General features: G+C 41.7%; 1 protein-coding gene across 1 annotated transcript; it reads right to left on the bottom strand.

Annotated features, from left to right (window-relative positions):
- Nucleotides 1–37,121: 37,121 nt before the first annotated feature.
- polr1f (RNA polymerase I subunit F) lies at nt 37,122–68,083 on the bottom strand. The gene is made up of 4 exons (XM_060942620.1): nt 67,789–68,083; nt 55,241–55,382; nt 53,367–53,575; nt 37,122–37,668 (listed from the first exon to the last, which is right to left on the bottom strand). Exons 1-4 carry the CDS (start codon nt 68,049–68,051, stop codon nt 37,224–37,226), a joined length of 1,059 nt encoding a protein of 352 aa, XP_060798603.1. The 5' UTR covers nt 68,052–68,083; the 3' UTR covers nt 37,122–37,223.
- Between the last annotated feature and the right edge of the window lie 4,006 nt (nt 68,084–72,089).

Raw genomic sequence — 72,089 nt, 5'->3', positions numbered from 1 at the left:
CCAATTCAAGATACTATGTCATGCATCACGTCGTGGGCTTTCCCCGTTTGCGCAAGCCATTGTGGGATACAAATTTGAAACAGGAGAGAAAAATGGAGGACGTGAGTGTGTGAATGAAACATGAAAGACCGACTACGGTAACAGAAAGCTAGAAGAAAAGACATTATGTTATATATGAAGGAAAGGAAATGCAGGACTAAACTAATAAATATCGGCGGTCAGCAAGCACCTCGGTGTGGTCAGCTGTTCGTTTAGCGACAATGATGTAACTGTCAGTGCACGGTCAAAGTAAACCTGCGCATGCGCACACACACGGACTTCCTCTGTCTGCTTGACTGCACGAAGTGAGTGATTTCATGCACATTATTTGCTCGGGAATCCCCTCAAATTAAAGAACTTCCTAGCCACAGAATGGCCAGATATTTTGTGAGATATTACAGATACATCACAATGACCAAATTTCAAAGGGAACTAAATTTAACCGATTTTATGAAATTAAAAGGCTGTATAGCTTTAATTCAATGAGGAAAAAACTGTCCTCCCTAGTTTGTCTGCTCTCTTCTGTAGATAATTAATTGATGTGAGAGTGATGTGCACTTCTGCTTAATAGTTATGTCATTTCATTCAGCTAACATTTGAACTAGTATTTCATATTATGTCCTTCTCAGTTATCCTAAGTGGAGAAAGTGGGGGATTTTTCCTGCACTGGTTTTATTTTAGAAACTGTCTCTCAGAGTCTCCACCATAAATTCTAGTGACTGCATCCCAGATTTATGAAGCAGCTTGTAGTTCAGTGTTTGGTGTAAAGGACATTCACGCATACCTGCTTACAGCACATTAACGCCCTCTTGTGAATGGGCACCACGCAGTGTGAAGGGTGGCTAGATAAAGACTGTGATAGCCATCATGATTTGCTCTGTGTCTTTTAAGGACACAATATAACGGTCTGTGGTGTAAAGTGCATTAAACTCGTAGATATGGCTTTGTGAGCTTTAAAATCCTTACAGCTAAATCTCACTAAGAAAACAAAGCAAGCCGAATATCATGGTTTGCATTAATTGTATCAAAATAGAAACTATTAAAATTTGATATCACTGCTAAGTAATTTCAAAGAATAATAAAAACAAATAGGTTTGGCCTGACATGTATTAAAAAAAAAACCAGAGGTGCCAAAAGCACAATAAATTTCCCTCTGAAAACACCCTAAAGCGATTTCATGGACGTCAATAACCCGGTGGAAGGGCCTTTGATATGATTCAATTCCAGCTCTTAAGCCAAGATACAGGCACATGCTTTGAAGATGAAGAAATACAGGTCAGGCTGTTAGAACACTTAAGGGTTTTTCATCCCCCCTTTTTTATGGCTTTCCAGCACTGGGAGCTCTGGGAAGGCTGGTCAGAAATGCTTACAAATCACTAATTAGGGGGGATGGAGGGGTTTAAGGTCTACGAGGTAGGAGAGGACGTGTTAGCAAGCCCGGACCTCCACGTCAGAGCTGACGGCCGTTTCCTATAAATCCTTTTTGCTTTTATGTGTTTGGTTCAAAGGCTGTCCAGCCTGGAAAGTCTGACACAGGATATGCGAAGAGAGCCAGAACCAATTAACGAGTTCATCTCTGCACTTAGGCCAGGACAGCACGGGTGGCTTGTATGAACTAATCAAGAGGAACAAAGAAAGGAAGAAAATGAAAGAGAGAGAGGGCCACAATGCCTGATTTGCTCTCTAAATGAGCACCACAAAGCTCTTATGTCTTCTCCAAGTATCCACTGAGACCTAAACTTAAATCACTGTTTTTATTGCTCCTGTATGAGTAAGTTCTCTGGACTATTTGTCATTTCTATGTCGGATGCTCCAGTCATAAACTCAGCAGAACAGCTTCATTTGGTTTAAGAGCAAAGTCCCACATGAGCAATGCTCCTCAAGCAGGTTTTGTGTAAATTAATACAGATAATACAGATTAAACATATTCCCTTATAGTTCTATCCATATTCACTGGATATGAGCAATCACACACTCTGATTGGCTACTCTACTACTCGGCTATCAGCTCATATACCATGAGTAGAGAAAAACAAAATGGTGGAGTGTGTTGCTGAACCAACCAAGGATGAAATAAAAATTCTACTCAAAAACAAAACCCCAAAAAATACAAAAAAAGCAACAAAATACGGAATTAAAGTATTTGATGGTAAGAATGGATCTTTTTTATTTTTCAAGACTTATTCTTAGGCGGCACGGTGGTGTAGTGGTTAGCGCTGTCACCTCACAGCAAGAAGGTCCGGGTTCAAGCCCCGTGGCCGGCGAGGGCCTTTCTGTGCGGAGTTTGCATGTTCTCCCCGTGTCCGTGTGGGTTTCTTCTGGGTGCTCCAGTTTCCCCCACAGGTTAGGTTAACTGGTGACTCTAAATTGACCGTGAGTGTGAATGGTTGTCTGTGTCTATGTGTCAGCCCTGTGATGACCTGGCGACTTGTCCAGGGTGTACTTCGCCTGTAGTCAGCTGGGATAAGCTCCTGCGACCCTGTAGAACAGGATAAAGCGGCTAAAGATGATGAGATGAGATGAGATTTCGCTGGTTTGTTTACATTCTAAGTGGCAATGATTTTGTCGGACGTTTGTATAAAGTTTTTATTTATCGCATTTGCAAAAAATAAAAATAAAAATGCTCTGTTTCTCAAAATCCAGTGAATGTGGATAGAATAAAACAGCTATTCCACTCAATCTCGTCGTACATTTTTTTAAAACCTTTATTTGTCACATGCACACTTCAAGCACAGTGAAATTCATCCTCTGCATTTAACCCATCTGAAGCAGTGAACACATGCACGCACACACACAGAGCAGTGGGCAGCCACACCAGAGCACCCGGGGAGCAATCAGGGGTCAGGTACCTTGCTCAAGGGCACCTCAGCCCAAGGCCGGCCCACGTTAACCTAACTGCGTGTCTTTGGATTGTGGGGGAAACCAGAGCACCCAGAGGAAACCCACGCAGACACAGGGAGAACATGCAAACTCCACACAGAAAGGCCTTCGCCAGCCGCTGGGTTCGAATCCAGAACCTTCTTGCTGTGAGGCGACCGTGCTAACCACTACACCACTGTGCCGCCTTTAAAAAGTTGCTGGTTTGATTCCATGGAGCAGCAGGAATGGCTAACCTGCCCTTGAGTAAGGTGCCTAACCCCTAACTGCTCCCCAGGCTGCTCTGGGTATGTTGTACGTTGCTCTGGAAAAGAGCGTCTGCTAAATGCCTGTAATGTAATGTAATGTTTAAGGAGTTGTATTTTCTTGTTCTATAAATGCCATGCTTTTACAGAGTAAGACATGGATGATCTTTGGCTTGGATCCAGGACTTGGACTCGAGTCCGACTCATGCCCTGATTTTAAGAACTCATGACTTGACTTGGACTTGAGCACTGATGACTTGGACTTGGATTCGGACTCGTGCATTAACTGCACTCAGACTTGTAAATTGGAGATGAGGACTCTGATTATTTTGACTTTATTTTTTGTAACATGCCATAATAATTTGGCATAAGATATTTATATCTAAATTAATTTTTGTATGAATTTCATGTAAGAGTGTCACACCTGCGCGTCTTGGTGTGTGCATCAGATAGACTCTTGGGCGCGCTCCGGACAGCACATGCGCCAAGCGGACTCTCGCATGTGCACTGTAAACAGTTTCACACAAAGGCAGCAACAGCCACGGTCAAATGGTACGGTTGGAGTCTTGTTCTCGGACTTGACTCGGACTCGACTTGAAATTTTCTTTAATGACTTGGACTTGACTCGGACTTGAACACTGGTGACTCGAGACTGGACTCGGACTCGAGGTTTAGTGACTCGACTACAACACTGGTGCTAACATTCTGTTTCTTTGCAAGTTCTCCGAACATGCTGCTACTTTTCATTTAGTATACTTAACGTACGAACACTGACCTTGCCATTGTCAAGGACGGTGAAGAAGACCGCAATAATACACAGTTTAGTGTATTACTGGAGTCAAATTTCAAAATCAGCTCTTATACACCACGTGACACACATCTTTTTGGGGTGTTTGCTTCCTGAGAAACCCACAAAGTCTGCTGCTTGAACTTGTCATTAAGTTCTGTAGTGAGATGACCATAATGTGTATTATGTAAAAATAAAATAATACACCATCTGCACATGATTAAAGCTCTAAACATGACCTATTACCTATGTATGTGTTTATTTTATAAAACCGGGGGTTGCGTATTTTTCATAAAGTGTGCTAATAATTCTGGAATTAACTTTATGAAACATCATTTACTTCCCCTTTCAGTGAGTAAAGCATGCTCTTTAGGTGGGAAAACACTGCCAATTACAGGCGCACCTCCCAAAACCTATTTTCCTGCACAATAAAAACTGGTCGTAAAAGTGACTTAAATTGTAAAGTAACAATAAAGGAACTCATAATGCAGGTTAGATTGAACATAAATCATCGTCTGCACTAAGTATCTAAGTAACACTGGGCAACATACAGGTTCACGTTCATTAACTGGCCATTTTGGAAACAAGTCAAAATAAACAAACAAGGGATGATGTCATTACGTCTCATCTCTACAAATTCAGAATCTTTATGTAAACCAACATCAAAGAGGAAAAGCAAATCTTTAAAGGCACTTGGCACTGGGTATCTATTAATTGCTTGTTTTTGTTAGGACGTTACCAAATAAAAAAAGCCTCCCCAGAGGAATTAAATACGGGCCGTATCCAAAACAGTGCCATCTCCATGGAGGGATGCGTGCTCTGGCTGGGATTATAGGCTATAATGTGTTTGGATGTGGGATCTCAGGCCTCGGGGATGAAGCTGTGGGTTCTGCTGGACGCTGGCCCAATCGCTGAGTCAGCAGTTCACACCAGGTGAAGAACCACAGCGTGTGAGAGCTGCGCTGCAGGCGCACTGGCTTTTTGGGATTTATGGAAAAGGTATTGCATTGCATTGAGCTGCAAGTTTCATCGCTGATATCTTGACATGGGCATGAAGTAAAACAAAGGACCGTGAATTAAAAAGTCAGTTTCGGGGATTAAAACCTCAAACTACGACAAATATAACAAGAAAATAATTTATTTTCCTCCAGAATTTGGGATAATTCATGTTTGTGGCCTTGTATGGACAAACAGGGAGCAGGATCAAATTTGGAAATCTCACCAACAGTCTGCCAAGGAGAGAATAAAACACAAATCGTTAAAGGGATCCACCAGTGGATATACTCGTTAAGTAAAAGTATTTGTAGATTTCAATGATTCATTTTCAGAGACCAGATAGTGTTCGAGGAAAATTAATTTTTATTAAAATACCAGACAGTCCTCCCGCGGAAGTGACGTATGCGATATAGCTTAGTGAAACCTTGGAGCAACTCGGCTGTTCATATTGTGGTTTTGCTAGTTTTACAATTATTTTTACTGAATTTATAGGTTTTTAAATAAGTAAAGTATGCCTCATTGCATAGCATATAAATGCCAAAATGATACAAAAAAGAAGGACAAGAAGATATCTGGGCGGCACGGTGGTGTAGTGGTTAGCGCTGTCGCCTCACAGCAAGAAGGTCCGGGTTCGAGGCCCGTGGCCGGTGAGGGCCTTTCTGTGCGGAGTTTGCATGTTCTCCCCGTGTCCGCGTGGGTTTCCTCCGGGTGCTCCGGTTTCCCCCACAGTCCAAAGACATGCAAGTTAGGTTAACTGGTGACTCTAAATTGACCGTAGGTGTGAATGTGAGTGTGAATGGTTGTCTGTATCTATGTGTCAGCCCTGTGATGACCTGGCGACTTGTCCAGGGTGTACCCTGCCTTTCGCCCGTAGTCAGCTAGGATAGGCTCCAGCTTGCCTGTGACCCTGTAGAACAGGATAAAGCAGCTAGAGATAATGAGAATGGGATGAGAAGAAGATATCTTTTCACCATTTACCTGGCCAGAATCATCTGACTATTCGCAAGAAATGGATTCGTGCCATCAGAAGACCTCAAAACAATCTGCCTGCAGTGCTCTACTTACGCTCCAAACATTCTGAATCATCCTGTTTTGATGAATCGACGGAATTAAAAGCAAGATTAATGGGGGCTTCCAGAATAAAAAGAAAGAAAAGATGATGCTGCGTCAACAATATTTGCCCATCATTCAGCTCCAAAATTCCGCCGATGCAGTGTTGAGCGGCAACAGAGACAACACCAACGGGAGGTTAGTTTCGACTTTGTTCTACCATGGTTCTTTGTAGTATACAGGGATGGCTCCAACCCAAGAATCTGACAGATGCACGATTTAGATTTTTGGTTTACTCTGTTCGCATGTAACACAACAGTCCGAGGCTGCTGGTCCCCTGGTCACATATGTCACATCAGCCCAGGGCTGCTGATGCGTCCTCCTGATCGCATGGCGAGGATCCAGAGGTGGCCCCCTCTGGTTTGGTAATCTATGGTTAGGCATCTTTCATATTACAACTCCAATTCCAAAAAAGTTGGGACATTGTGTAAAACATAAATAAAAACAGAATGTGAAGATTTGCAAATCATAGAAGCCCTATATTTCATTGAAAATAGTACAAAGAAAATGTATCAAATGTTGAAACTGAGAAATTTTGTTTTTTGAAAAATATATGCTCATTTTGAATTTCATGTCAGCAACACATTTCAAAAAAGTTGGGACAGGGGCAACAAAAGACTGATAAAGTTGTGTAATGCTAAAAAAAAAATCTAATTTGGTTAATTGGCAACAGGTCAGTAACATGATTGGGTTTAAAAAGAGCATCCCAGAGAGGCGGAGTCTCTCAGAAGTAAAGATGGGGAGGGGTTCACCACTCTGTGAAAGACTGCATGTGCAAACAGTGCAACAATTTAAGAATAATGTTCCTCAATGTAAAATTGCAAAGAATTTGGGGATCATGTCATCTATGGTAGGTAATATCTTTAAAAGATTCAGAGAATCTGGAGAAATCTCTGTATGCAAGAGACAAGGCTGAAAACTGACATTGGATGCCTGGGATCTTCAGGCCCTCAGGAGACACTGCATTAAAAGCAGACATGTGTCTGTAGTGGAAATCACTGTATGGGCTCATGAACACTTCAGAAAACCATCGTCTGTGAAAACAGTTCATTACTGCATCCAGAAATGCAAGTTAAAACCAGATAAAAATAATATCCAGAAACACCACCGCCTTCTCTGGGCCTGAGCTCTTGTACGATGGACTGAGGCGAAGTGGAAAACTGTCCTGAGATCTGACAAATCAAAAGTAGAATTTTTTTCTTTTTAGAAATTATGGACACCACGTCCTCCAGGCTAAAGAGGAGAGGGACCATCCGGCTTGTTATCAGTGCACAGTTCAGCATCTGTGATGGTATGAGGGTGCATTAGTGCACATGACATGGGTAGCTTGTACATCTGGGAAGGCATCATTAATGCTGAATGATACACGTTTCAGAGCAATATGCTGCCATCCAGACAAAATCTTTTTCAGGGAAGGCCTTCCTTCTTTCAGCAACACAATGCCAAACCACTTTCTGCACATATTAAAACTGCATAGCTCTGTAGTAAAAGAGTCTGGGTGCTAAACTGGCCTGCCTGCAGTCCAGATCTGTCTTGCATTTAAAACATTTGGCACATTATGAAGTGCAAAATACAATAAAGCAGACCCCAAAGTGTTGAGCAACTGAAATTGTATATCAGGCAAGAATGTGACAACATTTCTCTTTCAAAACTACAGCAATCGGTCTCCTCAGTTCCCAAACATTTATAGAGTATTGTTAAAAGTAGAGGTGATGCAACACAGTGGTAAACATGCCCCGGACCCATTTTTTTTGAAATGTGATGCTGACATCAAATTCAAAATGAGAATATATTTTTCAAAAAACAATAAAATTTCTCAGTTTCAACATCTGATATGTTGTCTTTGTACTATTTTCAATGAAATATAGGCTTTCCATGATTTGCAAATTATTGCATTCTGTTTATATTTATAGTTTACACAGCATCCCAACTTTTTTGGAATTGGGGTTGTAGTTTCATCAGCCTACTCTTCCATGCTGGCTTAGGGAAAATTGGAAGAGGGTGTTTTTATTTGTGACACCATCACTCGGAGAGAGTCTTGCAGGGTTAATGGGCTCTCCAACCCAAGTAGTGTTTTGTTCATGTCTCTAGCACTAGGAGGTTGTCTTACTGGGCTAATGGGCCCTCACTACCTAAGGTAGTGACATTTGCAGAAATATTTTCACTAATTTTACCAGATTGCTATGGATTTTCATAGGGGTGTAGAGCACGCCGAGCCCTTTTTGAAGGGGGCAGCCACGGCCTGTTACAGCCCCGGCTCGGCCTGGTCTTCTGGTTGAGTGTGGCTATAGCCCGTGTAGCCAGCTAGCGGTAAAGTAAACAAACGCCCCATGACCAATGCCAAGTGGTGCACATATACTGTATTTCTGCACATGCATTGGTCTGGATCCATCCCTGGTATATTATTGCTGTCTTACCTGGTGAATTGTAATTGGCATTCCGATGCGTTGTAGGCGCTTCAGCGTAATACTGGAAGAAAATACGGGTAACAAAGAAAACACAGACGTTAAAGAACAATCACGGACAGATAAAGAGACGGAGCATTCGATTGAGCTTCAGGTATGATCGACTATACTCCAGATAAGAGAATTACTCAGAATGTTTTGCATGAAACTCACTCATTTGAAATTTCCGAGGTTTTATTTCATGGTAGTTTCATTTCATTGAGATGCTGACCTCTTCTGCTCCTCAGACCTGCCTGATCCATCCTGATGCCCTATGTCTGGCTGGAGTCTCATCACATCACTCCTGTGGAGGACAGCTCCATGTAGACAGTTGAAAGTCACACTTGGAAGACGCTCTGGACACTTACAGTAATGCTTTTATGGCTGAGGACTACAGTTGATTTGCTAACTTTAGGACTGCAGTTGTCATGAACAGTTTTGCACTCAAGTTTCCACCAATGAAGAGTTATAACACCAACAAAACAGACTTCATGTTACAACTATTAAAAATGTTATAATCATGTTATCTGTTATCACCCAAATGAGGATGGGTTCCTTTTTGAGTCTGGTTCCTCCCGAGGTTTCTTCCTCGTGTCATCTGAGGGAGTTTTTCCTTGCCACTGGCTGGCTCATTGGGGATAGATTAGGGATAAAATTAGCTCATGTTTAAAGTCATTAAAATTCTGTAAAGCTGCTTTGCGATGATGTCTATTGTTAAAAGCGCTATAAAAATAAACTTGACTTGACTTGAATTTTCATGTATGTGCTAGGAACGTGAATTAAACCGGATAGAGTGGTATTGCTGTGCAAACAGATGAACCAGTCAGTGCTGAAATCCAGACAGAGGCAGTTGTCTTCAAAGACAAGATTATCTAGTGTTCTTTGTTGGGAGATGAAAGAGTCTCATTAGATGATTTGTTCAAACTCTACTAGCAAAATCACGATGTAAGCAGAGGATATAAACAGCTGAGTTGCTCCAAGCTTCCACTATGCCACATCATCGCATACAGGAGGTCCGTTTGGTATTTTAATAAAAATTAATTTTTCTAGAACACCATTTGGTCTCCGAAAATGAATGTTTGACTGTTGAAATCTACAAATACTTTTACGTGATATAAGTTTAAGAGTAAATCTGCTGGAGGATCCCTTTAAACACAGTATCATAAAGCATATCTGTCTCCTTTGGCTGCAGGGAAACAGTTTGCTTGCGATGCTGTGACTGGTTTTGTGGGCAAAAAAATTCAAGGAAAACACTATAAAATGTTTCAAATATGTTTATGCTGAAATATTTGTGATGTGTTTAGTGTTTCTTGTGCTAATTTGGAGGGGAAAAAATCAACAATCTCAAACGTATGTGAACAGCTATCAGGTTTTGCTATTAGCTCCTAAAAAACAAAGAGCTTCTTTTCTAACTCACTATTTTCCAGTGAGCTTAACTGTTATAGTTCATGATCTATGAGATCGCGGGCAAGCCTGATGGTGTTGGTAGCAGTATTAACATGAAAGTTGAAGCTTTGGAAGCTGAACTGTTTGAGCAGAATGTACAGATGAAGAGCTGAGAGAGAGAGAGAGAGAGAGAGAGAGAGAGAGATGGACAGAATAAAAGACTAAAGCGCTGCTGCATCGCTCTTTAGGTAGAGATGATTTCCGACTGAGGGCGGCAAGGTGGTGTAGTGGTTAGCACTGTTGCCTCACAGCAAGAAGGTCCTGGATTCGAGCCTAGCGGCTGACGGAGGCCTTTCTGTGTGGAGTTTGCATGTTCTGCCCGTGTCCGCATGGGTTTCCTCCGGGTGCTCCGGTTTCCCCCACAGTCCAAAGACATGCAGGTTAGGCTAATTGGTGGCTTTAAATTGACTGTAGGTGTGAAGGTCAGTGTGAATGGTTGTTTGTCTCTGTGTCAGCCCTGTGATGCATCCAGGGTGTACCTGTACTCTCTCCCATAGTCAGCTGGGATAGGCTCCAACTTGCCCTTGACCCTGTACAAGATAAGCAGCTACAGATAATGGATGGATGGATTTCCGACTGGTGCCACTTTCTGCAGGTAGTTGAATGCTATTGCAGTGTCAGCAAAGTGAAAACAGTTCAACATGTCAATTCTTCATGTACAACCACGTGACAAAATAGTGTGACATATACATCCGCCACCATGTTGGATGATATACAAATCCAAAATAGCGTCTTGTGCAAAAAATAACTCTGATGCATCTCCGACTTTCTTGAAATATTATGATTCTCTGGAGTCCTCTGCCAAGTCAAGATTCAGAGAAAAAGTTGAAATTTGTGGCTTTGAGCTGTATATGTTAAAGTTGTCTGATTATACAGAGGATTTAGCCTCATTACTACTGATTGAATACCCTGATTGTCGGAGCAGCCTCCAAACATAGCCACTCCGGACTACAATTCCCAAAAGCGCCTGACTTCACCAGAATTCTAATGACCTCACCTGCCACCTATCAACCAATCAGCACCCAGCCTATATATACTTGGCTCTCTCTAATAGCCAGTGTGAAGTATTGTTCTGCATTCCATACCTGACTTTACTGAGCTGTTTGACTTCTACCTGACCTTCTGTTCTGACCACTGTTTACATTTAGTCTCAACTTCGTCTTCTTGTCTGCCCTACGTTGTTCTGTTTGCCAATCGACTGACCTTTGCCTGTCCCCAACTATGTTTCCTGTTTCTTGACTCGGCTCTGGCTGCAGTTTGTGACGCACCGCTCTCCCCTGCGATTGCATCCATAAGTGCCTGCACTCTGACACTGATATTGTGAACTATCTCGTTCTACAAAAAAAAAAAAAAAGTGCATAACTAAACCGAAGTTGCTGGAATGGCGTCACTAATATCTCACCTGGCAAAGCTGACCCACCTTGTTCTCCTTGTGTATCCAAACTCACTAAGGTTTACACTGCTTCTAATCTGGCTTTCTTGGCAGATCTTTCATTTAATCTGTTGCTTCTCGATACTGCGAGATGAGTTTTCATCTTGATCTTATCGTGTCCTAATGTGAGTGCTGGTGCCCAATCTGGATTTGTTTTATGGCGTAGGTTTGCCGGTGCTCCTGTAAGGTGAGAAGCAGAGTGCTCACACTAAAGCTCAAAAGTTCAATTTAATCAGCAGAAAACACAGCTTTAATTAGCAATGAACTCTTACCAGATATAGTCATCACCACACACACACACAGGTGTAATTAGTTTTTTCCTCAGTTAAGTCCTTACGCTGTATGTTTTTGAACCACAGCATACGCACGGCATTCTATGGACAGTTCTTCATCTATTTTGTCACCATTTGTAATTATTTTGGGAATTCTGAAGAACCGTTTCTCTTTGTCATGAGTAACATTATTACCGCAATTATATCCTGCACACAAAGTAGGCATTGTCTTTATTCAAAGGCAATGAAATCAAAAGAAAATCCCAAAGCATTGCAGCAGCTCACACATGAAGCGCCGCTAGCTTGATTGGTGTTTTCATCCAACATGGCGGACTTCCGGTTTGGAAAATAAGCGCGATGTCACATGCACACACAGAATGAAAGATGTTTAAACTAAAAAGTCAACTTGTTGACTTTGTCCTTCCGAGTGTATTTTTTTTTTCCTTTAAGACTTCATTCCACACACAAGCCACATGTGCATATCACTTGTTAAAGGTCAACACCAGTCACAGACAGTGACAAATGTCTTCCTATAGGGAGTTACAAAAGGAAGCAAGGACTACGTCAGAGAAGCACGGGACATAATTTAGTCCTAGCTCTGTCCACCTCGTACTCCCAAATCAAGCCAAAAATCCCTCATAAATCACAGCGAGAGTGTAAGGATCACTTATCAGAGCTGGAGGCCCAATAAAGCTGCCAAGCCGTCAGCCTCCTCCAGCTCCCAGGTAGTGGAAAAACAAAGGCAGGAACAATTTGAGATGGATTCCATCCTACAAAATTCAAGAGGGTGTAAAAACTCCCCCCAAAGAGGATTCTGGGTCTCGTCGGGTAAAAGTGTGAACTTGTTAAAAAGTCCCAGTCTGTCTTCCTTTTTTTTTAAATTTTTTTTTTATTTGAACAAAGGGGCAAAAGAAAAACACAATGTATCAGTCTGCATGTAATCCCTCGTGACTTAGAATGGAAATAAGGCCAGGTGTTATGCTATCCTTCTCTCTCTCTCTTCTTCCTGCAAACACCAACACCCCCCCACACAGACACACACACGCACACACACACACATATACACAGTGGAGTGCACTACTGTAAAAAGCATAAAAATACTGAATCCAAATATGGCTACGTGAGAAGAATGAAACTGGCAGGGAAGCAGGGATGCTATCGGCTTGGGCCTCAGATTTACAACCTGCATGCAGTTTTCTCAGAACAAAAGGCCAACGCAAAGTAATAAAACAAGTTTCCCACATGAGTCACACACTTTAACAGAGCAACAGAGAAGCAAAACTGCAACTTGTGTCTTGTATCTGCGTCCTAGTTCAGTACAGGTCAGTTTTTGAGGATCTGATGGCCATCAGTTGAGTTTCAGCAACTTTTACTGCAGCCTTTACTCCAACATTCAGCCTGTCCAGTATTTCAGAACACATTACAGTTTTTCTCAACTGCTAACACACTGTGAAACTTGCCAATATTATTACGTCACTATATATTCTAAAGGTGACGTAAAGAAAATTCACAAAACAAAATGAACAAGAAAGAGCACAGAGGGGAAGAGAAAGAAGAACTGTATCCAATAAGATAAGATATTCCTTTATTGATCACCATGTAGATCTCATCTCATTATCTCTAGCCACTTTATCCTTCTACAGGGTCGCAGGCAAGCTGGAGCCTATCCCAGCTGACTACAGGCGAAAGGCGGGGTACACCCTGGACAAGTCGCCAGGTCATCACAGGGCTGACACATAGACACAGACAACCATTCACACTCACATCTACGGTCAATTTAGAGTCACCAGTTAACCTAACCTGCATGTCTTTGGACTGTGGGGGAAACCGGAGCACCCGGAGGAAACCCACGCGGACACGGGGAGAACATGCAAACTCCACACAGAAAGGCCCTCGCCGGCCACAGGGCTCGAACCCAGGACCTTCTTGCTGTGAGGCGACAGCGCTAACCACTACACCACTGTGCCGCCCTACCATGTAGATTAAGTTTTAAAAAAATAGAATAAAGACAGATGTAATAGAAAATATAAGAGAATATAATAAATATGACAGTTATTCCACGAACTTGAGTTGAGCTGATAGCCGACGAGGCACAGAGCACCAAGTTGGCTATAAGCCATGTACGACAAGATTGAGTGGAATAACTATTATTCTATCCACATTCACTGGATTTTGAGAAACAGAGCATTTTTTATTTTTGCAAATTTGATAAATAAAAACTTTATACAAAACATATGACAAAATAATTTCCACTTAGAATGTAAAAAGAAAAAATGCGGCGAAATGACAGGAGCAATTTGTGAAAAATGCTATAATAATTATTCTTGAAAAATAAAAAAGGAACGTTCTTACCATCAGATACTTTCATTCCATATTTTGTTGCCTTTTTTGTATTTTTTAGGGTTTTGTTTTTGAGTAGAATTTTTATTTCATCAAACGCGCTGCCATTTTGTTCTTCTTCTTCTTTAGGGTTTGTTGGTGGTTGGCAAACCACCTGAAAGGTGCATTACCGCCACCAACTGGGCTGGACTGTGGAACAGGAGCTCCATCCATCCATCCATCCATCCATCCATTATTCGTAACCACTTATCCTGTTCTACAGGGTCGCAGGCAAGCTGGAGCCTATCCCAGCTGACTATGGGCGAGAGGCGGGGTACACCCTGGACAAGTCGCCAGGTCATCACAGGGCTGACACATAGAGACAAACAACCATTCACACTCACACCTACGGTCAATTTAGAGTCACCAATTAGCCTAACCTGCATGTCTTTGAACTGTGGAGGAAACCGGAGCACCCGGAGGAAACCCACGGAGACATGGGGAGAACATGCAAACTCCAGACAGAAAGGCCCTCGTCGGCCGCTGGGCTCGAACACAGAACCTTCTTGCTGTGAGTTGACAGTGCTAACCTCTACACCACCATGCCACCCTGGAACAGAAGATACAGGGGAGAATTATATTCTTTTAGCTATTTCCGTTTCTTTTAAATACTTGATAACAAAGTGATATATCTGACTTGATACACTCCGCCATTTTGTTTTTCTCAACTCGTGGTATATGACCTGAGAACCAAGTAGTAGAGTAGCCAATCAGATTGTGCGATTGCTCATATCCAGTGAATGTGGATAGAATAAAATGTTTTATTCCCACCTCCACAAAGACAGCAAAGGCTATCAGACCAGATTAACTATTTTGTCATATGAGATAATGCGATTTTTCTGATCTCTCTCTCTCTCCCCCCTGCCATCTCCAAATATCTCAGATTGTTACTGCAATTCATCTGTAGGGTTTGTTAAATAAATCAGGCACTTGTCCCTTTACTATTTTTTTTAACATCTGCTCATTACTCAGCCTGTAAATGAAACATTATGTGCACATTGTACATATTCCCATATCTGTTGCACCTTTTGCACTACATATTCTCATACTGGTCAGGTGTCAGGTTATATATATATATATATATATATATATATATATATATATATATATATATATATATATATATAATCTGTATGTGTGTATGTATGTTTTGTTTGTATTGTCAGCGTGACTTTTGTCTTGATTGTATTGTGATGTGATTTTTGTCTTTTATGTGCTGCAGAACAAGAACCTGCTGTAAGCCAGTTTCAACTGAGGTTTACCTGTAACTCATATGTTACTTTTAATCTTTTCCTGGTAATAAAGGAAATGAAATCAAATGAAATGCACTATTTACTTCCTTTGCACTATTTCTGCTTGTGTGGTTTTGTATGTGTGTGCCTTTCTTTAAGTCCATTTTATCACTTATGTATATCATTTTTGCTTTTTTATATTCATTTTGTTTGTGTACTTATGTTTACACTGAGGGTCTGGGAGAAATGGTCTTTCAATCTCCTTGATCTCCTGTACATATGGCAGAATTGACGATAACGTTGACTTGACTTTTCACCATTCAGCAGTCATTCAAGAACTTGCATGCAAAAGAGAAATGCTCTTTCTTCCAGCGTACTTTCCATTCCACTACCTAACTGACAAATTTATTCAACTTGGAGATGGAAGGTATACGACCTTATGAAAGAGCTTGTCCTCTTGAAGCCATGCAGGCAGCCTGTGATGATCTCACTCTTGAGACTTGTCAAGGATGGCTCCATCACACCAAGCGTTACTAACCCCACTGTTTGGCCTCCAAACCTCCAGTGTGATGTTAACGCCTGGGTTCAGGTTGCAGTGTGGCCTGGTCCACTTTTTTCTGCAGGTTTTTGTTTCAAAAGAATACCTAATTATGATGTTTTTTGGGCAAAACTCATGTTAAAGACTGTGAGCAAATGCATTTTTCTCCCAGTAAAAGATTAATTTCTGGTGACCCTTTGCAGAATAAAACTTATCTGTATGTAAATGGCATGACTTGTGGCGGTGACGATGGCATTTTCTTGTGGTTCTTGTTATTTTCTGTTTGATGCAAAAGTTTTCTTTCTTGGTGCAGTGTGTCTTTAGTGCTCACTGTGGCTTACATTTTTGCTGTGTGAGTGTGTGATTTTGACTGGAATGTTTGCTTTTGGCTGCTGTGTGTAGTTTTTCTGTGTTAGGAGTGTTTTCCTTTGTGTGTTAAAGATTTTGGGTCTATGGGGTTTTTTTGTTTTGTTTTGGGGATTTGTGTATATCGTTTTTGTAAATTGCATAGTACAGTACCAGACAGAATGTGTTCCCAATTGGGAAAAACTGTAAACTTATTGAACGAGTTGCAGCTCCTTTCTTGGACACTAGGTGTCGCCATTCGGTAAAGCCACATCAAAACAGTGTCATTCACTTTCTTCACTACGTTAATACAATATTCTCTAAACAGTACAATAAATTACACTTGCAGGGCATGCATTAAATATAAATGGTGTTTTTATGAGTCCACAAATAATTTTATTTACCTTAAAGTCTCAGAAGATAGCGAGTTTAATGACATGAAATGTAAGGGTGAGGAAGCGTTAGGCTTTTTTATTTGACTGATTAAGATAAATAATCATGGCCAGATTGGTGTAATGTAGTCCAGTGTAAGCAGAATTACTGTTACCATTCCAAAGTTGGTTCTTTTATTTTGTATAATAGCATGTCCCGAAGGCGGCACGGTGGTGTAGTGGTTAGCGCTGTCGGCTCACAACAAGAAGGTCCGGGTTCGAGCCCCGTGGCCGGCGAGGGCCTTTCTGTGCGGAATTTGCATGTTGTCCGTGTGGGTTTCCTCTGGGTGCTCTGGTTTCCCCCGCAGTCCAAAGACATGCAGGTTAGGTTAACTGGTGACTCTAAATTGACCGTAGATGTGAATGGTTGTCTATGGTGGTGTTTACATTAGACCGTATCAGCGGATCATCAGATTAACGTTTTTAAAACGATTCGCGTGCACACAGCAACGCCAATACACGATTCGCGTGCACACAGCAACGCCAATACACAGATACGCTCGGCTCCGCAGGCATCCTGCGCTCCAAATCACTCCGCCCTGAACAGCGAGTGCCCTCTGGAGGGTGCGCACTCCGGCCCTGTGCAGCTCACAGAGCGCGTGAGTGAAGCGCACGAGCAGTGATTCGGGACAAATAGCAGGAAGTGAAAGTCCGCGCCATTTTTCAGCATTCGCGTCACATGACCAACGCCAGCGAATCAGGAAGGTGGATGTCACAGTGACATTGTCCAATGACGACGTCAGCTAGAGCTCAGCACAGCGTATCCTCATTCCTCAATGTTTACACAGCACCGGATCAGATACGTAATGGATTGAATACATGGGGCCTGGCGGATTCAAGTTGTTCCGCCTGTGGAGTTGTTTCCCGGCGTTTTAATGTGAACGGACAGTGCATCCGCGACGAAAACGAGACGGATACGGTCTAATGTAAACACCACCTATGTGTCAGCCCTGTGATGACCTGGCGACTTGCCCAGGGTGTACCCCGCCTTTCACCCGTAGTCAGCTGGGATAGGCTCCAGCTTGCCTGCGACCCTGTAGAACAGGATAAAGCGGCTACAGATAATGAGATGAGCATGTCCCGAAGTGTTTTATTTCTTTTATACCACAGCAAATTGTCAAAAGTTAGAATTTATTCTTAATTAAAGAAAGACACATCATACTTTTTATATTGTAGAGTACCTGTGAGAGAAATTAATTTCTGATGTCACTTGCAGTATATTATCACTTCTGTAAAATAATATCACTTCTTTTATTACCTCTGACAACTTTATTGGAGGAGGTTAGATTTTCACCAGCTTTTGGTTGTCTGTATCCAATGTAACTCAAAAAGTAGTGAATGGATTTTGATCAAATTTGTTGGAAAGGTGGGCCATTGGCCAAGGAACAATTGTTTAGATTTTGATGTAAATCTGGATATGGATGTGATTCCAGGATCCAGATATGTATATGGCTCCATGATTTTTTGCTTATTCTCAACGTAACTCAAAAAGTAGTGAAAGGATTTGGATGAAATTTGGAGGAAAGGTGAGCCATGGGTTAAGGAACAATTGATTAGATTTTGATGCAAATCTGGATGTGTGTGTGGATCCAGATACTGTATGTATGTGGATTCAGGACCTTTTTTCCTGTTCTAAATGTAACTCAAAAAGTAGTGAACAGATTTGGATGAAATTTGGAGGAAAGGTGAGCCATGGACCAAGGAACAATTGATCAGATTTTGATGCAAATATGGATATGTTCACAGCAGGGCTTTACATTAAAGGCGTCGTGCGGTAATTTCAGCAATCAGGCTATATCATGTGTCAAAATGTCAGGTTTGGTGGGTTATTCAAGCCCCTCGGTTTCCCGCGATATCAGTGTCACGATGCGCCCGCTACAAGCATTTAAAGTTGACGCGCACAGCCAAATTTAGGCAGCCAGCCGTTAACTAGGTCAACTTATGTGTGACGTCATACCAGTAACCTGCCTTGGGTGATGCTGGCCTATCCCCATGTTTTCTCTATAGCGTGCGTTTACCAGAGTTGTTTACATTGCGGATTTTACGGATAGTTTTGAACACTCAAAACACTATGAAATGATGTATTAATATTCTGTGATACAAAATGCCTAATCGGTGTATTGTGTTTGGCTGTAACAACGAACACTGAACACTATTTGTGACTGTTGTTATCAATGGATCTGATTTCAAGGTCATGGCTAGGTATTGATAGAAAAAAATATATTTTTTAAAACACATTGTGGCAGCGGGGGCGTGGTCAAGCGCCGGTCTGTGACAGGAGGGCGGAGCTAGGGAAGGTGAGTGGCAGAATCATTACACCTGACGGTAATTAACCTGTGTTTTGTGTGTTTTCCCAGTCACCGCGCCCTATTTAAGGAGGCAGAGCAGAGAAGAGCTCATCCCGGGACAAGAACACAGTGTGTGTTTCGCTATCAGATTAAAACTGGCGGTTATACTGAAAAGTCTGGCAATAAAAAGCCTATTTGCATCTGAAGCGTTGTCCTGCCGTCCTCTGTGCTCCACCCACACTTCAGAGAGCTCTACAGTGGTGCCAAAACCCGGGACAAGGTGGAGCACCAACCTCGCAGCCCCATGGAATCCTCCCCGTTCGCGGACCTGGTCCACGCCCTCACCACGGCTCAGCAAAGCCAGCACCAGGCGCTCGTCACGCTCTGAAAGGAGCAAGAGCGGCGTTTCGAAGCCCTGGTGCTGGCCCAGCAGGAAGATCGCGAGGCGTTCCGGCATCTCCTCGCGTCGGCGGGGTCCACCAGCGCCCCGGCCGCGGGCCCGTCTCCCCTCACCGTGACCAAGATGGGACGCAGGACGACCCCGAGGTGTTTCTCACATTGTTCGAGCAGGTCGCCGAAGCCTCGGGGTGGCCGATGGAGCAGCGCGCGGCGCGCCTCCTCCCCCTCCTGACGGGAGAGGCGCAGCTGGCCGCACTATAACTCCCCGCCGGCTGGCCTACGCGGACCTTCGCCGGGCCGTCCTCCAGCGCGTGGGGCGCACGCCAGAACAGCAGCGCCAGCGCTTCCGTGCGCTGGAGGACGGCCCGGCGAAGGTCCGCGTAGGCCAGCCGGCGGGGAGTTATAGCGCGGCCAGCTGCGCCTCTCCCGTCAGGAGGGGGAGGAGGCGCGCCGCGCGCTGCTCCATCGGCCACCCCGAGGCTTCGGCGACCTGCTCGAACAATGTGAGAAACGCCTCGGGGTCGTCCTGCGGGCCCATCTTGGTCACGGTGAGGGGAGACGGGCCCGCGGCCGGGGCGCTGGTGGACCCCGCCGACGCGAGGAGATGCCGGAACGCCTCGCGATCTTCCTGCTGGGCCAGCACCAGGGCTTCGAAGCGCCGCTCTTGCTCCTTTCGGAGCGTGACGAGCGCCTGGTGCTGGCTTTGCTGAGCCGTGGCGAGGGCGTGGACCAGGTCCGCGAACGGGGAGGATTCCATGGGGCTGCGAGGTTGGTGCTCCACCTTGTCCCGGGTTTTGGCACCACTGTAGAGCTCTCTGAAGTGTGGGTGGAGCACAGAGGACGGCAGGACAACGCTTCAGATGCAAATAGGCTTTTTATTGCCAGACTTTTCAGTATAACCGCCAGTTTTAATCTGATAGCGAAACACACACTGTGTTCTTGTCCCGGGATGAGCGCTTCTCTGCTCTGCCTCCTTAAATAGGGCGCGGTGACTGGGAAAACACAGGTTAATTACCGTCAGGTGTAATGATTCTGCCACTCACCTTCCCTGGCTCCGCCCTCCTGTCACAGACCGGCGCTTGACCACGCCCCCGCTGCCACACACGTTTTAAGTGTTTTCTATGTATCAATCATTAATTGTACAAAATGATTTTCATACATTTATGTATTTGTCATATCTTTCTTTGTCACATGAAGTGTTGTCTTGATAACACATGTGGCACATAATTTTAGCAAATGGATGACAGAAGATTAATTGAAAGATTTATGCCACAGAGCTGCCTTTAACTAATAATTATCACTTATTACGGACGATTGTACGTTTACTAAACAATACAATACAAAGCTCAATACTCCCAGCCTATAACATACTGAATATCAAGTTAAAATCAACCGCAATAAAAGGAAAATGATGAAAACTGGAATATCAAGGGGTCTACTGTATCAGAAGGCCCACTGCATTTCACGAGATCGCAAGCTGTCAAGTTGCTAGAATTCAATCTTTCTAGCTATACTTTCACCCCCTACAGCTATCAGTATTACACATAATCATAGATTAATCACACAGCATTCTAATTCAAGTGAAAATGGTCTTTAAAAATACACATAAGTAGTGATTTAGTCAGAGAAACCAACCAAAACAAGTCTTCAAGTCGCCGGTCTTCATTCTCGTCTTCGTTTCTGTCGTCTTCAGAACTGTCCTCATTTTCTTCTGAAGATGAGCGCTCAGGTTCAAATCTGTAAGGCTGGATACCACCAGGACATTCAGCTGTCAAAACCTCTACTTGTGGGCCATTTTCTTCTTCTGTATCGGTAAAATCAAAGCTAATTTCCTCAGCATCGCTCCTATTTTCTGGTGTGTCCGCCATTGCAACTGCACCGAGTGGTTACTGGTATGACGTCACGCAGCTGTTCCATTGACCGAGAGGGGGCGCTGCGAACGCGGAAAATTTCAAGTGATGGGCATGATCAAATAAGGACCGATTACAACCGCGGGAAGCTTTTGAAAAATCGACGGTCAATTTATTTCGAATCTCGAAAGCATTCTGGTGCAGAATAATGCGACTTTTATCGCCACTGCGTGACGCCTTTAACTTTTTTGCTCACCGGCCACTGTGGCTAGTGGTTTTCCCAAGTCACTAGCCATTCAGCCTTTTCACTAGCCACAATTTTGTTGCCAGGAAATCGCAGTTTCTTATTCACCATGCTATGTTAAAGTTCGGAAGATCTAGATTTAATTATGAATGGCAGTGTATGATGTATCTCTACAGTAGCACTCATGTATTCAGTGCTGTAAAGGTAGCTCCCTATATGAAAACATGCAACCAATTCAGACAAAAATATAAACAGAGTATTCTGTTTATTGAACTCAAATTCAAGCCCCTTACAATATGAAATATCGTATAATAAGAAAAATAACATTCAGTACAACTGAACTGATTCTAATATTAAAAGTCCAATTCAAAAAATGTATCATTGAAAAACATTTGATGTTTTGATATGCAAGTATTATGTGTATTATCAAGTATTATTATGTATATTATGTATTATCTATTAATAGTGTGTGTGTGTGTGTGTGTGTGTGTGTGTGTGTGTGTGTGTGTGTGTGAACATGTGTAGAGAGAGACATTAAATGTCCTCATTACATTCATCATCAGATGAGTCTGAATGGTCCATGAAAAATGGTCTTCGTGACCTGAGGCTTCCAGCAGGCCGTAAGTTGATAGCTGGGGCGAGATCAACTTCTTTCCAATCGCGTGAACGTTTCTAAACAGCAGCTCCATCCTCTCCAGCTCAGCCGACTTCATGACAGCCAGGGACTTGAAGGCAATGCTGTCCTGTAGTGAACCAGCTGTCTTCGCCTGCTTTGATGTTATAGTACCGATGTGTGCATTTGACTTTTCATGGTCCTTTATAGTTTCGAGTTTAAAATTACTGGTGCCTGTCTTTGCCAGACTTTCTACAATCTTCGCAGTACATGGTATTTTCAGTTTTGCTATGAACTAGCCAATCTCACCCGAACTTCCATTTGTCATTCAACTGTCTTATCTTCCTATTAGTGTCTTGTTCATCTCCATGGCCGTAGCCAGCTATGAGGCCCCCGAGGTCTGGACCTCGGTCATTTTTAAGAGCTGAAAATACATTTGTACGCTAAATATTCAACTGTATAAAAAAATAAAGAATAACATTAAAACGTCTCTGTAAAAAGTTCATTGTTAATTATGTTAAACGTTGATTCTGTCTTCTGTGTCTGTTTTGTGCGCACAGCTCTGAGACCAAGAACACAAAATCGAATGAGTGCGCGACTCGGGGGAGGAACGCAGTGCAGGAGACACAGGGTTTTCATGGTAACCATCAGTGCACTTTCATGAAGCTGTTAAATTTACATTTTCAAAGCAGCGCAGTTTTGTCCTCGTTGCTTGGGCCAGATCAAACCATTAAACAAGCTTAAATTATTCTTACTCTTGCCACATACGGTACATGATTTTTTTTTTTTCAAAACTGATGATATTCAGTTCAAACACCATTAAAAGTAATTTCAGGAATAGATCTCTTCTGTGGCGTGTAATTCACCCCCTCATTTAAATAAGTCAAATTTTTCGGTGCGCGCTTTGCGCATCACAGACCTCGGTGATTTTAAAATGCTGCCTCCGGCCCTGCTCATCTCTGCCCTTTTTTCCTGAGCAGCAGGGTTTGAAACTCCAGCTATGTGCCACCACATAGTGAGCTTGTCAGTCGTCAGCAACTTTGTTGCTTCGTTCATTAACCGCAGGTTACCGTGTCATTGATTTTATCTGAGACGTTAACGAACATTCTAAACAATTCTAACATGTTGTCAGAATGTTTATGCAGGTGCTCATGGGAGTTGTAGGTGCGTAATATTACATTGCAATGCGTTTATTATATCAGATGCCTTCAGAGAAAACTACAATTAAAATATATTGTCATACCACAGAATAAACCACCCGCCAAAGTGGCTAGTGAGACTAAAGTCATTACCCGCCAAAGCCGAATTTTACCCACATTTTGCAGGTGGGGGGGTGCAAATGTAAAGCCCTGGTACACAGATCCAGGATCCAGGTAGGTACAGTATACGGATCCAGGATTTTTTGTCTATTCTGAAGGTAACTCAAAAAGTAGTGAAAGGATTTGGATGAAATTTGGAGGAAAGGTGAGCCATTGGTTAAGGAACTATTGATTAGATTTTGGTGCAAATCTGGATATGGGTGTGGATCCATGATCCAGATATGTATATGGATCCAGGACCTTTTCTGTTCTCACTGTAACTCAAAAAGTAGTGAACAGATTTGGATGAAATTTGGAGGAAACTTGGGCCATGGGCCAAGGAACAATTGCTTAGATTTTGATCCAAATCTGGGTATGTATGCAGATCCAGGATTTTTTTTTTTTTGCCTGCTCTCAGTGTAACTCAAAAAGTAGTGAACAAATTTGGATGAAATTTGGAGGAAAGGTGGGCCATGGGCCAAAGAACAATTGATTAGATTTTGATGCAAATCTGGATACGTATGCAGATTCAGGATGCAGATATGTATACGGATCCAGGATTTTTTTTCTTTTTACGAATTTGGATGAAATTTGAAGGAAAGCTGGGCCATGGGCCAGGAAACAAATGATCAGATTTTGATGCAAATCTGGATATGTATGAACTTTTTGTCTGTTCTCAAAAAGTACTGAATGGATTTTGATAAAATATGAAGGAAAGGTGGGCCATGGGCCAAGGAATAATTGATCAGATTTTGATGCAAATCTGGATATGTATGCAGATCAAGGATTTTTTTTTTTTGTCTGGTCTCAATGTAACTCAAAAAGTAGTGAACAGATTTGGATGAAATTTGGAGGAAAGGCGAGCCATGGGCTAAGGAACAATTGATTAGATTTTTATGCAAATCTGGATATGTATGTGGATCCAGGATTCAGATATGTATATGGATCCAGGATTTTTTTTTTGTCTCTTCTTAATGTAACTAAAAAAATAGTGAACAGATTTGGATAAAATTTGGAAGGAAGGTGAGGCCACAGAACAATTGATCAGATTTTGATGCAGATCTGAATATGTAGTTTCGCGGAGGTATGCACTCTATCGTGTACCCTTCTAGTTTCTCTTGTTTTAAGTGAATAAGACAAGATAACTGCATCTTGTCATGTTACTGACAAGCTGCATGGAAAGTTTAAACTCTTCTGTTCACATCATGTAAAATTTACAGGCTGTTACAAAGCTCTGACACTGGTGACTCCTTCCAAAAATACTAAATAAATACTGTATACATTACAGAAAACTTCACCAGCACTGATTAAACATTTTACTTTGTTTAAAAAAAAAACCCCAAAACATTTATTACAGGTCTTAGATTATGTGGAGCGTCCACCATTCAAGTCCCTTGTGCAAGCTGTTGCTATAGAAAGGATTTCTGTAAATATTAGCAAGGAATAACTATAGTAGAAATTTGAACAAGTGTATTAATGTAAACCTGTGATTGCAGGCAGAATTACTGTCAGAGCAGAATTTACTGCAATTCCTCAAGCAGCTGAATGTGTAGTACTATATCCATTATTATATTTATTTTATGATTGCAGGTATTCCATCACCTGTGATTTCTATATTTTCCCCTCCAACTGGCCTTCGATAAAAGGGAAAACAGTTTGGACGTCCTTGCTCTCATGCATCCACATGAATGCAGGCCGAAGTCCAGGGCTACGTTAGTGCACAGAGGTGGGAATATTTCTTCAGAACAGAAGCCGCAGCGGGGAGCAGACTGAGCACCTGCCAATAACGCTGTTTTTCCTCTAGATTTTTTTCTTCAGAGTCAGAAATCTTTCTGAGGTCTGGAACGGCCTTTTTATGTTTCCTGTGCACGTAATATAAGAAACTTTATACCTTCAACACGAAATACTGGCACAAGAATGAAAGTATGTGCATGTTGGCTTGGTCCAGTCTGGGAAATCCCTCTCAGACTGGGACGTACACCGGGACATTTCAGCTATCTGTCTCAATTCTGTTCTCCAGGATTAATGCAGTCATGTACAGTATTAAAACTACAAGTGTCAGTTCTTTTGAAATTTGTCTCAATAATAAGCGACAGGCACACAGCAGACCCTTATGGCTTTATTTTATTGATTGAAACTGGAGCAATTTGCAAAGTTCTTCATCTGAATTTACAGCTGCTGACAAGTACTGTATATCAAGAAAAGCAAAAACAGAGGTGAAGGTTCAAAGCCACTGAATTCTTAATCATGACTGGAACACCACTGAATAAATTCATAGCACTGAAATACAGTAGTGTGGAAATGTCTTAGGCGCATGCAAAGACATGCTGGAGAGCAAAGATGCCTTCAAAAATAATTAAATTGAATGATTCTACAGTAAAAAAAAAGAACACTATAAAGAACAGTAAGCAATAATAAACAAAACAAAGTCAATATTTGGTGTGAGACGACCCTTTGCTTAAAAAAATAAAATAAAATAGTAGTCTGAGGTCCAGTGAGTGCAGTTTTATAAGGAACTGAGCTGTAGGTTTTACTGAGCATCTTGCAGAACCAGCCACAGTTCTTCTGGATACTTTGACTGTCACACTCGCTTCTTCATTTTGCACCAAAACCCAGCAGCCTTCATTATGTTTTTGTCTGAAAAGTGCGTAATACGCTGCCTTCTTTACTGACATCCAAACATTTTTCTGTAACTGTTAACTTTATGCTGGAAAACAAACATTTGAAATCTAAAATGGTTTTGTCCTGACATGGTCATGTAAGAGTCATAAAATAAAAATTAATAACAAAAGTTATAGGATTGAACAAAAAAATAAAAGGGGGTGCCTGAGACTTTTGCTCAGTACTGGATGTTACTTCCAAAAAAAAAAATGTTTGCTTTGAGTTTGAGTTGAAATTCAAAGTAGCTTTGTTACCTCCACCAACTTTGTTCGAGGAGGTTATATTTTCACCTCAGTTTGTTTGACTCTTTCCAAAGTAACTCAAAAAGTAGTAAACGGATTTTGATGAAATTTGGAGGAAAGGTGGTCCATGGGCCAAGGAACAATTGATTAGATTTTGGTGCCAATCCAGATATGTATGTGGATCCAGGATTTTTTTTTTGTCTGTTCCCAACATAACTCAAAAAGTAGTTAAGAGATTTGGATGAAATTTGGCCTACAGCTTTAGTATTATCCATGGTTCAAGTGATTTGAGCTTGATGTTGAGAATATGTGGCTTAGCGGAGGTACATACTCTACTGAGTGCTGTTCTAATTTTAAATGTAACGAGACACTCAGCGACGGTGTAGCTCACTTCGGCCCTGTCTAGTCCAGAAGGAACAATCTAAAGTTGGAAAATTCGAAAATTGGAACGTAAATGGCGTCAAACAAAATTGGTAGTGTTCAAATTAGCGTGGAAGAAGAGCTTCCTGAAGTATAGAAAAGCTCTTAGTGCTGCTAGATCAACATATCTCTCCTCTCTAATAGAAGATAAGAAAAATAATCCTAGATTCCTATTTAATACTGTAGAAAAATTAACCAGGAATAAGTCCACTATAGACACATGCACACCTGCAGTATGTAGTAGCAACGACTTCATTAATTTTTTTTAATGACAAAATTGAGAAAATCCGACAAAAAATTCAAACTACTAATTTAAGGTCAGACCATGTAAGTGACCCTGTAGTTAACAATATAACTGTATCAGAACAGCAATTAGAATGTTTTACTCCCCTTAGAGAAACTGAATTACTTTCATTAATCTCGGCATCTAAAGCCTCAACTTGTGTACTAGATCCCTTACCTACATATCTATTCAAACGGATAATACCTGAAGTAATTGAACCGCTTCTAAAAATAATAAATTATTCTCTTACGATTGGCTATGTACCCAAATCCTTTAAACTAGCAGTTATCAAACCCCTGATTTAAAAAACTGACCTTGATCCCTGTCAGTTGTCCAATTATCGGCCAATATCAAACCTCCCCTTTATCTCCAAGATCCTTGAAAAAGCTGTGGCACAGCAGTTATGCTCCTATTTACATAGGAATAACATCCATGAAATGTATGAGTCAGGATTTAGACCTCATCATATCACAGAGACAGCTCTGGTTAAAGTAGTAAATGACCTACTGTTGGTGTCTGATCAGGGCTGTGTCTCGCTGCTTGTGTTGCTTGACCTTATTGCAGCATTTGATAAAATTGATCATTCCATTCTTCTGGACAGACTAGAAAATGTTGTGGGAGTTAAATGAACGGCCCTCTCCTGGCTCAGGTCTTATTTAACTGATCGCTATCAGTATGTTGATGTAAATGGTGATTTTTCTAGACATACTGAGGTAAAGTTTGGTGTTCCACAAGGTTCTGTCTTGGGTCCACTGCTTTTTTCTTTATATGTGTTACCTCTGGGTGATATTATTCATACATATTGTATTATTTTCCACTGTTATGCTGATGACACACAGTTGTATGTTTCTGCAAAACCTGATGAGAGACACCAGCTTAATAGAATTGAGGAATGTGTGAAGGTTATTAGACACTGGATGCTTATTAATTTCCTTCTGCTTAACTCTGACAAGACTGAAGTACTTGTACTAGGACCACATGCAGCTAGAAGTAAGTTTTCTGATTACACATTAACTCTGGATGGCCTTTCTGTTTCTTCACGTGCAGTAGTAAAAGACCTCGGAGTGATTATTGACCCCAGTCTTTCATTCGAAACTCACATTGATAACGTTACCCGGATAGCTTTCTTTCATCTCAGAAATATTGCTAAGATAAGAAATTTAATGTCACTACATGACGCGGAAAACCTAGTTCAAGCTTTCATTACCTCCAGGTTGGATTATTGTAATGCCTTACTGTCTGGATGTTCCAATAAGTGCATAACCAAGCTCCAGTTAGTTCAAAATGCAGCAGCAAGAGTCCTTACTAGAACTAGAAAATATGACCACATCACCCCGTCTTATCCACACTGCATTGGCTCCCAATCAAATTTCGTATTGATTATATTGACCTTTAAAGCACTGAATGGTCTCGCACCACAGTACCTGAGTGAACTTCTGGTCCTCTATTACCCACCACGCCTACTTAGATCAAAAGGTGCAGGCTCTCTGCTGGTACCTCGTATAGTGAAGGCTACATTAGGGGGCAGACCCTTTTCTTACAAAGCCCCACAGTTATGGAACAGCCTTCCAAGTAATGTTCAGGAATCAGACACAGTCTCAGCGTTTAAGTCTAGGCTGAAAACATATCTGTTTAGTCAAGCCTTGTGTTAATGGTGTTTATGAGGTAAAGGTGTAGATCTGGAGGGTCCTCAGACCCTGTTTTGGTAAACTGGGATGTATGGATGCTGTCAGTCCCCCACTTGCTTGCTCACTCAAGTTTGTTGACGATGTAGTGGCTGGCTGCTTTATGTCCTGGGGCTCCCTCATGCCTGTGTTACCTTCTGGCTCTCCCCTTTTAGTTATGCTGTCATAGTTAGTTTTGCCAGAGTCCCTGCTTGTACTCAGTGCAATATGTATACTGTTCCTACTAATTCAGGTGACACTGGGCATACCTAACAACCTGTGTTTTCTCCCCCCCCCCCCAATCTGTCCCTCTGAGTTACATGTCGGTCCTGGGATCGAGACACTGACCTCTTCTGCTCTTCGGACCTGCCTGATCCATCCTGGTGCCCTGTGTCTGGTTGGAGTCTCATTGCATCGCTCCTGTGGAGGACGGCCCCATGTGGACAGTTGAAAGTCACACCTGGAGGACACTCTGGACACTAACAGTAATGCTTTTATGGCTGAGGACTACAGTTGACTTGCTAACTTTAGCACTGCAGTTGTCATGAACAGTTTTGCACTCAAGTTTCCATCAATGAAGAGTTATAACATCAACAAAACTGACTTCATGTTAAAACTGTTAGTTATAGTCATGTTGTCTGTTGTTGCCCAAATGAGGATGGGTTCCCTTTGGAGTCTGGTTCCTTTCAAGGTTTCTTCCTCATGTCGTCTGAGGGAGTTTTTCCTTGCCACCGTCACCACAGGCTTGCTCATTGGGGATAGATTAGGGATAAAATTAGCTCATGTTTCAAGTCGTTCAAATTCTGTAAAGCTGCTTTGCTTTGTTAAAAGTGCTATACAAATAAACTTGACTTAAAGTGGGCCACCTTGTGCAATAAATCTCATCTCATTATCTCTAGCTGCTTTATCTTGTTCTACAGGATCACAGGCAAGCTGGAGCCTATCCCAGCTGACTACGGGCAAAAGGTGGGGTACACCCTGGACAAGTCGCCAGGTCATCACAGGGCTGACACATAGACACAGACAACCATTCACACTCATGTTCACACCTACGGTCAATTTAGAGTCCCCAGTTGACCTAACCTGCATGTCTTTGGACTGTGGGGGAAACCGGAGCACCTGGAGGAAACCCACGCGGACACAGGGAGAACATACAAACTCCGCACAGAAAGGCCCTCGCCGGCCACAGGGCTCAAACCCGAACCTTCTTGCTGTGAGGCAACAACGCTAACCACTACACCACCGTGCCGCCCCTGTCTGTGCAATAAATGTTGCAAGCTATATACACTATATACAAGCTGTATATAGAAGTGATATACACCCTAAGAATACCAACCTATTTGCCAGAAAGAATCCAAAACAGCGAAGAATTGAGGGAGAAGAAGCGATTTTTGTTGAACTGCTCATTAAGACTTAATCAGTCCATAACGTCATTAATAATTGTAATTAAGCAAATCTGGGTAGAAGTTATATGCACCCTAGGTACCCCTACCTTCATGTCAGAAAGAATCAAAATCGGTGAAGAATTGAGAGAGAATAAGTGATTTGTGTGGAAACTGCTTGTTCAGGCTTAATTACTCCATATCGCCATTATTAATTGCAATTATGCAAATTTGGATAGAAGCCATATGCACCCCAGGCAGATCTACCTTCCTGCCAAAAATAATAAAAATCAGTGAAGAACTAAGAGAGAAGAAGTGATTTTTGTGAAATATGGATGATGCCAGACGGACGACAGACAACACGATGGCATAAACTCATCGCCTGTTGGCCGGATGAGCTAATAATCAACAATGCAATGATGTCATGTAACTCAATCCAAAGTTGATTGTTTTCCTGAAGGATTTCACTCCTTTTATACTACAGCAATTTGCTAACGATTATCAGGAAACAAGTTAATTCCAGTTACCACTTAGATTATTACAACTATGAGCGGTCATTATTTCTTATTTCTCATATCTTATGAGAAAAATATGGAGGTGATTATAGAAAATTGTGTGCTCTGATTGGTCGAGAAATTCGGACTATTTCTCGATAATCACCTCAAGCGACTCAGCATAATCGCGGCCGATCGCTGTCACTATAAGTGAGGAAGAATTACAAATGATGAAAGAAAATGCTGTTCCTAAAAGCACTAAAGATGTGACGAAGTTTTGTCTAAAACTGTTCAAATCTGGGTAGAACTTACAGTGGTGCTTGAAAGTTTGTGAACCCTTTAGAATTTTCTATATTTCTGCATAAATATGACCTAAAACATCATCAGATTTTCACACAAGTCCTAAAAGTAGATAAAGAGAACCCAGTTAAACAAATGAGACAAAAATATTATACTTGATTATTTATTTATTGAGGAAAATGATCCAATATTACATGTCTGTGAGTGGCAAAAGTATGTGAACCTCTAGGATTGAGCAGTTCATTTGAAGGTGAAATTAGAGTCAGGTGTTTTCAATCAATGGGATGACAATCAGGTGTGAGTGGGCACCCTGTTTTATTTAAAGAACAGGGATCTATCAAAGTCTGATCTTCACAACACATGTTTGTGGAAGTGTATCATGGCACGAACAAAAGAGATTTCTGAGGACCTCAGAAAAAGCGTTGTTGATGCTCATCAGGCTGGAAAAGGTTACAAAACCATCTCTAAAGAGTTTGGACTCCACCAATCCACAGTCAGACAGACTGTGTAACAATGGAGGAAATTCAAGACCATTGTTACCCTCCCCAGGAGTGGTCGACCAACAAAGATCACTCCAAGAGCAAGGCGTGTAATAGTCGGCAAGGTCATAAAGGACCCCAGGGTAACTTCTAAGCAACTGAAGGCCTCTCTGACATTGGCTAATGTTAATGTTCATGTGTCTATCACCAGGAGAACACTGAACAATAATGGTGTGCATGGCAGGGTTGCAAGGAGAAAGCCATTGCTCTCCAAAAAGAACTGCTCGTCTGCAGTTTGCTAAAGATCATGTGGACAAGCCAGAAGGCTATTGGATAAATGTTTTGTGGACGGCTAAGACCAAAATAGAACTTTTTGGTTTAAATGAGAAGCGTTATGTTTGGAGAAAGGAAAACACTACATTCCAGCATAAGAACCTTATCCCTTCTGTGAAACATGGTGATGGTAGTATCATGGTTTGGGCCTGTTTTGCTGCATCTGGGCCAGGAATTGCTTGCCATCATTGATGGAACAATGAATTCTGAATTATACCAGAAAATTCTCAAGGAAAATGTCAGGACATCTGTCCATGAACTGAATCTCAAGAGAAGGTGGGTCATGCAGCAAGACAACGACCCTAAGCACACAAGTCGTTCTACCAAAGAATGGTTAAAGATGAATAAAGTTAATGTTTTGGAATGGCCAAGTCAAAGTCCTGACCTTAATCCAATCGAAATGTTGTGGAAGGACCTGAAGCGAGCAGTTCATATGAGGAAACCCACCAACATCCCAGAGTTGAAGCTGTTCTGTACGGAGGAATGGGCTAAAATTCCTCCAAGCCGGTGTGCAGGACTGATCAACAGTTACCGGAAATGTTTAGTTGCAGTTATTGCTGCACAAGGGGGTCACACCAGATACTGAAAGCAAAGGTTCACATACTTTTGCCACTCACAGATATGCAATATTGGATAATTTTCCTCAATAAATAAATGACCAAGTATAATATTTTTGTCTCATTTGTTTAACTGGGTTCTCTTTATCTACTTTTAGGACTTGTGTGAAAATCTGATGATGTTTTAGGTCATATTTATGCAGAAATATAGAAAATTCTAAAGGGTTCACAAACTTTCAAGCACCACTGTATATGCACCCTAGGTACCCCTACCTTCATGCCAGAAAGAATCAAAATCGGTGAAGAATTGAAAGAGAAGAAGCAATTTGTGTGGAAACTGCTCGTTTGGGCTTAATTCCGCCATATCTTCATTATTAATTGCAATTATACAAATTTGGGTAGAAGCTATATACACCCCAGGCAGACCTACCTTCCTACCAAAAAGAATAAATGGTAAAGAATTGAGAGAGAAGACAACACATGATGGCATAAACTCATCGCCTGTCAGCCGGATGAGCTCATAATCAACTCTCTCGTATGTATTGTTTTTTCCTCCTAGTGTTTACAAATTCAGAATCTCATTTTAAAAGATATTCAACCAATCAAATTCACTTCAGAAAAAATACAATCTAAGAATCCGGGGTACTCAAAGGTCAGCAAAAGCAATTCCACATGATATCTCGGATGATATCATTTGCTTGTTTGTGTCCTGACCTAATGTCATCTTTTAACACCCAAGTTACATTCCAACACTCAAGAACACTAAAAACCCAGAAGTGCTTTTGATCCTTCCAAAACTCTGTCAACTTCCCAAGAAGAACAAAGAAAGCCCTAAGGTTTAAGACAACATTCTTGCAATGACACAAAACTCAGCTGACACCCCCAATGGAAGTTCTTAAATCTCTTACTTTAATTTCATGGTGCCAGTAAAGTAAATTACATTTTACACCAAATAAAATGAGGTGAAAATTTATTAATATAGTTTTTATTTTATTTGGTATACGGACAAGAATAAATATTTAAATGACACATTAAGCAACAGGTTTAAACTGAACTTGTTACCTTGGAAACCTTTTCACCTAAAATTATCCAGGAAATCAGAAACACATTTGTACAACCCAGATGATTAAACAGTGTGTGACTAAGAGGGGAAACTCAGACAGGGGAGATGTATTGTGCAATAGGAAGTACACAATCCATCTTAAATGTGTACAGATATGTTCTCAAGTCTTGTGTCCTTGTGAGTTACTTGCCAAGAATGTACTTTGTAAAGATGTTTGGTTTTGAGCAACAGTAAACAAACCAGCACACACTCATTCCAGGTCAGATGGCTTTTTCTTTGTATTTGTTTAAGTGAATTCTGTAAACTGAATGTAACTGGATGATTGCGTCTTTGTTTTTTTACACTTCCATACACATGACGCCATCATTAATACTCAATTTTCAATTTAAATAAATACACTACCGTTCAAAAGTTTGGGGTCACTTTGAAATGTCCTTATTTTTGAAAGAAAAGCACTGTTCTTTTCAATGAAGATCACTTTAAACCAGGGCTTTTCAAAGTGTGGGGCGCGCCTCCCCCGGGGGGGGCGCCAGAGTTCTTCAGGGGGGGCGCAACGTGAGGAAACATAAACCAGAATAAGTTACTATTGCGGACATTTAGTGAACTTCAGCTAGCCTTTACCAGAGACAAAATGGATCGATTTTTAGTACCTAAAGCTACAGTGAGTGAGGAGACAAGAGTCTGGGCCAAGCAAAAAAACAGAGCCTCCAGGATTTCGTGATTTGCAAATTCAACCAATCCCCGCGAATTCAGGGTGGTGTTGCAATTATATCCAATCACCGCAACCTTCCCACAAATTTGACCAATCGTTGGCGTCGTCTTTAGGTGACGTCGACAAACTACCTTCCGCCTTACTTCCGTGTATACGTTCAAGAGAAGCAGCATGCGCGCAGTGTTGCCAGATTGGGCGGTTTTAATTGCATTTTGGCGGATTTTGAACATATTTTGGACTGGAAAACGTCAGCAGTATCTGGCAACACTGCATGTGCGAGTCAGTGTTTATATAGGCTTGAATTCTATTACTGAAAGTGTGTTATGTTTACAGTGAAGGACTGTGCGCACTTTACATTATTTTTTTACTTAATACAAGAAATTAATGGATGGCAACATTTTTGCCGAAATGGTATTTTATTTTCCATTGTTTAGGCAGCTTCAGCATCATACTGTGAGATTGTGTTCAAATTGTTTTTTTTTCTTCTATGAAGCCTGAGCCATTTATTTTATTAGTTTATAATTATTGTTTAATTTAGTCTTCAGGAGAGACTGCCTGCACACAGTACTAGTATTAATAGTTTTTTTCTTACATGAAAGCTGAGGCATTTATATTTTAAGGTAACTTCATGTTGTGCTGTGAGGTTCTCTGCACTTTAACTTTTGAACCAACAGGTGCATTTGGATAAGTAAAGCCTATTTTTCTGCATTTTTGTAGTCCTGGTAATCTTTTATATTGGTTAAGTTGTTTATAGGACCATTTCTCAGTGTCTTTGTTTTTTTAATCAATAGTTTTTCGGTAATAACTTTTAATATTTAACATATCGCTCAATTTTAATCACAAAAAGAGAAAATCACAATTTCTCACAACTTTCACTTCCTCCCGCAATGTAATCGCAACAAAAACCTAAAAAACACCGCAACTTTCATCGGAATTTTTTGGAAAATTCCCCCTGCAACATCAGACATTTTAGCCCGCAACAATCACAAAAAAGGCCCGCGGAATCCTGGGGGGACTGAAAAAAGAAGGAAGTATGACCACGATTATTTAAAGTTTGGATTTTCATGGACTGGATCTGAAGATGCTCCACTGCCACAGTGTGTTGTCTGCCAAGAGGTGCTAGCTAACGATGCTATGAGATGTTTAAAATGTGTAAAACAAGATGTTTTAAAAAGAACAGATGTTTAAAATGTGTAAAAGAAAAAAATAAAAATGTGTACAACAACCATTTTTTTAAAATACGAATGGATCATTAAGTATAGCAACAACAAAAATTGTGAGGGGGGCGCTGCTGTTTATTTGCTCTCTGAGGGGGGGCTGACTCTCCCACACTTTGAAAATCCCTGCTTTAAACTAATCAGAAATCCACTCTATACATTGCTAATGTGGTAAATGACTATTCTAGCTGCAAATGTCTGGTTTTTGGTGCAATATCTCCATAGGTGTATAGAGGCCCATTTCCAGCAACTATCACTCCAGTGTTCTAATGGTACAATGTGTTTGCTCATTGCCTCAGAAGGCTAATGGATGATTAGAAAACCCTTGTACAATCATGTTAGCACAGCTGAAAACAGTTTAGCTCTTTAGAGAAGCTATAAAACTGACCTTCCTTTGAGCAAGGCAAGTTTATTTATATAGCGCATTTCATATACAGTGGCAGTTCAATGTGCTTTCCAGAGGTAAAAGCAAAACAGTAAACAATAGAAAATAAAACTACATAAAATAAAGGGGGAAGAAGAGAGAAAAAAATAAAGAATTAAACAATAGTAGAAATAAAATAAAATGAAGTAAAAGTTCAGTAAAAACAGCAGAATAAAATAGAATAAAAGTTAAGTAAAGTTTAAGACATGCAGAGACTGTAAAAGTTAAGTTTAAAACATGTAAAGATGATATTAATCAGTTAGCAGAAAGCATCTGAGAGCAGCTTGGTCTTTAGTCTCGATTTGAAGCTGCCAACAGCAGGAGCATTTTTGATGTCCTCTGGGAGTTGGTTCCATAGCTGTACTGCATAGTAGCTAAAAGCTGCTTCACCACACTTTGTTTTAACAACAGGTTTTACCAGTAAATTTTGCTGCTGCGATCTGGTAGATCTGATTGGGTTAGGCCGCTGCAACATCATAGAGAGGTAATTGGGCCCTGTACCATTTAGAGATTTGTACACCAGCAGCAATGCTTTAAAGTCAATTCTGTAGCTTACTGGAAGCCAGTGAAGGGACCTTAGAATTGGAGTAAATGGGGGCGTCGTGGCTCAGGTGGTTAAGGCGCCATGCCATGAGTGCGGGCGACCCGGGTTCGGTTCCGGCCCGAGGTCATTTCCCGATCCCTTCCCGTCTCTCTCCCGTTCATTTCCTGTCTCTACGCTGTCCTATCCAATGGGGGTGCAGAAAGCCCAAAAAAATGTCTTTAAAAATAAAAAAAAAAGGAATTGGAGTAATGTGCTCTGTTCTTTTTGTTCGTGTGAGAACCCTAGCCGCTGCATTTTGAACCAGCTGAAGTCGTTTGATGGTCTTTTTTGGCAGGCCTGTGAAAAGGCCATTGCAGTAATCAACCCTACTAGAGATGAAGGCATGTATAAGTTTTTCCAGATCATTTTTGACATAAGTCCTCTTAGCTTGGAAATGTTTTTTAGGTGATAAAATGCCGATTTAGTGATTGCTTTCATGTGACTGTCAAAGTTTAGCTCGCTGTCAATGAAAACACCAAGATTTTTAACCATATCTTTTGTTTTAATCCCCTTTGTGTCAAGAATAGTGGTAATCCTGAGTCTTTCATCTTTTTTCCCCAAATAGAATTACTTCTGTTTTATCTGAGTTCAGCTGAAGAAAATTTTGTGACATCCAGTTGTTGATTTGGTCGATACACTGGTAGAGACATTCAAGGGGGGCATAATCATTAGGTGATGGAGCAAAATAAATTTGGGTGTCATCTGCATAGCAGTGATACAAAATTGAGTTGTTCTTGATAATTTGTCCAAGTGAGAGCATATAAAGGGAGCAGATTGAGTTTCTAGAGCATCACATTTGTGGGGTCGATTAAATGCTCAAAATGGCCAGAAAAATGTCTTGACTATATTTTCTATTCATTTTACAACTTATGGTGGTAAATTAAAGTGTGACTTTTCATGGAAAAACACAAAATTGTCTGGGCGACCCCAAACTTTTGAACGGTAGTGTAAGCCTCATGCACAGAGTAAGAAACACTGCAACTGAACACTGAAGTCTCCACACTGCCCCCTATTGTCAAAAAAAAAAGATCTCACACACACAGTTACAGTGTAATCTGTCCTTTATTGCATCAGCACATAACACACTACTAATAATGCATATTCAGTTACTTTAAAAATTAAAAGCCACACTATAAAAGCAAGCATCACTTCACTTTTTTCTTCTTTTTTGCTGAAAGAATATCAGAGTCCTCTTGGAAGAGCTCAACCTCCTGTGCTTTTCTCTTTTTACTGCTTTTATCGCTGATGTATCCGCTCGAGTCACTGCCTGGGAGATCAGTGTTGGAGGACGGCATCTTGCCCTCCGATTCCTGCTTTTTATCCTTTTTCCTTTTCTTTTTTTCCTCCTTTGGACGGTTGCTGGGATCAGAAGCCACCTCCATTCCATTAACGCTCTGAGTCGCAGCCTCATCTGTCTGGTTGCTGCTGACCTCCTCCACAGGCCGTGTGTCCCTTTCTTTGTCCTTTTTCTTCTTTGGTTTTGAAGTGTCCAAGCTCTCAAAGGGCTCTTCAGTGGTGATCGAGTCTGGTTCAGTGGCCTCATCTTGCCCTGTTTCTGGACTGCTGAAGGACGCAATAAGCTCATTCACCCTGAAATACGTTCAAGCAAAACATTAGGAGCTCACAGGAACACGGGTAACACTATTCACATCATCAGTGAAGTTAAAATGACAGATGACGTTAAAAACAGGCCGAAAGTCCAGATGCCACTTTTTTCCCCTTTTCGAATCACTCGGATCTGATTAAAACAGACTAGAGCTGATGAAACGCTTTAAAATTGCATTTACCTTGTTGACTCAAATGATTTATAGTTCAAATGCATGCGGATATTAATGAGCACAGTGTTATACAAAACGACCGGTAATGGTAGAGCACAATGGTACATTGTGTTCGTCACATAAAACCAGGACAACACTCATTTTCATTAGCAAACACTGAATTAAATATTTCTAATTTGATTTTTTATTTATCCACTCTAATTTTTCCATGTAAATCCAAAGTTCTGTTCAAAGCCAAACCTTATATGGCTTTATTTTTATTATACAAGCTCAATACACAGCATATATAATATACTCCTTCAGTGCACTCAGCCATTAAGCGCTTTTTTTTCTCCACTGAAAAACAAGCAATTTGTAGCTATAGCACCTCCTAGTGGTATTTGTATGAAATTTGGTGATTATCCACAGAATTTCGTAAATACTCATCTCATTATCTGTAGCCGCTTTATCCTGTTCTACAGGATCGCAGGCAAGCTGGAGCCTATCCCAGCTGACTACGGGCGAAAGGCGGGGTACACCCTGGACAAGTCGCCAAGTCATCACAGGGCTGACACATAGACACAGACAACCATTCACACTCACATTCACACCTACGGTCAATTTAGTCACCAGTTAACCTAACCTGCATGTCTTTGGACTGTGGGGGAAACCGGAGCACCCGGAGGAAACCCACGCGGACACGGGGAGAACATGCAAACTCCGCACAGAAAGGCCCTCGCTGGCCACGGGGCTCGAACCCAGACCTTCTTGCTGTGAGGCGACAGCGCTAACCACTACACCACCATGCCGCCTTCGTAAATACTGATCGTGTTAAATTTCATGCAAACCAGACAACGCATTGATGAGCCAGCACAGTAGTGTACTGGTTACCACTGTCGCCTCACAGCAAGTAGTTCTGGGTTCAAACCTCATGGCCGACGGGAGCCTTTCTGTGTGAAGTTTGCAGGTTCTCCCCGTGTCTACGTGGGTTTCCTCCGGGTGCTCCGGTCCCCCCCCCAATCCAAAGGCATGCATTTTAGGTAAAAAATATCCAGCCACTGGGGTTGCACAAGCCAATGCATACTTGGTGCTGGTCCCAAGCCCAGATAGATTGGGGAGGGTTGTGTCAGGAAGGGCATCCAGTGTCAAACCTATGCCAAGTCAAATGCACGGATCATGATGATGTGCTGACCCCTAACGGGAGCAGCCGAGAGAAGACAATGCATTGATGAGATACAAGACATCGTATGTATCTGTTGAATGGTCTGATTATTAAAATTGATTGGCTCATATAATCAAAACGGATTGGTCTATTAAAAGGTCGAGTCAGGAATTAAGATCAGTGAAGTCTGAAGATGATCCTGACTAAGTTTGGGGATGATTGGTTTCTGAAGTGATTTCGAAAATATATTTTTGAGAAAATGTCACAAAATTTGACAATTTTAAAAGCAGAAGGCCTGTGAAACAAAAATTCAAATGCGAGATTAAAATGATGAAATTATTCCTGACTCCAGCCCAAGCTGTTTTCGAGATAATTGTGAAAACGTCAATTTGATTATTACAGCGCCACATTGAGGCCAATGTGGGTCATTTTATGTGCCTGAGTACTGGGTCAAATTTCCAACCATCCTGCCAATTTAGGTGTTTCTAGGCCTTACGCTTTTTGCTGCATGAACCCTTTCAGTGGAAAATAAATAACAATAGGGTTCCGACAGCTTTCTGTTTGGACCCCTAACCAGCGGCGTAAGTGCTTAGCGTGGTCACCTCACAGCAAGAAGGTTCTGGGTTTGAGCCCAGCAGCCAGCGGGGGCCTTTCTGTGTCGAGTTTGCATGTTCTCTCTGTGTCTGCGTGGGTTTCCTCCAGGTTAGGTTAATATGGGACGGCCTTGGGCTGAGGTGCCCTTGAACGAGGCACCTAACTCCCAACTGCTCCCTGGACACTGTTAGCATGGCTGCCCACTGCTCTGGGTACGTGTGTGTGCTCATTTGCTCACGTGTGTGTGTGTTCACTGCTTCAGATGGGTTAAATGCAGAGAGGAATTTCACAAGCGTGTGATGAATAAAGTTCTTCTTCTACCAAAAGCTGTTTACAGCTTGTTCACACAGAAAAGAGGTTGGAGCTGACACAAAGGAGGCAAAAATAATATTTCTATAGCACATTCAGAAAGTTGTTTGAAGTGACAAAAGATTTTAACAAAAATATTGATATCCTGATGTACTCCATTTAACCATTTTTGGATTAAAGAACACTTGAAAACTAATCTGCCTTATTGGTAGAAAAAGCATCATCATTTTCTCATGAGGGTATGCAAACTTGTGTACGCACCGTAGAAAGATTGAACCACAGAGAAAGCGGTCACTTTTAGGACACACACACCTTTAATTTTCAAGCGTATATATTTATTTTCAGGCACTGCCTAAAAGCAGAACTCTTGATAAGTGTAAAATGCGTGTGCAAGTGGCATCCAGAACCGTCACTCATTATTCAATGTTCTGGGCAGAGCCGTCAGCCCAGGAAGCTGTATTTATTACGCTACAGACGCTTGCTGCTGTGTTAAATTCCCCATGTGCTGCCATCAGAGGTTTAGCGCGGCATGTTATAAAGCTTTGCTGACTGTCATCCTGATAGGTCATTCATGAACAGTGTAAAGTTTGTGTGCGCTGTTTATTGAGTGCGTTTTGTTTGTATTCAGTGCATTGGTTGAACCGTGGTTTAGCATGAGACTTTGAGCACAGAGGCTAATGGTGCATGTTTGGCGAACTTGTTGAGGTTTGCACCCTTGGTTGAGTGGAGTGAGGTGTGTAACGATCAAAGCATTGTCTGAAACATTGCTCTGAAAAATTGTGTATTTGTTCACAACCATGTTTCCTTAATTATTTTTGTTTTCTTTAGTTTTCACGGTACTCGGTGTAGTGTTTGATGTCTGGTTTTCAACACTATACTCGTTTCCAAGAGGAATAAAATGCGCATCTGCACCCATCAGAGACTCTCTGCTATTGTTCTTAATGCCAAGACCTGCTATAGTGCTAGTAAATAATCCCATGTTATTTTTTAAAAAGCAAATTAAGAGCAAGTGCTGGATTAAAACCCATCTCTCATGTCAATAAACATACAAATTTCGTTGTCTGGTGGTCGTGTTTGAGATACGTTGCCTTGTGCTTACGATCAGGTTCCCTGTGGTGGTAGGTACATGTACAGTTAGGTCCATATATATTTGGACACTGACAAAATTTGTTTTTTTTTACCTGTTTACTGAAACATATTCAAGTTATAATTATATAATGAACATGGACATAAAGTCCAGACTTTCAGCTTTCATTTGAGGATATCTACATTAAAATTGGATGAAGGGTTTAGGAGTTTCAGCTCCTTAACATGTGCCACCCTGTTTTTAAAGGGACCAAAAGTAATTGGACAATTGACTCAAAGGCTATTTCATGGGCAGGTGTGGGCAATTCCTTCGTTATGTCATTCTCAATTAAGCAGATAAAAGGCCTGGAGTTGATTTGCGGTGTGGTGCTTGCATTTGGAAGATTTTGCTGTGAAGAAAACATGCGGTCAAAGGAGCTCTCCATGCAGGTGAAACAAGCCATCCTTAAGCTGCGAAAACAGAAAAAAACCCATCCGAGAAATTGCTACAATATTAGGAGTGGCAAAATCTACAGTTTGGTACATCCTGAGAAAGAAAGAAAGAAAGAAAGAAAGAAAGAAAGAAAGAAAGAAAGAAAGAAAGCACTGGTGAACTCATCAATGCAAAAAGACCTGGAAACCCACAGAAGACAACAGTGGTGGATGATTGCAGAATAATTTCCATGGTGAAGAGAAACCCCTTCACAACAGCCAACCAAGTGAACAACACTCTCCAGGAGGTAGGCCTATCAATATCCAAATCTACCATAAAGAGAAGACTGCATGAAAGTAAATACAGAGGGTTCACTGCACGGTGCAAGCCACTCATAAGCTCAAGAATAAAAAGGCTAGATTGGACTTCATCAACCTCTATCAGAATGATGGAAAGAAAAAAGTATGGCGAAGGCGTGGTACAGCTCATGATCCAAAGCATACCACATCATCTGTAAAACACAGCGGAGGCAGTGTGATGGCTTGGGCATGCATGGCTGCCAGTGGCACTGGGTCACTAGCGTTTATTGATGATGTGACACAGGGCACAAGCAGCTGGATGAATTCTGAGGTATTCAGAGACATACTGTGTGCTCAAATCCAGCCAAACTGATTGGTCGGCGGTTCATAATACAGATGGACAATGACCCAAAACATAAAGCCAAAGCAACCCAGGAGTTTATTAAAGCAAAGAAGTGGAATATTCTTGAATGGCCAAGTCAGTCACCTGATCTCAACCCAGTTGAGCATGTTCACTTGTTAAAGACTAAACTTCAGACAAACAAACAGCAACTGAAAGCCGCTGCAGTAAAGGCCTGGCAGAGCATTAAAAAGGAGGAAACACAGCGTCTGGTGATGTCCATGAGTTCAAGACTTCAGGCAGTCATTGCCAACAAAGGGTTTTCAACCAAGTATTAGAAATGAACATTTTATTTACAATTATTTAATTTGTCCAATTACTTTTGAGCCCCTGAAATGAAGGGAGTGTGTTTAAAAAATGCTTTAGTTCCTCACATTTTTATGCAATCATTTTGTTCAACCCACTGAATTAAAGCTGAAAGTCTGAACTTCAACTGCATCTGAATTGTTTTGTTCAAAATTCATTGTGGTAATGTACAGAACCAAAATTAGAAAAATGTCTCTGTCCAAATATTTATGGACCTAACTGTATGTCGTCCATACATACGGACATCATACGGTCGCAAAAGCCATCAAAAAAATCAGGTGGATACTTTACCATATTCTCCTAAGTATGGAGCTTCTCTCCACACACAAGCAGAACACTATGCGCTTATCCCTAGTTGTCGTCATCTTCTTCCAGGACCAAAAACTCAAGAACTGCTTAACATAGAAACTTCATTCAAATTGTATTGGGTAGGTTTTGAAAATAGCACAACGGCCTTAACTTTTCATTTTGATATTCCATCCGCATCCCTCTTTTTTATTCCTCCATCCAGCCACAGACTTCAAATGGGAAATTTTTCAAACTGCACCCATACGGTCAACTTTCAAAATAACACTTTTAAACTTACTAGACATGTTCTGGGCAATACTACAAAGCACTCCACCTCTTTTCATACCTCGATCACTCCTGATTTCTGTTTTTCCCCCCTTCATCCTTCACTTTTCCTCCCTTAGGCTTCAGTTCAGTTTTCAAGGCCTAACTGCTCCTAGAGATTAAAAGCCCGGACCACCAAAGTGGGTAAACATCTTTAGGTTGTTGCACCTTACATACAGTCAAAGTAAAAAGTTTGTGAACCCCTTGGAATTTTCTATATTTATGTCTAATTCCCATATAAAACATGGTCATATCTTCATGTAAGTCACAATAATGAACAAAGACAGTCTCCTATAACTAAAGATGTACAGATTTTCAAAGAATGTTTGACCATGTTGAATAAATCATTCAAACTGAAGGTTGGTAAAAGTAAGTGAACTCTAAGATAATGACTTTTTAAAAAGCTAATTGCAGTCAGAATTTAGCACACCTGGGTTCCATTTAATGAAACGAGTTCAGAGGTGTGGCCTAGAATTACTTTGATAAAAAACCCTGAAAAGTTTGAACTTTTCACAAGAAGCATAATCCAGATGGGAATCATTGCCTCGCACAAAAGAGCTATCTGAAGACCTAAGATCAAGAATTGTTAACTTACATAAGGCTGGAAAGGGTTACAAAAATAATCTCAAAGATTTTAGGTTTTCATCAATTTACTGTCAGGCAAGTTGTCTACAAATGGAGACGATTAGGTATTGTGGCTACTCTGCCTAGAAGTGGGCGCCCCGCCAAGATGACCCCAAGAGCACAATGCAAAATCATTAATGAGGTAAAGAAGAACCCTAGAGTGACAGCGAAAGACTTGAAGAGGTCATTAGAACTGGCTAACATCTCTGTTCATGATTCAACGATACGCAAAACATTGAACAAGAAAGGAGTCCATGGCAGGACCCCAAGAAGGAAGCCACTGCTGTCAAAAAAGTACATTGCTGCACGCCTGAATTTTGCAAAAGAGCATTTGGACACTCCACAATGGTACTGGGAAAATGTTTTGTGGAGTGATGAAACCAAAATTGAACTATTTGGGAGGAATAAGCAGAACTCCACTTGGCGTAAAAAGGGCACTGCATATCAACATCAAAACATCATCCCTACAGTAAAGTATGGTGGAGGGAACATCATGATTTGGCCTGCTTTGCTGCGTCAGGGCCTGGACAGCTTGCCATCACTGAGGGGAAAATGAATCCCCATATTTATCAACAAATTCTCCAGGATAAGGTGAGGGTGTCTGTCCAACTGAAGCTCAGAAGACACTGGGTGATGCAACAGGACAATGACCCCAAACATCGCAGCAAATCCACAGCACAATGGTTCCAGTAGAACAAAATCCACCTTTTGGAATGGCCTAGTCAGAGCCCAGATCTCAATCCTACTGAGATGCTGTGGAATGGCTTGAAGACAGCCATACACAGAAGACAACCCAATAATATGGAAGAATTACGGCAGTTTTACAGGGAAGAATGGGCTAAAATTCCCCCTGCACGATGTGCAGGTCTGATCTGCAGTTACAGGAAGCACCTGGTTGAGGTCATTGCTGCCAAAGGAGGGTCAACCAGTTATTAAATCCAAAGGTTCACTTACTTTTTCCACCACTACTGTGAATGTTGAATGCATTTGCATAATAAAAATCATGAAAAAAGTAGAATTGTGTGTGTTATTGGCTTACTCATTGTGTACATCAGTACCTGTGACTTGGATGAAGATCAGATCACTTTTTATACCAATTCATGCAGAAAACCAGATAATTCCAAAGGGTTCACATACTTTTTACTTCGACTGTAAATACGGCACAGCTTTTTCTCAGCTTCTTTCTTTCTCTCTCTCTTTTTCATCCATCCATCATCCCTTTAGAAACCATTGGTTTTACTACTCCTACATCTTAAGGTAGAGACACCAAACTTGGTATATGGTTTCCACTGCAAAAGTAGAGGACTTAAAGGAGAATGGAAGGCAAATTTATCAAAATTTTGTTTCTCTCATTTTATTAAATATAGGAATGCATTTTTGATAGCTATTTTGTCACTGCTATAGCAAGTTATGAGTGTTTGAAATATATTACATCAGTCCATACGTCAAAGCAATGGCCGTAAACGAGATTCATTGAGACCTGTGCGAGACATCGTAGGATGGAAGTAAAACGTACAGCGGAAATCAAAGTGACCAACATCTGCCAACGTCGTCAGAAGACGCGCACACTATCTTTCAAATGCTGATGTAATTAAGCCGGAAGTTTTGTTTTTGATAGCAATCAGGGAAGTTTGAAAAAAAAAAAAAAGTAGGCAGTAATTGTCATTTAAACTCATTTTTGTGCAATATTTCGTTTGGAAAACAGGTTTCAAAATGGCAGCACTGACACCTGGCTGACACTTCACGTTTCGAAGTCTTGCACAAGTCTCGTGAAGATCGCGCGGATAAGCGACGCCTGCCGTGGACCAAGCGAACTAAATTCAACATGGCTAAAAACTGAACAGGCCGACAAGTATCATATTTAATTACAATTAGTTGCCAATATGAGTCACGATATAAGGTTACTAAAACTGAAAACGTAATTAAAAAGCACATTAATTAAGAAATAAAGCAAGTTTATAAATGACTTCAGTTCTCCTTTAAATGCTTTTCATATTAATGACACTCATCTCTCACTCTTATTCTTTCACTCATCCCTCCATAATCATCCACTAATTTTATTACTCCAACTCTCAAGGTTGGAACTGCCAAACTTTCTTTGTAGATTCAACTACTGAATCCATCCTTTCCTTCAGGAAATTCAAATCTGCTGTTCAAGTGTATGTAGTGCCTTATTGTAATGCTTTAAAATGAAATATATCAGGGTTCTCCACGGATTGAAAATATAGGGGGGTGGGGGTCAATCGGATGACCTTGAAACAAATTTGCATAAATTTACATATGTCATTTGCATAAAATACTCAAATAGTAATCATTTAGAATAGAGGAATCAATTGGACCGAAACAAAATCAATTTGGATCGATGTTTTCGATGTCGACAGTGGAACGCTTACGCATAAAACCGAATCGCTCGAGAGACATTTCGACAGAGTGTATGCACTTCAAGAGCTACAGTAACACTGACAGCCAGGTTATATCCTTACGGTTTTATAGGCAATATCACATTTGCCGCACCAACTTTGAACTTTTTGTTTTTATCCTTTATTTCTCTGCCGACAATAACAATCAGTTATCTCGAACTTGGTGTCGATTCACACATTATTATAAAGGCGTGTTCTCTCCCGGCGCAAGAACAATGTGCCAAAAACACCGAAGTGTGAAACGCTTTTCTTAGGTGGGGTTTACATTAGACCGTATCAGCGGATCATCAGATTAACGTTTTTAAAACGATTAACATGCACACAGCAACACCAATACACGATTCGCCTGCACACAGCAACACCAATACACGGATACGCTCGGCTCCGCAGGCATCCTGCGCTCCAAATCACTCTGCCCTGAACAGCGAGTGCCCTCTGGAGGGTGCGCACTCCGGCCCTGCGCAGCTCACAGAGCGCGCAAGTGAAGCGCACGAGCAGTGATTCGGGACTGAGCCACTGTGTGTGCGCTCTCAGTGCATATCGGGCATGCGCGTCACTTACCACTTGCAAGTGGAAGGATGGCAAGCCTAAAGACAATCATAACTACACAATGGGTAGTATTTTCATCAGCAGTTGCAGTATTTTCATACTTTTATACTCTTTAATGAAAGGTGATACAAGGCGGAAGTCCGCGCCGTTTTTCAGCAGTCGCGTCACATGACCAACGCCAGCGAATCAGGAAGGTGGATGTCACAGTGACGTTGTCCAACGACGACGCCAGCTAGAGCTCAGCACAGCGTATCCGCGTATCCTCAATGTTTACACAGCACCGGACCAGACACGATCTGGATTGAATACGTGGACCCTGGCGGATTCCCGTTTCCCGGCGTTTCCAGGTGTTTTAATGTAAACGGACAGTGCATCCGCGAAGAAAACGAGACAGATACGGTCTAATGTAAACTTGGCCTTAGACTATAATTGTCAGATTGACTAAACTAATTGCTGGTAAATGAGTTTCACACTCGGGTGTTGTCAGTACTCCAACAGAGAAGGGCTATCTGTCACAAAGAAAACAAAGGGACGTCTCTTCCTCATACCTGCCAACCTTGAAAAAAATTTTATATGAGTACCCCCCCCTCGCGTCAACCTCACCCCAACCCGGCGCGCATGCGTCCCCACAGACCACAACCAGCAGACCAAAAACACACTTTCAATCCAGTTTTATTGATTGACCTTGGGAACATAGTCCAGTTTTGTAAAACATTCCTATTGATAGACTTTGGGAAACTGTTATTGATGGCTCTTGGGAACTTCCTTCCGTTTTGAAAAGCACAACAAACATTAAACACATGTGCAAATGAAATGAAATTAAACCAGAGCCACTCTTTCAAAATAAATAACACATTAAATTAATACAGTACGTAAAAAAGGCACTTTCAACACAAAACATGGTATGCACAAATTTCCCATGCAATAGGTTTAGACTTTTGCATTTTTTAACATGTTGGAAGTATATTGCATTATACAGTAAAAATATTGCATTATACAGTACACTGCAGTATTTTGTAGTATGCTTTTTTCATGTGCAAACTATCGCATTTGCATTCGAAATATTGCATTTACTGCAGTAATACTGTAGAAAAAAGCATTTGATACTGCAGTACCACGCAGGTTTTTTCATAAGAGGGATGACCAATTTTCGACTTCACATCATCTGCAAACATTCTAGGCTACCATTGACAGAAGTTACCAACTGCCCTTAAGATATACAACACGCTACGTTTTGTTGAGCACATCAATAAAGTGGTACTTATCATAGTGATTCAATGAGAGCGCGAGAGGAATTGTAATCAGGTTTCGTTGGTTACCGCATCGAATATGCAACCTCGAGTGACGGCTTCGAAGTTAAATGAAGAACTAGCCTGTACTGTTGGTGTTGTAAATGCACAAAATAACGGCTAGGAAGCTCGAGTACACGTGAAACACAACCGTTTCTGTTACAAATATAAAAACGACGTCTCTAACCGACGTTTCAATCCCCGACTCGCTCTAGCCACCTGGCTGCACCGCTGCACTCAAGTCAGAGACGCGAAGGATGAAGGGGAGGGGGTGAAGAGGGCAGAGCCACACGCTCTGGAAGAGGGGCGGGGGGATTGGGCAAAGTGTTCCATTCTGGCTTTGAGTTTTCTCACAGATCAGCGGTATCAACTTCAGCAAGAACTTGACTGAAATGCGAGTTCGGACGATACGCGTACTTTTTAATGTGAAAACGTACAGTCGTACAATGAGGTAAAAATTCGTAGCGGCTACGCAAGATGCGTACAGGTTGGCAGGTATGCTTCCTTTTGTAAAGCGGCGGCAGGAATCACAGAAAGGGGGGGCGGCCCGCAGAGCATACGTGGAGAACCCTGTATATATAAATTAGTAACGACCAAAATGAATTAATACAGCGGGGGGAAATAATATTAATTCTTTGTTATTTTATTATCAAACACAAACCTATAGATAAATCGTGGCTTCTGGATCCTGGAAAAAGGCAGCCTTGCCCCAGGGCTAACGTCACATGACGTCACGCGTGGAACCCCGGTTATCTGGGTCATTTCAGTTCATCTGACTCCATGCTTGTTTACTCACTGAAATCGGATATTGTTGTTGGAATCTTACAAAAATAACGAGGTGAAAACTCTGCGTTGTGTTTGGGTGTTCAAATCCATATACAGCAGGACATTCAGTTCACAAATTTCCGAGAAATGACACTAATCTAAAGCGACAGTGGGTGAGGTTTGTGCAAACGAAGTGGGCAGATTTTGTGTCACCTACTACTAATAAATCTGATTCACCACCACCAGAACGACCACACAGGAATTATTGGAGCAAAAAGAAACCCATTTATTTAATAAATGGCATTTGATGAGACATTTGGACAGTTTGTTGATTCTCCTGTTATCTCCCTCACACTCACACACACACGATTATGAGCAACATTTACACACTCGCGACATCTGATCTCATCATATCTGATGCACTTTAACAGGAAGAAAAATGCACGTGCAGTCATCATCATCTACTACCTGAAACGTGTTAAATGGTCTCAGATTGCAACATTGCAAGACTCGATTTGTTTTTAAGTTTTGTTCAGGAAAGCATGATTAAAGGTAGCCACCGCATTCTGCACATCTCTCTCTCTGTCCATCTCTCCCTCTTGCACACACACTACAGAGGAAGACTGTTGTGAAGTGATTGAACTGGCATCTTGCTCTCGTCTTGGGGCCTTGAAAAGATAACCATTTACTCCGCAGTATCCTTGATAATCATCTGCCCCTTCATCTGACATACAAGAATCCCAATCACTATCAGAATTCTCTCCAAAACGTGAGTCCATATTGAGACTGGTCTCACCACTTCTGTGCACATGAATGAAACTGACACCTGAATTATTACACGTGATGTCACGCGCCCCTTTGAAGTATAATCTTACGGTTCAGTCTCGGCAGATTCTGTGAAAATCAGCTGGTCTTACTGATTTTCCATTAATTTATGGCCTTTTGGATCAGCTATGGTTTGAAAACGCATGGTCAGTCAACATAATGATTGTTGCTTTGTACAAGGGAGGAAAAAAAAAAAAAAAAGTGGTTTAGTAGCATAACATTCACTTTAAAGCCTAGGTCACAACTGGATGTACGATTTTTTGGCTGTGCGATTTTTGGCGTTTCCCCAAATCGCTGCATTTTTTTTTTTGTTCATGGAGAAAGACGCACATTGGCCACAAGTTTGTCTTGCAACCTGAAAAAAACGTAAGCGCCCGTAGAGTTTGACATGACAAAGAACCTCTGCGGCCGGTCTGCGGCCCGAAAATCAGCACATCACATGCGCGCCCTTCGTGCGTTTCTTTGCACGTAGACCGGCCGTAGGAGCATGTACGGCCGGTTGTGACCGAGGCTTAAGGAGAGAGTGTTAATTAGGCTTGGCACAGTTATGGGAAAAAAACCGAACCGTACGATACGCCTGTTGCGGTGCAATACGCGTATAAACCGCGGTACCCCTATTTAAGACGTTCGCCAAAAAAAAAAAGCCGAATGCCCGTATGAAACCACGTGGTTCTCTTTCGCGCGAACGGGGTGATAGCGTTCCGGCGCCGCGCCGGATTTCCGGCGTACCGCGGCGCCGGAAAAAAAAAAAATCTAGTTCGCCCATTATCCTGTGTCATTCTGAGATGCGCAGATAGACAGTAAAGGGAATTCGGAACGCTATCACCCCTGCGCGAAAGAATTGAAGTGACAGCGGAGTGTGGATGGCAAGTGCAAAAATGGCAAGTGGGAGTGGAGAAGGCAGGTCGTCGTACAGAGAGGATGCCCCCGCGGCATTCAAATCAGGTGTGTGGGAACATTTTGGTTTTCCCATTACATGCGATGACGCCGGCAAAAAATCAATTGACAAAAACGTCACAATATGCAAGCTTTGTAAAGTACGAATGCCGTACACTCGTGGGAATACTTTAACACACACATCTGTTCAAAAGTAAGCTTTAAGAACTCATTTTTATTTCTTCCAATTATGAAAACTCTGTATGTGACAAAAGACACCTGGTTCCTCTAGATGCCACAACATGGCAGCAAACACTCCTGACACTTTGTATAAATACTGTAGTAAATAAAAAAGCTGTTGAAATCATCCATGTCTTCCCTCTTGCTGTTTCAAAATACTACCTGGCTTTTCATCAGAGATTGTTCATAAAATGTGCTTATGTCAACTCAAACTCAGTTTGTGCATGATTATTTCATTGTAACTATAATTTTAACCTCTCTTCAATGCTGTATCCTAAACTATGTTTACTTAAGGTAAATAGTAGGCTATATGCCCAAATACAGAGTACTTAAGATTTAAAAAAAAAAAAAAAACCCACCGCAATACGTGCCGAACCGCAGACCTCAAATCACAATACGTACCGAACCGCGACTTTTGTGAACCGTGCCACCCCTAGTGTTAATGCATGAGATTTCAAACAAGTCTAACCTCAAAATATTACAACCGCCAAATCACTCGAGAGTATTTAACATAAAATCATTATTCACATTTCTGTTGCTCTCTGGACTGTTAGTCATTCCCAATGCAACATCCTTATCCTTAGTACTTTACTAATGGTATTCCGACACAAGGAATGAATTTTTTTTTTTCACTAAAAATGCATGTACTTCTGAATATAGGTGACATTTAGAAAAAGAAGAAACCTTTATGAAGAAACCTTTATTCGTCACATGCACACTTCAAGCACAGTGAAATTCATCCTTTGCATTTAACCCATCTGAAGCAGTGAACACACGCGCGCGCACAGAGCAGTGGGCAGCCCAGAGCGCCCGGGGAGCAGTCAGGGGTTCGGTACCTTGCTCAAGGGCACCTCAGCCCACATCAACCTAACTGCATGTCTTTGGATTGTGGGGGAAACTGGAGCACCCGGAGGAAACCCACGCAGACACAGGGAGAACATAGACATATAAACATAGACGCCGCATTCTGCGTAGAATCATACGTCATCCTCGCCCCCATATTGGATGTGGCAAAGTGGAGATTCTTCAACCGTCTCTGGTATGGCGTCTAGACAGTAGCCGAGAATAAAGACGCCTCATTCATGTGCTGCGTTTAACTGTACCAACAGGTTTACCGTCCAAACGAGATCACATGGGATTACCTTTCACAGGTGAGACTGGAAAAATACTTTTCATTGTATTTGGTCATTATAACGTAATTTTACGAACAGATTTTTTCTGACTTTGTGGCTAATATGAAGTCTCGCGCATAATAGCCACTCAGTGAAACCTGTCTCCAAACAACGAAGTATTTCCTTCGTAACTACGCTGATTGTTGTTAGTTGCTTAGCTAACTTTTCACATACTATGTAGGTTTCCCAAAAATAAAGCCATGAAAAAGCAGTGGGAGACAGCTGTGCGACGGGAAGGGTTTTCTGCTACTCCGTCATCCATGCTCTGCAGTGAGCACTTCAGAACGGAGGATTTTGACAGAACAGGTCAGACAGTCAGGATCAGAGAGGGAGCTGTTCCTTCAGTCTTCAGTTTCCCAGCTCATCTCCACCGGGTAGGTGTAGAGTTATAAGCAGTGAGAATTAGATAATACAGTGCCACACTATGATGAACGTTTTTGAACGTATGATGAATGTTTTTAACCTTTCTGAATGTGAAGGAATCAGTGATGTATTTTGTTTTGGTATGACGTTAGAACCTGGCCGAACTCAGTTTGGCGGTCATTCAGCTCACTTTATTCAACGAGAGTAGGTCTGTGTGGTGACTCAATAAATAAAACAGTACATTTTTATTTTCATTCACTATTTCCAGTTTTTCCACTATTTCCATCATTTATCATATTCAGTCTTGTAGGTTGGTTATTGTGGCCTCAGGTTTTGGTAGCTTGCTACGGTATGCTGACTGATTAGCTTACCTGAGCTATCTATCGCGTATCTGTCGCTAGTTTGCAGTGTACAGGGTATTTCGCACACTATTTATAACCATCACATTAAAAGTTATATGTGTTGTTTTGATGCCTGTTTGTTTCCCAAATATATACATGTGTGTCTTAATGGGTGAATAAAAGGCATCCAGTTAAATATTATTGTAGAAAGGGGCTTTATGAAGTTCAGTCCATTTACTTGCATTGGTTTACGGGGAAGATTTGCCACATCAAATATGGCGGACACTGACGTATCCCAGCAACGGGGCCACCAGCTCAATGTGGCGTCTATGTTTATATGTCTATGTAGGGAGAACATACAAACTCCACACAGAAAGGCCCTCGCCGGCTGCTGGGTTTGAACCCGGAACCTTCTTGCTGCGAGGCGACTGTGCTAACCACTTACACCACTGTGCCGAAAAAGTGAAAATTCATCAGATGAGAGGAAGTAATTAAAACAGCTGGAAGTTCTCAAATAATTTATGCATGAAAGGGTTAAACAATATATGAACTTACATTATAAGCATTTACCCATGACCATGGCCTAATGGTTAGCGAAGCAGCTTTGGGACCAAAAGGTTGCCAGTTTGACTCCCTGGACCAGCAGGAATGGCTGAAGTGCCCTTGAGCAAGGCACCCAACCCCCAACTGCTCCCCCAGGCTGCTCTGGGTATGCTGTACATCGCTCTGGATAAGAGCGTCTGCTAAATTCCGTTAACGTAATGTAATACCCAGAGCCCTTTTCCAATATTTTCCTTTAGCATCATGACAGAATAGATAAATGTGGAACCCGCCAAGATTTATTCTGACAGCACTAAAAGCGAGCATATTTCATAAATAAAACACACCTGGATTTTTCCAGTCTTCCTCTGATCAGCAGAACTCCAGCCACATCAGCGTCCAGCTGAGAGACCTCGAACTTCAGGCTGCCTCCCAACTTCAGGCCCAAGTCTCTCCACTGCTCAGGAGTGAGCTGAGCCGGCTTCACCACGCTGGCGTTAAAGCAGCCGTGCACCAGGCAGCCCACATGGCCCACTCCGATTTTATTTATCACGCCCTACATGATGCAGATACAACACACAGTCTTTAAAGGGGAACTGAAGTCATTTTTAAACTTGCTTTATTTCTTAATTAACGCGTTATTCAATTACATTTTCGGTTTTATTAACCTTATATTGTGACTTGTATTGGCATATTATATTACACTTATCAGCCTTTTCGGTTTTTAGCCATGCTGAATGTAGTTCATATGGTCCACAGCAGGCGTCGCTTAGCTGCGCGATCTTCACGAGACTTGTGCGAGACTTCAAATGGGAAGCATCAGCACTGCCATTTTGAAAACTGTTTACACAGCGGCCAGATCGCCATATCATTCCAATTTAGATTAATTTCGAGATTTGCCAGCTTCATCAGTGATGGAGATTATTCCATACGACTTCGAACCATTGGGTAAATGAAAAATAAATAAAAACGCTTTCATTAGTCCGTCGCGCTGGTATTTACGTCTTTACTGTTGCACAATTAAAACATGCCAGATCAGGTGGCTGGTGGGTTTTCAAAATAATAAATACATGCATGTGTTTTTGTGATAAATACATATTATACTGAGCACATTTCCCACATTAATCAACACAAAGTACCTGCATCTTTCAGTTCTTTTAAATCAAGGCTGAATAATTTCTTCTTTGCCGCTGCCTTTTATTAAATCAAATTTGAGACTTTTAATTTGATTTCTTTCAGCGCGACCACAATGCATGATGGGATATATTGCTTTGGTTAATGACTATCGGTTGCACACTACGCTTCGTGATGCATTGTGGGATACTTTGAGTGCACTATATAGGGTGTAAATAATCCTCACTAAGGTTTCGGACAGCACTACAAAATGGCGTCCCCACTATATAGTGCCCTACATAGTGAGTAGGGAGCGATTTCGGACACAGGGAAAACTTCCGGCTTGATTACATCAGCATTCGAAAGTTTCATTTTCGTTTGTTTGTTTTCGTTTATTGCCAGTTAAGCAGCTGTGGCTATTTCATGGCAAATACGGGTAATAAATTTAACTTGACATATTCAAAACCAACAATCAAATAAATAAATACATTAAGTTTGTTCACATCAATACACTAAAAAGTTTAAAACCTTTAAAGGTGGGACCTTATTAAAAATATCAAATATAGTATCTTCTTTAAAAAATTGTCTTTTTACTCTAAGGGCAGAGCAAGATAAAATATGCTTAATTGATCAGAGACTACCACAAAGATAGCATTTGAAAGAGGGCGCGCACATCTTTTGACAACGTTGGCAGATGTTGGTCACTTTGATTTCCGCTGTATGTTTTACTTCCGTCCTACGATGTCTCGCACAGGCCTCAACGAATCTCGTTTATGGCCATTGCTTTGACATATGGACTGATATTACAGAGCATATTTCAAACACTCATAACTTGCTCTAGCAGTGACAAAATAGTGATCAGAAATGCATTCCTACATTTTATAAAATGAGAAATAGAATTTTGATTAAAAAAAAATTGCCTTCAGTTCCTCTTTAATATATTAAAGAACAAACAGCAGATTTCCCTTTTCATAACTTGACCGAAACTAGATTTATTCTGATAGACGACACTCACTATCGTGCTTTGAAAGTATTAAATTATTACTTTTGATTTAATGTTGATGTGTATATTAAAAGCAGGACATAAAACATCAGCATATACACTCACCAATAGTATTTCTCTTTTCTTGGGCTTGAATATCACAAACGATGCCTCAATGTTTAAGTGAATGTAGCCTTGGTCATCGAAAATGTCCCCATGATGTCCTATAATTTTGATGCCATCATATGCCAAAGGCACGCCTTTCAAACTGCGGGACAGTAAAGAGAAACAGCGAACTGTTAATAATGTGAGACCATGGATGCTCGCTGATACTAATGCCTCATCAACTCCTCAATCTAAAGTCCTTCAGCCTGTGACCCAGAAACTACAAAACTAAGTCACCCCAAATTTGGTTATATTCCTGTTGCTGGGTTTCAGTCACATGACTTTTCTTCGTGGTTTTACTGGAAGTGAAATAGCTGGTGGTCTAAACAGCTGCTGTAGCACAAACAACTAGCGATAACTTAGGTGGTGTTTACATTAGACCGTATCAGCGGATCATCAGATTAACGTTTTTAAAACGATTCGCATGCACACAGCAACGCCAATACACGGATACGCTAATCACATGACTAATACGGCACGCAAGTTGAAATGTGTCAGTGCGGCTCAGCGCTTCCTCCTCAGCGGCTGCGCTCCAAATCACTCCGCCCTGAACAGCGAGTGCCCTCTGGAGGGTGCGCACTCCGGCCCTGCACAGCTCACAGAGCGCGCGAGTGAAGCGCACGAGCAGTGATTCAGGACTGAGCCGCTGTGTGTGATATCCCAGTGCATATCGGGCATGCGCAAGTCACTCACCACTTGCAAGTGGAAGGATGGCAAGCCTAAAGACAATCATAACTACACAATAGGGCTGTGCGATGTCCCCTTAATTGGCATCGACGATGTTTACAGTGCAAACATCATGATGGACGATGATATCGTGGGCGGGGGGGGGATTTTAATACCACGTTATTAAATATATTATTATTATTAAAAGTATTAGATACTCATCCGAGGCTTTGGTACGTAAAGGAAAAAAAAAGCGCTAGGTGATGTGGAATATTTGGCCTTGAACCTGGCCATAACCAACTCGCTTGCGCAACAGAGGGCCAGTACAGACCGAGCGTTTGGAGTTTGCCGAGCAGTCAACACTGCGTTTGCGCACAGCTGGCTTCGGAGAAATGAGCTGCGCAAAGCGCAGGTGGAAATGAACCTCCCCGAGCACTCACTGATCACGGCAAGATATTAATCTGCTCTAACAATGAAAGACTAGTATTCAAACTATGAGAAGAAACTACACTTAAGCTATTACTCATTGTTTATTTACACCATATCAATTGAAGATTCGTTTCGGCCTTTAGTGCGCACTTGAACGCGCTAATTTTTCCAATTTATTAGTGTTTGAATTATTGCGCCAGCTTTTAAAATCATGATTTAATATTGTTTTTTTTTTAACTGTCTTTACATTTGTCAGAATCACCTTCATTCTTCCATTTGGTTTGACATTATGGCTTAGAGTGGACCATTTTGAGTCTGAAAGTAGGCCTGTTTACCAGATTAAAGTTATTTGACTTCTGCCGAAGTCTGCGCTTCACTGCCGTTTGATAAGGTGCAATATTTCCCGACTGTTAATAGTGGCTATTTGTTTGAACAACATGACAAATTTTACATTAAAAGTATAGTGTAGGCTAAAAAATGAAGTCGAAATTTATTATTAGTAGCAGACTGTATTTGTGTAACCACGTTATGTTCACTAGCACGTCCCTGCACCATAGCCTACGTGAACAAGCGGTAATAGGACATTACTTTATAATGATTTATATAATTATGTATTTATATATGTTATATAATATATTTATATATTAAACAAAACTAACTAACTAAACTAACAAAAAACTAACTTTTTAGGTTAAATAGGCCCAGATGATACCGTATATGCATGTTTATGACAGGAGGGGGCGTGGTATCACGATGGTGGCTCTCCATCGTGATGGATGACCACCATCGTCGATGGACGATGGCATCGTCTATCGGCACAGCCCTACTACACAATGGGCAGCATTTGCATCTTACCATGAACAACATTAAGAATGACAAAGCAAAGCATTATATTCATACTTTTATACTCTTTAATGAAAAACAAAAAGGTGATACAAGGCGGAAACAACAGCAGGAAGTGAAGTCCGCGCCATTTTTCAGCAGTCGCGTCACATGACCAACGTGGCATGAACAACGCCAGCGAATCAGGAAGGTGGATGTCAGTGATGTTGTCCAATGACGACGTCAGCTAGAGCTCAGCACTGCGTTTCCTCGTATCTCAATGTTTACACAGCACCGGATCAGATACGAACTGGGTTGAATACGTGGGCCCTGGCGGATTCAAGTTGTTCCGCCTGTGGAGTCGTTTCCCGGCGTTTTAATGTGAACGGACAGTGCATCCGCGACGAAAACGAGACGGATACGGTCTAATGTAAACACCACCTTAGAGTATGCTCGTAATCTAGAAGCCACTGCTGGCTTTAGATATATTCAGAAGATTGCTCTGTGCAATGGAATCGACCCCTACAGTCTGGGAAAGAAGGATTTGTCATACGATCTCGAAAACTACCCTTCAGTCGAGTTCCCCGACATCTCGAACTATCTGGTGTTGCAGACGTCCTTCTACACCGCAAAACAGATGAAAGCTTGAAAGAGTATGGAGGCTTACAACTTTTTTCTATGTGGCTGGGTAAAGGACCTCGGTATCAAGTCGCTGCCGAATGAATCCTGTATTGTTTTTGCCCGTGTAAGTACGGTTTAAGCCTTTTGTTTGCGTCTTTACAACGAAGCGCTCAAGTTGAAGTGTAAACAAACAGTTCGCTTGATTCTCACTTGTGTTGGCTCTTATCTCTCAAGTAAATCATTCACAAAGATCATCAGGAACCCCTTTAAAGACCTGGATCTTAGTTAAACAAGACGGAGAAGTGATCACGGCGCATTGTAACTGTACGGCTGGGGAAGAATTCTGTCGCGACCTTCATGCATATGAACTTTGTGAGACACAAACAAACAAACAGCTGGGGACTTTAACGCTTCATGACTAAAAAAAGTACCGTAAAATAACGACACGTAGCAAGAAAAGTACTTGGAAAACACTAAGGCCATAGCTGGGAGGGAAATACAAACCTTTCACCAAGTGATCACTGCAAACTCGAGCATGCTTCGACTCGGCTCCCTTCCATTTCAGTGAGGGGTTCAAAAGCCACCTTTCTCGACGTCTTTTTGTGAAATCCTGTGTTCGTTCACCCTTTTTTATTAGTTCATGGGGAACCCTGAAGAAGCTTTTATCAGTTTCACGGTTTGATCAAATCGAACAACCTAAAACAACGCAAGCGTAAGGCATTTTTCATGCAAGCAATGCACCTTCTCCGGATGAACGCTTTGTCAACTGAGCTTTGGTAGACCACCAGCTAAAGTTTTGAATAACTAATGAAGCGGATGTGACATCGTGTGAAACCCAGCAATAACAGCACATCCCAGTGTTCAAATGCAGATAAACAATGGCACATGGAATGACAATTTTAATAAAAACGGGTTTCTGTGGGTGAAAATGTCAGAAATTATATTTTCTTCTGCTAATTAATACATTTAAAAAAAAAATAAATAAAAATTTGCGGTCCAAATCCTGCACTCTGATTGGCTGGCGAGCGGGTCCATATTCTACGGTAAGGACCCCAGTTACGGACCTCTGGCGACTCGCTCGTTCACAACAACAAACATAGTAGCATTTTTTGTCAACATTTATCTTTCTTTTTTTTTTTTTAAATAAGATGTGTTTATAAGATTATCGAAAATCTTATAAATTTTTGGCAGCATTTCTCAGGAGAATAGCATTAATTTTACAGCATGGATAGCGATAACGACAGTGTTCACAGCGAAAGCGAGTTTTACTACCCTGAGGAAGAAGAAATAAAAAAAAACATTTCAGGAGAAAGCTAAAACCTGTAATTTGCCAATGCCGAGCAAAAACATGGCTGAATCCTGAATGACTCCTGTTTGTATAGATAGGGGACTACATAGGCGGCAAAATGTAGTTTTTTTTCTGCCATGGAAGTGCACTTGTATACCGAGGAGGAAGCCATTTGCATTACAGCCGTGAATGAGGATTCAAAATGGCGGCTCGGCTCAGTTTTCCCTTTCGGGCGCTCTCATTTTCTGTTAGAATTTGGTAAAGAAAAAAAAAAATTATATATTATTTACCAGCTTAAGGTCGGTCCGTATGGTGAAATACCGTGACCTCGGCCTTAAATACCGTCCTCGGCCACAGTATTTCACGATACGGACCTCAGTAAGCATTAAAAACAGTCCCTTTATTTAAAAGAGCTTGCTTGGAAAATAAATCTAATCAGGGCAGCCACTCTTATTTTTAAAAACCCGACTGTGTGCATGCACATTTGTTTGTTTGTTTATTTAAAGCAGTCGTTCTCAAAATGGGGCCTATGGAGCATTTCCAAATCCTTTTTAATTTTGTCCCAGCAGTAGAAATGACAACCCACCATTACATCACTTATGATTTACTTATTACATTTTTAAAATAATTATTAGCTTATTTTTTTCTGGTCAGTTGAATTGAATCGGTTTAGTCCAAATCTCAATAATTCAACAAACTCATCCGTCCACAAAACATTTTTCCAATAGCCTTCTGGCTTGTCCACGTGATCTTTAGCAAACTGCAAACAAGCAGCAATGTTCTTTTTGGACAGCAGTGGCTTTCTCCTTGCAACCCTGCTATGCACACCATTGTTGTTCAGTGTTCTCCTGATGGTGGACTTATGAACATTAACATTAGCCAATGTGAGAGAGGCCTTCAGTTGCTTAGAAGTTACCCTGGGGTCCTTTGTGACCTCGCCGACTATTACACGCCTTGCTCTTGGAGTGATCTTTGTTGGTCGACCACTCCTGGGGAGGGTAACAATGGTCTTGAATTTCCTCCATTTGCACACAATCTGTCTGACTGTGGATTGGTGGAGTCCAAACTCTTTAGAGATGGTTTTGTAACCTTTTCCAGCCTCATAAGCATCAACAACACGTTTTCTGAGGTCCTCAGAAATCTCCTTTGGTCGTACCATGATACATTTCCACAAACATGTGTTGTGAAGATCAGACTTTGATAGATCCCTGTTCTTTAAATAAAACAGGGTGCCCACTCACACCTGATTGTCATTCCATTGATTGAAAACACCTGACTCTAATTTCACCTTCAAATTAACTGCTAATCCCAGAGGTTCACATACTTTTGCCACTCACAGATACACTATGTCAGTGGTTCCCAACCTGGGGGTCGCCAAAGATCCACGGGGGGTCGCGAAGCCCTCTTGATTTTAAGGGGATTGATAATTTTAATGCAAGTCGTATATGTTAAATAAATGAGAGAACATTTAATTCATATACAGTATGTTACAAAACCAACAAAATTCAAGGGCTGCATTAAACATGTATTCAGTATTTAAATACATAAACAAAAAATAAGTTACGATAGGACAGTTATCACGAGAAACAGTGTGTGACGTCACGTCATTGCTTCTCGTGTAGCGCTGCGCAGTCATTGCTAGCAACGTAAACTGCGCTGGGAACTGTGAAAGATGGCGAATCGTCAGGTAGAAGAGACTGCGGAATGTGTCAAAAAGAAAAAAAGAGGGGGTACCAAGAAAGTTTAGAGTTTGGTTTCATAGAACCAATGGATAAAATTAAAGCTGAATGTGTCTTTTGTCATGAGAAACTAGCCAACGAAAGTTTGAAGCCCTGCAAGCTGAAGCAACACCAGACAACTAAACATCCCGAGACGGTGGATAAACCGAAAGAGTTTTTTCTCAGAAAACGAGAGCTTGTTGCCGCTAACAGTCCCCAAAATATCAAGGACCGTTTCTTTAGGGCTGGCAGCGACCAGAGGCAAGCAACGATTGCATCTCTTGAATGCTCTCTCCTAATTGCCAAAGCCAAAAAGCCACACAGCATCGGCGAGACACTGATTAAACCTGCTTGCATTAAAATGGCTGATATACTGTGTGGACCGCAGGTAGCTAACAAATTTAAGACTGTACCACTCAGTACGTTTACATGCACGTCCAAATCGAGCTGCTGTCGGTAATCGAGCAAAGGGTCCCAGCAGGGGTGCCAGAGAAATCAAATCCTACATGCACAAGTGAAATCGGGCTATTGTGCAAGGTGCATTGTGCACCCGAGCCACACGTAGCGCTACACGCCCCATCGTGTTGGTACACTTCCGGTTGTCGTCATGAAGAGCTATAGTGTTGCCAGATACTGCTGACGTATTCCAGCCCAAAACATGTTCAAATCCGCTAAAATGCACTTAAAACCCCCAATCTGGCAACACTAGCAGTTCCGTGTTCAAGCTGTTAGGCTTGCTCTAACAGACTGTATGGCTACAAACTGTCCGGCGCAGACCACTGTTTTGTAAGACAACTTATTTTGCACAATAATATTTTTCTAAAGTCCATTTTTTGCTTACAATTTAACTTATGTCTTAATAAACACACAAAAAGTTCAATTGTTTTTATTGACATTCTTCAGATGTTGGACAGATATATACACGCACACAAATACAGTGACTTGTTTATGTACACAATTCACAGCTGTGCAACAGCTGTACAGATGTATTTGGTGATACAGTAAGTGAGCTAAATTTTAACAGTGCAAACAATGCCACAAAAAGAAAAGATTCATGCCGTTGTCATGATTTGTTGCCATGCCGACCGAGGCTGTTGTGTTTCCCTTGTGGTCTCGTCACTCGTCACTCCCGGAAGGGGCAGTGCTGAAGTAAGTAGCTCGAATACGTAGCTCAATAGGGTTTACATGCACTAAGTAGCTCGGCAGAAATCGCATAATCTAGGTCGTGTAGCTCGATTCCGAGAAATCAAGTTCGGTTCAATTTCAGCCGAATTAAGGTGTATACATGGCATTTTGAACTTTGATTTCAGTCGAGCAACGGCAGAAATTCGATTCTCTCTATGTGCATGTAAACGCACTGACTGTCTGACAACACAGTGAAAGACAGAATGGCAGGAAACATTGAGCGCACCACTCGTCGAAAAACTCAAGACCGGCCCGTTTTCAATCCAGCTGGATGAAACCACCACTGTGGCGGAGGAAGCAATCCTCATTATGTACAGTACACTGAGGAAAGTGAGCTTAAACAAGAAATTCTTATGTCTGTCAATCTCACATCCACCACAAGAGGAGAGGATATATTCAGTGTAGTTGAGACATACTTCACAAGCCACAACATTCCCTATGAAAATATAGCTGCATGCTGCACAGATGGAGCCGCGTCAATGATGGGGAAAAATAAGGGCTTCAACAGCCGTTTGAAAGAGAAGGCACCGCACTGCTTAGGTGGGGTTTACATTAGACCGTATCAGTGGATCATCAGATTAACGTTTTTAAAACGATTAGCGTGCACACAGCAACACCAATACACGATTCGCGTGCACATAGCAATGCCAATACACGGATACGCTCGGCTCCGCAGGCATCCTGCTCTCCAAATCACTCCGCCCTGAACAGCGAGTGCCCTCTGGAGGGTGCGCACTCCGGCCCTGCGCAGCTCACAGAGCGCGCGAGTGAAGCGCACGAGCAGTGATTCGGGACTGAGCGGCTGTGTGTGTGATCTCAGTGCATGTCGGGCATGCGCATCACTTACCACTTGCAAGTGGAAGGATGGCAAGCCTAAAGACAATCATAACTACACAATGGGCAGTATTTGCATCAGTATTTGCAGTATTTTCATACTTTTATACTCTTTAATGAAAGGTGATACAAGGCGGAAGTCCGCGCCGTTTTTCAGTAGTCGCGTCACATGACCAACGCCAGCGAATCAGGAAGGTGGATGTCACAGTGACGTTGTCCAACGACGACGCCAGCTAGAGCTCAGCACAGCGTATCCGCGTATTCTCAATGTTTACACAGCACCGGACCAGACACGATTTGGATTGAATACGTGGACCCTGGCGGATTCCCGTTTCCCGGCGTTTTAATGTAAACGGACAGTGCATCCGCGAAGAAAACAAGACAGATACGGTCTAATGTAAACTTGGCCTTAGTGTTTCACTGCATGATACACAGACGCGCACTGGCAGGCAAACACCTCCGCGAAGACCTGAACGAAACCTTAAAGACTGTGGTCAAAATAGTAAACTTTATAAAAGCTCATCCGGTCAACAAAAGAATCTTTGCACAGCTGTGTGAGGATGAGACGCACCAGACACTCCTCCTTCATACCGAAGTCCGCTGGCTTTCTCGTGGGAAAGTGTTGATGCGATTCATAGAACTTAAACAACAAATACAGGAATTCTTAGCCGTGCACAACACGAAACTAACGGACGAAATGACAGTCGAGTTTCTCATCAAGACTGCGTATCTTGCGGAGATATTCAGTCTGTACAACGAGGCAAACAAACGTATGCAGGCCGCGGACGCCACCGTCATGGAGTGTAAAGAGACAGTGGGTGTGTTTTTGCACAAAGTGGAGTACAGACGGAATAAATTGGGAAAGGGGGACCTGCGACAGTTTCCCTTGGTACTACAACAATCAGAGGGGAAGCTACCTGATGCTTTGGCCAGACAATTCACCTGCCACATGGATCAGCTTCAAGAGGAGATGCGCTCGCATTTTTTGGATATTAATGAACATATCTCAAAAGACGCATGGGTGATGGACCCATTTCTCGCTAAAGAAGATGTGGAGCACCTCCAGGCTGAGGATGAGCTCGTGGATATAAAGTCCAATTCTCTCTGCAAGCGGTTCTATGATGAGCATGGATACAAGCGGTTTTGGTTGGTAAAGGGAGCAGTAGTCGCTCCCAGGCTTGCTCATCATGCGATCACCAGACTCATCTTTCCTTTTGCCACAACGTACCTGTCAGAGACTGCTTTCAGCACGCTGGTCACCATCAAAACAAAGGCACGCAACAGACTGGATGTGCACAGTGACTTTCGTTTGGCTGTTACCAACGTCACCCCAGACATCCCAGCACTGGCTCAGGAAATACAGTGTCAAGGCTCTCATTAAGGCCATGTACACACGTAGCCGGGTATTTTTAAAACCGAACATTTCCCCCCCTCTGTTTATAAAAATGTTTTATCCACACCACCTCGTCTTCGAAAAAAATCCCTTCCACACATAACCGAACATCTGCGTTTTCAATCACATTCATAAGCATTCCAAACCTGTAGATGGCATTATTTCCCCAAATCCTACCCCCAATCACATCAGAATAGCCCTCTGTTGGCGTCACTTCCGCCTAAACATAAAACATGGCGCCAAGCTCGTTCGTCTGGACAGACTCGGAGACAGAATTGCTTCTAAACACAATTTTGGAGTATAAACTTCAAAAGACGCAAGAAAACGTTGATTGGGAATCTTGTCAGTAGTTGGGCTTCTAAAATTAAACATGTAAATAGCACCTGCACAATAATTAACGCTTTCAAGGCACTACTCCGATCCATTACTCTTTGTCCATGCTTAATCTGGCTTCTGCAGTAAACAAAGGTCGCACGTTTGACGTCAGGGCAGATTTGTCGTCATTTTTTTGGCGCAGATTGTGACGTTCTAAAACACAAAACTCCGGTTATCTCTGTCTACATGAAAAGGCATACACGGAGTTTTCAAAAATCTTCACTTTGCCCGGAGTTTTTTTAAATATTCGTTTTGATGTGTTTTCATGTGGATGACAGGCCAAAACGTAGAAAGATATCTTCGATTTAGCAGATACCCGGCTACGTGTGGACGGGGTCTAAAAGTTAGGTTGCTTGGAGATTTAAAAAAAAAATAAATCAACAAAAATGTGTGCCTATTGCAAGTGTGTTAATTTTACACAGGTTTTCCTCATTTTCCGTGTTGTTGCTGTTTTTTTTTTTTTAATTTGGTAATATATTGAAATATAATTAAGAAACATGTTTTACAAGTATAGTTTATGTAGCCTAATTTCACACTGGTTTTTGTCATTGGTCTGTGTTGTTTAAGCAGGTAATAGGCATATATTGAAATATGATTAAGAAAGATGTGTTTGTTAAAGTAGGCCACAGGTTCTGAAGTGAAATTGCAGGTAGCCTGAATTATTCCAAAATAATAAAGTACTTCATGTAAAAGAAGTAGGCCTATTATTTCATAAATTTCATGGGGGTGGGGGGGTGTCACCGAAGCTTACAATGGTAAAAGTATGGGTCCCTTCAGAAAAAGGCTGGGAACCACTGCACTATATTGCCAAAAGTATTCGCTCACATATGAGCTTAAGTGACATCCCATTCCTAATCCATAGGGTTCAATATGACGTCGGTCCACCCTTTGCAGCTAGAACAGCTTCAACTCTTCTGGGAAGGCTGTCCACAAGGTTTAGGAGTGTGTTTATGGGAATTTTTGACCATTCTTCCAGAAGCGCATTTGTGAGGTCACACACTGACTACGTTTACATGCACATCCAAATCGAGCTGCTGTCGGTAATCGAGCTGAAGGTCCCAGCAGGGTGCCAGAGAAATCCAATCCTACATGCACACAATGAAATCGGGCTATTGTGTGAGGTGCATTGTGCACCCGAGCCACAGGTGGCGCTACACGCCCCATCGTGTTGGTACACTTCTGGTTGTCGTCATGAAGAGCTATTCAAGCGTGTAAACAAAGTTATCAGTTCCGTGTTCTCCATTGCGCATTTTTCTCCCGTCCATGAATTTTAATATATTTAACTCCTTAAGCTGAAGGAGCATGAACTCTGTCTCCTCATTGCTCCAGAAGTGCACGTTTCTGCTTGCCTGTGGCAGTGGGGGCGTGGTCAAGCGCCGGTCTGTGACAGGAGGGCGGAGCCAGGGAAGGTGAGTGGCAGAACGACGGTACACCTGATGGTAATTAACCTGTGTTTGTGTGTCTTCCCAGTAACCGCGCCCTATTTAAGGAGGCAGAGCAGAGGGGACAGCTCATCCCGGGACTAGAACACAGTGCACGTGTGCGCGCTTCTCTCAAGAATAAAAGTAGGCTGTTAAACTGAAAAGTCTGACAATAAAAAGCCTATTAGTACCAGAAGCTTTGTCCTGCCGTCCTCTGTGCTCCACATCCACATTTTCTCTTCTTCGTTTGTTCCTCCTGACCTCTTCTGCTGCTCGCTACTACTGTTGTCATGCCGACCGAGGCTGTTGTGTTTCCCGCTTGTGGTCTCGTCACTCCCGGAAGTAGCTCGACAACTAGCTCGATAGGGTATACATGTACTAAGTAGCTCGGCAGAAATCGCATAATCTAGGTCGTGTAGCTCGATTCCGAGAAATCAAGTTCGGTTCAATTTCAGCCAAATTAAGGTGTATACATGGCATTTTGAACTTCGATTTCAGTCGAGCAACGGCAGAAATTCGATTCTCTCTGTGTGCATGTAAACGTAGTGACTGATGTTGGACGAGAAGGCCTGGCTCTCAGTCTCCGCTCTAATTCATCCCAAAGGTGTTCTATCGGGTTGAGGTCAGGACTCTGTGCAGGCCAGTCAAGTTCATCCACACCAGACTCTATCATCCATGTCTTTATGGACCTTGCTTTGTGCACTGGTGCACAGTCATGTTGGAAGAGGAAGGGGCCAGCTCCAAACTGTAAAAACAAACAGTCTGCATGCCTAGGTGCTTGATTTTATTATACACCTGTGGCCATGGAAGTGATTGGAACACCTGATTCCGATAATTTGGATGGGTGAGCAAATACTTTTGGCAATATAGTGTATGTAATATTGGATCATTTTCCTCATGACCAAGAATTATATTTCTTGTCTCATTCGTTTAACTGGGTTCTCTTTATCTACTTTTAGGACTTGTGTGGAAATCCGATGATGTTTTAGGTCATATTTATGCAGAAGTATAGAACATTCTAAAGGGTTCACAAACTTTCAAGCACCACTGTAAATATCGTGATATATTTTGGTCATATCGCCCAGCCCTTCAATGCACACACTTAAATAATGAACATTAAATAGACCTGTACTGAAGGGTGGAGTACACTACCGTTCAAAAGTTTGGGGTCACTCTGAAATGTCCTTATTTTTGAAAGAAAAGCACTGTTCTTTTCAATGAAGATCACTTTAAACTAATTAGAAATCCACTCTATCCATTGCTAATGTGGTAAATGACTATTCTAGCTGCAAATGTCTGGTTTTTGGTGCAATATCTCCATAGGTGTATAGAGGCCCATTTCCAGCAACTCTCACTCCAGTGTTCTAATGGTACAATGTGTTTGCTCATTGCCTCAGAAGGCTAATGGATGATTAGAAAACCCTTGTACAATCATGTTAGCACAGCTGAAAACAGTTGAGCTCTTTAGAGAAGCTATAAAACTGACCTTCCTTTGAGCAGATTGAGTTTCTGGAGCATCACATTTGTGGGGTCGATTAAATGCTCAAAATGTCTTGACTATATTTTCTATTCATTTTACAACTTATGGTGGGAAATAAAAGTGTGACTTTTCATGGAAAACACAAAATTGTCTGGGTGACTGGGACTGTAAAAGGTCTGAGAGCTCCTGGTTTTAAACCTCAACACTGACTGGAGATCCTGAGATCTGAACCACTGCTCAGGAGCTGCTGAGGCAAACATCAGAACACGCCACATACCTGCTGGAGTACTTTAAAAGGTCAGCGTTGAGTTCCTGCTGGATCCCCGTCCTCTTCTTGTTCAGGTACATGGGCGGCAGAGCAACGTGCCTGCGGTGCGTGTGCAGCACGAGACACGAATACGGCGCGGGCACGAGCTCACGCGCGTCCGCGAAACTCGGGATCAGACACGGAACAGCCGGAGCCCGGTTCAACACCGAGGACGGATCTGTGTTGGTTACACTTCGTTTGGGATCATCATCTGTCTGCTCCAGGTTGGCCATGTTACCTAAACTTTGAGAAGGAAACACGTGGGTTGTTTCATCGTGTTAAAAAAAACAAAGGTTCAGTGGAACTTATCGCCACCTAGCGGACTGGAGGAGCAGGCAACAACAGGTACTTAACCCTTTGATGCAAAACATATGCACACCCCTTCTAATGCACAACATGGGTCAAAAATGACCCGCATTCATTTTCCAGGTTATTTCATGCTGACTGAGTTTTTCTTTGCTCTATCTTTTGAAATCAATCTATTTTATGATTGAATATTCCAAGTATTCTTTAAATATCTTCACACTCACATTCACACCTACGGTCAATTTAGAGTCACCAGTTAACCTAACCTGCATGTCTTTGGACTGTGGGGGAAACCGGAGCACCCGGAGGAAACCCACGCGGACACGGGGAGAACATGCAAACTCCGCACAGAAAGGCCCTCGCCAGCCACGGGGCTCGAACCTGGACCTTCTTGCTGTGAGGCGACAGTGCTAACCACTACACCACTGTGCCGCCCTACCACAAATCATTAATTTAATTTTTTCTTTCCTAATTTATGAACAAAAATACTTTTTATATTACTACATGGGCGGCACGGTGGTGTAGTGGTTAGCGCTGTCGCCTCACAGCAAGAAGGTCCGGGTTCGAGCCCTGTGGCCGGCGAAGGCCTTTCTGTGTGGAGTTTGCATGTTCTCCCCGTGTCCGCATGGGTTTCCTCTGGGTGCTCCGGTTTCCCCCACAGTCCAAAGACATGCAGGTTAGGTTAACTGGTGACTCTAAATTGACCGTAGGTGTGAGTGTGAATGGTTGTCTGTGTCAGCCCTGTGATGACCTGGCGACTTGTCCAGGGTGTACCCCGTCTTTCACCCGTAGTCAGCTGGGATAGGCTCCAGCTTGCCTGCGACCCTGTAGAACAGGATAAAGTGGCTAGAGATGATGAGATGAGATATTACTACACATGGGTCATCCAAGTGTGATTTAAAATTAAATGTCTTAATACTATAATAATAATTTGCTTCAAGTAATTACTTTAGCAGTGAATGGGGCCAGTTATTTATTTATTTATTTATTTATTTATTAACTATGTAGTTAGCTAAGCCAACCACAATAAAATTAGCTAACTAAAGTAGAATATGTCAACAGCTAGGTAGCTAATTGTAATTACTTGTAACTTTCTGATAAGTAATCTACTCACTCTCAAGGGAACCTAAACATAATCCATTTTTTTCTAAGGTAACGTTAGAACAATTGAAAACCATTACTTCCATGTATTAGATGGGCAAAGGGCGCTGTGCTGAGCTGTGAAATGTCTGACACAAGCACAATTCACAGTTCCCACCAAACGCTGGAGTAAATGCATGCAGGTCGTTTCTGACCCATGTGTGTAAACTTGATGTAGAATTACAAAAGCTGTGCTTGTTCATAACTTGAGAAAGGAAAAATAAAAATGATTTGTGCTAAACAAAAACAAGATATTTACTGCATATTTGGAAAAGTAAATGACAAAATGAATTTATTTCAGAAGTATATCATAGAAACACTCAGCCATACATGAAATAACCTGGAAAATGAATGCAGGTCGTTTTTGACCCATGTTGTGCATTAGAAGGGTAGTGATACAAAAAGGGTTTTTATTCAAAAAGTAAGAAAGGAAAAAATAAAATGATGTATGATGATCAAAAACATACCTTAAATACTGAATGATGGAATTAATTTATTGCAAAGATAGATAAAAACTCAGCAGGGTCACTTTTAACCCATGTTTTGCATCAAAGGGTTAATTATATCAGTTACTTTTTATTATTATTATTAAATTCAAACATAAACAGAATTATATTACAACATAAAATCACACCACCTCTGAAAATATAATCTGAAAAGAAAACTTATCAAATACATATCTATACAATATACACTATATTGCCAAAAGTATTTGCTCACCCATCCAAATTATCGGAATCAGGTGTTCCAATCACTTCCATGGCCACAGGTGTATAATAAAATCAAGCACCTAGGTATGCAGACTGTTTGTTTTTACAGTTTGGAGCTGGCCCCTTCCTCTTCCAACATGACTGTGCACCATTGCACAAAGCAAGGTCCATAAAGACATGGATGACAGAGTCTGGTGTGGATGAACTTGACTGGCCTGCACAGAGTCCTGACCTCAACCTGATAGAACACCTTTGGGATGAATTAGAGCGGAGACTGAGAGCCAGGCCTTCTCGTCCAACATCAGTGTGTGACCTCACAAATGCGCTTCTGGAAGAATGGTCAAAAATTCCCATAAACACACTCCTAAACCTTGTGGACAGCCTTCCCAGAAGAGTTGAAGCTGTTCTAGCTGCAAAGGGTGGACCGACATCATATTGAACCCTATGGATTAGGAATGGGATGTCACTTAAGCTCATATGTGGGTCAAGCCAGGTGAGCGAATACTTTTGGCAATATAGTGTATGTAAGATGGAAAAACAAAAAAAAAGGGGTTTATGAAAGGTTAACTTCTGCTTTGAATGTGTACAGTATATTTGCATGGGGATTGTTTATATATTTGACATTTTTGTAACAAGGACAATTCATTCTTAAGAGCAGGCCATGAAGGGGGAGATTTGGCATATCGACACTTGTGTATGGAATATTTTGTAAAAATGAGATTATTCGCCAAAAACTCAGTTTTCTTATCTTTAAGGATTACTCCCATTTGAATATTTTGAAAGGACCAGGAGTCAATGTTTCTGGAATTCTATCAGTTACTCTAGGTTATGGGACTCATGTATCAGGCATGAGAGAGCTCAGAGTGAAAAATCTGAAATAATAGTCTTGACTTGAATTTTAATATAATAACAATGAAAGGGAAGTCTTAAATCAGATTTTTAGCTGAAAAATTTCATGCCTGAATATTGTATACATACAGAGACCCACAGGAAATAACACAAGTGATGCTTTAGAAGAATGTTTATAATTTCTTAAAATAGTCACAGTATTATTGGATTGCATCAAATGTGTTTTCCTTCTGTAAGCTCATGTAAAAATACAGAGAACTATGATATCATATTAAAATTTTATTTAATTTATATAAGGTTTAGGGCGGGCGGCACGGTGGTGTAGTGGTTAGCGCTGTCGCCTCACAGCAAGAAGGTTCAGGTTTGAGCCCCATGGCCGGCGAGGGCCTTTCTGTGTGGAGTTTGCATGTTCTCCCCGTGTCCGCGTGGGTTTCCTCCGGGTGCTCCGGTTTCCCCCACAGTCCAAAGACATGCAGGTTAGGTTAACTGGTGACTCTAAATTGACCGTAGGTGTGAATCAGCGCTTTACATTAACTTTTTTGCTCACCGGCCACTGTGGCTAGTGGTTTTCCCGAGTCACTAGCTATTCAGCCTTTTCACTAGCCACAATTTTGTTGGCAGGAAATCAGTTTTTTCTTCACCATGCTATGTTAAAGTTCGGAAGATCTAGATTTAATTATGAATGGCAGCGTGTAATGTATCTCTACAGTAGCACTCGTATTCAGTGCTGTTAAGGTAGCTCCCTATATGAAAACATGCAACCAATTCAGACAAAAATATAAACAGAGTATTCTGTTTATTGAACTCAAATTCAAGCCCCTTACAATATGAAATATCGTATAATATAAAAAATGACATTCAGTACAACTGAACTGATTCTAATATTAAAAGTCGAATTCAAAACATTTATCATTGAAAAACATTTGTTGTTTTGATATGCAAGTATTATGTGTATTATCAAGTATCTCATCTCATTCATCTCATATTATCTCTAGCTGCTTTATCCTGTTCTACAGGGTCGCAGGCAAGCTGGAGCCTATCCCAGCTGACTACGGGCCAAAGGCGGGGTACACCCTGGACAAGTCGCCAGGTCATCACAGGGCTGACACATAGACACAGACAACCATTCACACTCACATTCACACCTACGGTCAATTTAGAGTCACCAGTTAACCTAACCTGCATGTCTTTGGACTGTGGGGGAAACCGGAGCACCCGGAGGAAACCCACGCGGACACGGGGAGAACATGCAAACTCCGCACAGGG

Source organism: Neoarius graeffei, chromosome 16, assembly GCF_027579695.1.
Source record: "Neoarius graeffei isolate fNeoGra1 chromosome 16, fNeoGra1.pri, whole genome shotgun sequence".
Lineage (NCBI taxonomy): Eukaryota > Metazoa > Chordata > Actinopteri > Siluriformes > Ariidae > Neoarius > Neoarius graeffei.
This window is presented reverse-complemented; position numbering and strand designations above follow the sequence as displayed.

Bases quoted from the DNA above. Each gene is read 5' to 3' on its own strand.
- polr1f (XM_060942620.1), bottom strand. From the start codon at position 68,051: ATGGCCAACCTGGAGCAGACAGATGATGATCCCAAACGAAGTGTAACC. The intron at 53,576-55,240 runs GTGAGTGTATAT...TGCATCATGTAG, and splicing joins AGAAAAGAGAAATACTATTG to GGCGTGATAAATAAAATCGG. The intron at 37,669-53,366 runs GTGTGTTTTATT...AACGTATTTCAG, and splicing joins GGAAGACTGGAAAAATCCAG to GGTGAATGAGCTTATTGCGT.